Consider the following 72,089-nt stretch of genomic DNA (forward strand, 5'->3'; position numbering starts at 1 on the left):
TCCAAAAGTGGGTGGAAGTATTAACAACCTTGATGGCCCATGGTTGTGGTCTATCTCAACAAGTGAGGAAAGATGCAAGTATTGGATGAATTTAATGTGGCCAATGGAGTTATCTACCCCATCCAAAAGTGGGTTGAAGTCTTAGCAAACTTGATGGCCCACGGTTATGGCATATCTCAACAGATGAGGAAAGATGAAATCTTACATGAAATTAATGGAAGAGATACCCTTGGCCATGGACTCTAAGAAAAGGTAGAGCCCAATTCATTCACAAATTTCCATTTTCCAACTGCAAAATAGAATATCACAAGATCCTCAACTGGAAGGAAAAATACCTTTGCTACTGTAGCCATCAAGTCATGCATGGAATGTGCAGCCTCGTATGATTCAAAGAAGGATGCTTCTTCAGACTTTTTTATGGCACTTAAATACACCTATGCAAAAGTACATTAAATCAACTTTAAATATCAGATGGAAATAAAGCAGAAATATCAACTATGGTGTTAATATCAGTCCCAACAAAAAATTATTATTGGCTAAAAATGAATATGTTACACACGCAGTAGTGCCATCTCTTTTTTTTTCAGAAAAAAGACAACCAATTAGATCAATTGAAGGTCAAGCATTGATGTCCATGACAAATTTGGGCAAGCCAACACACCCTCAAATTATTAATTCAATCAAAATGGGAAGGTCTAAGCCCTCATCCAAATGTTGAAACAATATGAAATGAAGGGCCTAAACAAAACCCCACCCATATCAAATACTGAAGAACTCAGTTAATAATCTTACTATTACCTAAAACAAAAGATGGCAACGCCCATTTTCAAGAGCATATGACTTATAAATTTTACAACATCTGACTTCACACAACTACATTGCTAATTAAGTCAAGGTGTTGAGCTACTTTGTGCCTTAAAAGAAAACACATGAACTGAAATAATTATTCTGAAAGGAAAAACTCAAAAATTCCAATCAAAATTTGGCATATCCATGACATATCCTTCAAGTCTACAAAACTAGAGATAACACGACCTTCGCATGGTTGTGAAAGGACTTTGTGTCCACCTCGCCAGAAAGAGTAACAAAACTTGTAGGCCTCGACTCATGCTGAAGTAGTGCAGTTGTCGTTCCATAATTATTGGGGCGCCCCTTAATTGTTGTTGGTGGGTCCAAAGCATGTTGAGTGCTTATGGTGAACATTTTCTTGTTCCTTGAAAATCTATGTGATATCTCTTCTCCAACAATAGTCTTTTTTAGAGGACTAACAATGTGCAAGTAAGATGCCTTCAAGGTATCACCCTTACCAGTTCTGCAAAGCATGAGTCACTTTCAGTATGACACCAAAAAACTTTCTATGCAATGCTTCATAAAAAAGTTTTCAATTGCCCCTAAATTTTACCAAAAAACCCACTAAAATTCACTATTTTAGTTTACAAGAATGGCAAGGACCAAGTCTTACAAGGTCAAAGAAGAAACAAAATCAAGCTTTGAAATACCCAAGCCTTCATCATATTTCAAGAAGTTTCCTGATGCAATGTAGAAAGCAACTTCACCCCCTACAAAAAGATTCTTGTTTCCAATTACTCTTGAGAAATGTGTTATTGGAGATGGTGTCAATACAATGCTTGTACTGACCCTTGCATAATCATGCATATATTGAAGCTCAACCTGTCAAATTTACAATATATAATGTAAGCAAAGTTAAAGTGTAATCCGTTTCACAAAAAAATTACAAAAGTATTTTTATCACTATAAAACATGAAGAATGTTGTTAAGCATTATGTTTATCACAACATACCAGCATGAAATTTTACCATGTAGATAACCTTGTGACTATTGATGATCAAAATTAAGGGGCATGCTGAAGCCTGACTAATACAGATGTCTGAGTAAATGTCTACAATATTACAAAGAAAAGGCTCCAGATAGAAACAAGAACAAGATGTTTCGTTGCAATGGTTCTCACATATAAAACCAGTTATTATTTTTCATATCCTTCCAAATGGCTTATTTCAAATTGCAGAACTGGCAATTTGATCCCTTCTTAGGTGAGACTGCATGGAAGAGCACACTACAGATGAAAACTACAACATATTTCAAATATATGCATTTAGGAAAATGGCACAATTGACACAAATGTCTAATCACCTTAATTGTCATGTATTTCTAAATGGTAAAAATGAATGCCACAATAACTGAAAGAATGTTTTAACTTATAGAATGTAGCAATGTCCCAATTAATACAAAGTACTGCAGGTTGTTACTTTACAAAAAAACACCTACATTAAGCATGCAAATTGTTCAAAGCTAAATATGATGTCAAAGATAGATTTGATTGTTCAAATCCTACAATTAATAGAGACGACATCTTGCACAACTAGGTTTTCACTCTCAAGTTCTCTATTCTTAGAGGTAGCCATGACTTCCCTAAGGAGGGGTGGCTCCCTTTCCTCCTTTGATCCAACCTTTGAGGCAGCCACAAAAGCTTTCAAATATCTTGTGGCAGCTTCTTTCTCAAAAGAAAAAGAACCATAACATCAACCAAATGATGGTTTGTTAAGAAATGGAATAAGTTCTTAAACTCATTCCATCAATCCAAGGAGAAAAGAACTTCATTGCTACCTCTAAAATCTGTGCTTTGAAATATAGATTCAATTATCAACTATAAACCCCAAAGTTACTTGACAACATCACCCCTTGTCACCTTGGTGATCATCCTTCTCACATAAGGCTAGCTCTCCTCCAACATAATGGAGGAATCCATGATAAGCCTACAAACTTGTCCTTCAAACGCTAAAAAAATATATTTGAAAAATGATATTGTTTTTGTCTTTTAAGATTTGAAATGGAAAGCTAGGGAAGACATAGTGCCTGGTCCCTCATCTATAGACTCTAAGCAAGAAACAAGACTTTAAAATTGATGATTAAGATGTGATTCATGACAAAACAACCAAAAAACAAGTGTTATCGGTCAAGAATAAATCCAATAAATATGTAACAGTGTTATCTCCTACTAGATGGAACATTTGAAGACAATGTGCTCCCCCAACTTGATCTCTTGTAAGTCATATAGCTAAAAATTCCCTTTGAGGTGTGTGATTCCGTGAGCTATCTCAAAACAAAGCTAGTGGGAGCCCACTCTGAATGAACCAAGGGGAATCCTAATGTTGTGCATCCAATCTCTATTAGTATAGATAGGCCTAACAGTAAGAGTCACTTAGCTACATAAATCACTCAAAATAATAAAATGACATATTTAGGCTAACGCCCTCGCACCTAGTCAATTTTCCTATCACTTTTTGGTTGGATACCAAAATAGAAACTTTGTACTTGCATATGAGTCAAGTCCAGTGTCTCTTGGTCCTATCATAGTTACCAAGGAGCTTTCCACTTAGTTAATAGAAAATAATATTCTTCCTTTCTCACCAATGTCAATGTCGAGGAGAAGTATCTATCAGGTGAGGAGATCTTGAAATTGGTGGAAGCAACTCTTTCAGAGAAATTGCCATCAAGTAAAGGGAAAAAGCCATCAAAAACTGCAATAGATGATTTGAAGTCCAAGTACACAAATTTCATGTCAGGAAGGTTTCTTGATCTACCATAGGAAATTTCATTCTAATAATGTGATGGAATATTGCTCTTAAATATTATTGTTTGCATTCATATGTTTTTTTGTGATCTATGACCTCTGCAAGGCTAGTGAAATTAAGGATGCAAATAACCAAGTGAAATCAATTTTGAATAGGGTTTTTCTTTTTGAGTTTTACTACTTATGGGGCATTCATAGGAAAGATGGAGAAAGGTGAAAGGTTGGTTGCTGAGGGAACAATAATTAGCAATTATTGTAAAAAATGATTTTTACTATGTATCATACACTATCACTACTATGAGTAATACTTACTTGATGCTTAATTTAGTGCCAAGTACAAAATGATGGAAAATACTTACCTCCATACCTATCATATTTAGTTTGGTGTTCTACGGATCATACAAAAAATTGTTGCAAAGTTTCAAGTTTTTAATAATGTTACCAAAATAGAGGGTATGAAAAATGATCACAAAATATGATTTCATATAAGCTTTGTAGCTGCTTATGTTACAGAGCCTACCATCTTATGCTCTTATTGTGAATTACATATTTCCACTGACATTGCATACTGCAAAAATTCAATGAAAACTACGCTATTGCTACCATTAAAAAATGTTTTTTGAGAAAATTCATCTTTGAATCAATCCATTCACTAAGAGACAACAATAGAGTTTGTTGATAAAGTGTTTGGCATAAATAAATAGAAGCACAAATCGTATTATGATTATTTCAGCACATTGCTTGCCCAACAGAGATAAAAACAAACAGAAATAAAAGTACAATTGTGCTTAGGATCACACACACAATCATTTACAAAAAAATTATATCTCTAGGTTAAAAAACAATTTGGCACTCACCATTACAAATGAATAAAACAGAGTAACAATGATAGCATAAAGTTTTCATTTGGATGCATTCATGGAATATCAAATTCTTGAATATGAAGTAATATGATGTAAATATTTTGACTTGATTAGAATCCTTTAGTAATTGTTTCTAAGTAGTGGGTATAGCAATTGATACATTCCATTACTTCTGGATTCCTTTGAAGTATATATTGACCTTTACTTGAAGTTGTCATTGTTGGAAACTCATGGATAACCAAGAAAGTTTGTAGTCCATATATGGGTTGGGTACAGTTTTTATTAGTTAAGGGAACTGTTCAAAACCCTAAACCTAAGCCCTACCCCACCAACAGAAACAAAAAACACTATCCCATTTCATTATTAAGGGATATCGTAAATTTCAAGTTTTGCTAGGTTAGTTATTTTTTTTATGTTTTTTCTTCAAGGTGAGGGGGTGGGGATCAGTAGAGCTTATATTAAAAAAGTTGTGGCCATACGACAAAACTTAATTTTAATAACAATATATAGTCCTGGGGAAGCATAACTTGGAATCCCTAGTTAAGGATGAACCAGTCAAAATACTATGGAGGCCTACCTATATCTGCTTCTTAGAATTCCATAGGTATATTTCTTAACATATTGGCATAATAAAAACAAAACTCAACAAAACATACTAGGTTACTAAAAAAAGGTAAAAATGTAATGCCCGTTTTGGGCTTTAGTTACTTGGTCCACATGACATGCTAGGGCTTCATATTTCACAATTGTGGAGCCAATATCAATGTAGATATCCACATGATTGTCTTTAGTGGGGCTTTCCAGTAGCTTTGAGATATGACCACTTAGGGTGTATCCATAGAATGAGGTGGGCTAGAGGAGGTAGAGTCTACAAAGGTGTTGCTTAAGTTGAGAGTGGGAGATCGCTTAACCTATAGGTGGAGGTTGAAGTGAACTAATGTGCACCCAACCATCATTTATAGAGACTCCATAATTGAAGCCATTTTCAACTGGTTCCCTCTAAAATGGTCATGTAGGCCCAAGGTTCAGCTTCAAATTTCCTCAAATTAAAAATATGATTCGATGTTTGTGGCATGATGGCAATTTGGGGCAAGCATTATTGCTGAAATAGGTGCTATAAGTCAATTTTTTTATGCAGGAGAAGGCAAAGCCTAGGAAATCCTCCTTTGAAAAGTCATCTAATTCATCTAAAGAAATTGAAGGACCAATGGAATTTTTCATGAAATATCCTCAGGGATTCGCATTACCTTCTGTAGTTCAGTTGAAAGTAAAGTTTGCATGCTTTGGGCCATTGGATGTTTCAGGAACACGAATTTATTTTAATTCAAGTTCTACTCAAGTTGTGTTTAAACACAACTTTGATGCAGAAATAACCTATGAATATGCTACAGAGAACAACTTGTTTGGTCAAGCAGATGTCAGCTATCGCCTAAAACAGATCTTTCAACCAAAGAATGAAGCTTTGGCATTGCAGAGAAAAACTGAGTCATTGAAGTTGTCAAGAACACAGAGTGAAGAAGTCTCTCCATCATTGTTAGCTGTAACACAAGAAGGTATGGCTCCCTTGAGATCATTGGATAGACATGGGGTTCCAGAAATTCCAATTGAGAGTACTCCTAAGTCCACACTTCAATTGCGACCTGTGGTTCAATTGAAGTCCTGCTTAAAGAAGGCAGATGAGCTAGGAAATGGAACTCTAAAAGAAATTGCCCGTCTAACCATTCAATTAGATAGTGAGGAACTCAGCCGTATAGTGGTGACTGCCATGGATGAACATTCTCAAAAAGAAAATGTTAATATACCTATATCTACATCTCTTCTTATTGATAATAATGCAATAGTCAATTCACTTGCTGAGAATGGTGCCATAGAATCTGCTCCTCTAGACATATCACATCAGATGTTGTACCTTTTTATGCAATGCAATGATATAGTGAACGAAATTAGTACTTCTTTGGGATATGTACCATTACATGAACTATTCACTCATAAGAGTGTTACTTTGTGTTCCATTATCAAATCTTCAGGGGTTGTATATTTCCTCATAGTTGCCTAGACACTTCCAGGGTCTTATATCTTTGTCCAGTACAATGCTCATTTTGTTGCTTGTTCAGTGCCCCTAAGGTTTTTACAGAAAACCAGAAACAATGTTTCAATGCCTGAATCATGGTTTACCAAAGAAGTGGCAGAAGGGTATCCCATTTTCTCTGTACTTGTGTTGTCTTCATTTATTCTTCTAGACATAGATTTGTGGATATGTGATTACTCCTTGACTACCTAGATGTTTTGGAGTTGATTCTTGTGCAAATTAGAACGCAGATGGGTCTTCTACTTCCACTTGCCAGAATATTTCACTGTTAAATTCCATGAGTTCCCAATTTGAAATTTTTAGTTCTGTCCTTACCTTCATGACATGTTCACATGGTCAATTCTCGTAGTCATTCTGATAGGATGGGGAATTGGTACTTATGACTTTCAATTTGTGTTTCATAATTCTTCAAATTTGTTTGGAAAGAATGCCACTAATGATTTTACATTTTTACAATATATGATAATGTTTTACAACCATTTTTATCTTTTGCAATGATGGTTTAATGCTTTAAAAATTACATTTCACAAGTATGGTATAGTTTCTATTGTTGGCTTAAATTATTTGAAGTTACAACATACTAAGGTTTTGACCAAAATTTTTTCATGAACTGTAATCAACGGTCTGTTCCATTGACTGATATGAGAATATCTTAATCAAGTAATATACTTTTATTGTTACTCTCTTTGATATTAATTTCTAATTACTTCGATTGAACAACTTGATTTTCAAGGAAGCTCATACAAAGATTTTTGTCGAGTTCAATTTTTCATGCTGATATTGCTCTTGAAAAATCCTTTATTACTGGCCTCGTAGAATCGAATGGCTTTATTTTTGAAGGTATTAAGTTAAGCTGTTATGTCTCTATCAGTGATGAAGATGAATCTATACTAGTTCAAATATGGGAAGATATATAATATAGTTGATTTATTTTTCTTTCTATTTTTATTTTTAATGTAATAGTAACTAATGTTGGACTCTTTTTTCCAGTACTTTTAGTGTCACATGTATGGACGAGTGGAGGCTCAAACTGTTGAAGATCTCTTCCGACCTAGTTGTAGAGCTTCTCACCCCTCTCGGCCAATTATGGTCAATTATGTGTTGAAACAATGTTGGGTGGCAGCCATTTCTTGTAATCCTGTTAAAATCTTAATTTCAAAACTTAAGACAGTAAAACTAGTATTTTGTTAGTAGCTGTTACCATGATATATTTAATTTGTTACACTTCAGAAAATAATTTGTCATACTTCAAAAAATAATTCCAACTCAGAGCGACTTTTTAAGTTAAAATTGAGGCCCTTCAGGGTTGATTAGAAATGGGCTTCTAAGAGGTTCATTAAGGATTTCACAACTAGGGATCTTTATTATAAAATATTAATATAACAATAATTCTCAAATGTTGATGCATCACCAAGATAATAAGATTAACACATCCAAAGCATTTCCACAATTTACATTGAACTAAAACTCAATCAAGAAAGTATCCAACAAAATCAAGAAAGAAAAAGGAAACATATAATAAATAATGTAGACAAGTGACTGGAAAATTACTAATAATACTTGTGACCCGATCCCTAAGGCTTCTTAACGGTACTTACAAAGATTTATTCTAAGAGAACTAAATTTGTCACCACTACAACTTGTACCACCAGGTAACCACTATATCCTCTTTGCGAAATATATGCAAAACAATATAAGATTAGCTGCAATGCCCTCCCATAACTTTTGTCATGTTGTCATCATATGTAGGATCAATAAACACATCGCTGGCCAAATACACCATGTAATCTAGTGCAGCCATTTCAGATGAATGATTTTGGAATGGCTTTAAATCCATAGGAGTAAGAAGAGTCTCCTTCCTCACCTGGCGATTTTTGTTGATTTGCATGAGTGCATGACATAAGAAAATCCAACTTAAAAGGAAAATGAGTTGAAGGGAGTGAATTGGTCAACTTACAATATTTGGATAAGTTGAATAGAGGGCATGCATCCTTCCTTCTGCCCCATAGATTTCTTCAGCAACAATATTTATCTTAATATTTCTACCAAAATCAAAAGCTTTCAATACTAATGGAGTCTCCTCTGGTGTTACAGGACACATTCCATTCTTCCTCTTCATTTAAGAAATTATGACCTCCTTCCACCAAGGGTAGGCATGCTTGTGAAAGAAATACAACAAGATAATAGGATCAACATTGTTAACAATAAAAATTTTGACTTTGTTATCACCCTAATATTTCTTTCAAAGTTAAAGAAGGAAGAAAAGTCAAAGGTAGCCACAAACCACTTTTGGAGATCAGGACCTAGCCTTCCTGATGCTCAGAGAGGGCTCTCTCTTGATAATTTAACCTTTTTTTTAGTTAAGATGATTTTAGGTTAGTTATTGTTTGCACTTGGGTTTTGGCTTGAATTTGGCTGGTGGGATCACTTTACTTAGATGAACAGAGGTTTTCTTTTACCATTGGGCTGTGGGGTCAAATGTCAGACAAACAAGACTAGATTTAGTTCTAAAAATAGCATCTATAGGGCAAGATAGATGAGTTACTACATATCTCAAAGGCTAAATGGTGAAATGGTTTCAAATTGGATCCAAGGAGAAATTAAGGGTTCCTTAGGCTGGACTCTGGAAGGAATGAAAGAATTCAACAGAGATGGGAGAGCAATTAAGGGTTCTCAAATCCGAGTATCAGAGGAAAACATGTAAATGACTAACTATGAAAAACATAGTGTACTTTAACAAATTCTGAGTGATATCTCCAGTTAATTCATTGAAATTTAGAACACATTTAAGATTATGAAACACATAAGAAGGTAACAAAATCAAACAAAGAAGATATTTCACTACAAATAACTCATCTCATGAATCCTGTAGTGAAATGATTTTATTACTTGCTCTAATCTATTGACTTAAAAGTTGTACAATCACCCTTAGGTTTTAAGATCAAAATAACTCTACAAATGTAAAATAATCCACCCTAATACTTCGAATTATGAAGCATTTGGACAAAAAGGAATTACAAAATATCTCAAACTGCATTGAGAACTAACCTAGGAAAAAGAAATATCTTCATGCAAGAAGATAGAGACAACTATTGAACTGTTGCTTGTTGTCTCTATTATTTAGGTTCTGCTGGCTTTGTTCTTTGATCTTTTGCCCTTTAAGCTGGTTGGTTGTTTGGTCTTCACACTTGATGTTCTGTTTTACTTTAACCTTTCATATGACATTATTTCATCTGATACACTTTAACCTTGCTGATGTGTCAATATCCTTTTACTATTCTCTTTTAGTTTTTACCGTAGACTTATATTTTTATCGTGTTTTTCCTACAGTAATTCATTCAGTTTTTCCCATCTCTCACCATATAGTAATTGGATATTGAGAATCTTTCTGTATATTTCATCTTCCTTTATATATTTGGCAAAAGTAGGATCATTAATAAACATGTGTTTTACCTCATGCTGGAGGTAAACCAAGTTTTCAAAAGTTTGATACAATACTTTTCCTGTTGGTAAGCTCTCCATGGATGAGTTGATTAACTGTTCTCTTTCCACTTCCCTGATCTTCTTATTGTAATCCTCACGTGTCATTAACTTATCATTTATAACTAAGGGATTAGGTAATCCATTTTTTTTCAAAAGTTCGAACTTAACCATGGACCAACGGCTAGTTGCATGTTTTGACACTTATCTTCAAAGTTCAAAATCAAATTCCTCTTAGTGAGGAGTTTTCTGACTTCCAAAATTGTACATGTCCTGTCAGGTATCTCAAGTTCTTGCATCTCATACTTATTCTTGGAGTTGAGGAAGTGGATGATTCTTGCAGCTTCCTCTGGCATATCTCCAAGTTCTTCCTTAACTTTCTAAATGGCTTCTATGGCCTGCTTTATTAAATCAGTTTGTTCAAAAATAACCTAGATGGATGGCCAAATATCATTGACAGAGTAAATGATATTGGCCCACAATTGGTCTTTAGCCTTACCTATAGGTTCACTTAGTGTCAGTTCTTTCTCCAGGCTTTTTATTCTTTCATTCATCCTTGTAGCCTTTTGTTGTTCCTCTTTATGCATGATCTAGGAAAGTTTGCAATCTGTTTCCACGCTTGTGACTTTCTCCTTAAGTCTATTCATCTCAGTGGTCTGAATGGACATTTCTTCCATTGCTTTGACCAACCTGTTTGCTTCATCACCTATGGAGGTTGTTGCTTTTGATCATGTTGCTGATGTAGTTGGTGTAGATGCCAGAAGTGCAGTGGTCATTGGAGCAGTGGGAGCTAATGATGTTGCCAAAGTAGAAGGTACAACTGCGGTCACTATTGGAATGACAGTTGTAGGAGCATTATCAATACTAGCTTGTTTGAGCTGAGTCAAGCTATCCAACTCTTTCTCCATCTACTTTAACTGGTCATTTAGCTGTAATACTAAGTCCATCATTTCCTCATGATTAGTCTAGCTTTCCATGACTTCCTTTGTCTGCGGGTGTTGTAAATGAGGCAACTTGAGTTGTTTCTTGAGGGCTGCCATATCCTCATTCTTCTTCTTGATCATCAGTTTAGCAGCCCTAATATCACTTAGGTCATGGCCCAGTTAAATGACCAAGTCCTCCAAGTACTTTATCCTAGTGTCTTTAGCCTGTGAAGAGGTCCTCTCCAATTTGTATTGAGTTGTCACATTGTCCAATGAATCCTGCAACTTGTAAGTAGCCATGGTCTTTGCTGTGAGGGTGGAGTAAATAATTTCTCACCTTGCTTGTGAAAATCCATTTGATCAATGGGATGAACATCCCTAGCCAACACCTCAAAATTAGTCTTCTTGTAATCTGTTGAGGTCTTTGGTTGCTGTACAGTGGCCTGCAATGACACCTGCATTTTCCCTTCTTTGATGTCAAAGGCTGACATCAGTCTGGTCTAGTTTGGTGGTGTAAGCTTGAGGTATTTGGCATAGTCTCTGCTTTCAAATTTTCATTCCTCATCTTTATCTCTTTGAATATGTCTTTGATATCCTTTTCCTTATGAGCTGGTATGACAAAGGAAGAAACCTCCATACTCTATTGTCTCTCTGTCATCTGCGTATTGGAGGTTGATGGCTGCTCTATTTCACCTAATGTAGCCGTTTCAGCTGTTTCTTTACTTGTCTGACCCATTGCCTCAGTGTCAATTATTTCCTCTGATGCAATGTTCTCCTCCTGTTCAGGCACAGGATTCAACTTGGGCCTTTTACTTAGCTTAAACAGTTCATCTGAAGTCTCCATGGCAGAGCTAGATGCCTCCTCCCTACTCCTCTTAGGATTCTTCTCCTGATTGGCAAGGGTCTGTATGACAGGAGGAATGTTCGTTGGTTCTCGTAATTCTATAACCTGCAGGAAAGAGTTCTACTCAAATTGCTTTTCTAGATCAATCGGTGTGTTCTCAACATCCACAACTGTGTTGTCCATATCAATCAACGTGTTCTCCACCCACTCAGTTTGGTTAGCAAACTGTTCAATGTCAGGTCGTAGGTAATGGATGTAAGGTCCAAACTTGACCTTGAGTCTGAGCTTGTTTATGACCCCATGAGGGTCATAGTGCCAGATGAAACTATTTCTGAATTTCATTTGTTGAAGTAATCTGTCAGCCTCTGGTCTAGCCTCTCTGTTGTTGCAAATGAATGGGCCCAATTGGTTTTTTACCTTGAACTGTGTTTTCTTCCTTGCAGATAGGAAGTGGACCTCATTAGAATTGATGATTTGTCTGAAATATTCAAGGGAAAATATCCTCATAGGGAGGTATTCGGGCAACTTATAGGGGGCTAGCTCACAGCCATAAATTCTGATCTCGGTGTGGTTTTGGTATAAGTACCAGTCTCCCACCTTGCTGTTCTTGGCCAATTGCGGTACCCTCTTGATGTCTTGGCTGATTTTGGGTTGAGTAGTTGAAGTCAGCATGTTCATAATTGGGTATACAAAGAAGTCTATGAAGTTTTTGTAGGTGAATGTTGTGGAAAACGTTTGGACCAAGGGTGTCCAGTAGATGACTAATCTGTCCTTTCCCTTAGTGTCCAATTTCTGGATTCTTATAGGGAACTTGTCTGTCTAGTAATACAAAAACATATACAACAACACTGAAGAGTATTTGAAAACTCTTTCAGTGGGCATCCTGGTGAATTGTTCATGTATTCTATTTGAAATGAACTGAGCATAATCATACTTAATGGTAGGAGGCTTGCCTGGAGTGAAAATGAACAGAAAGTCCATGATGACCTCATCCACATGCTCATCTAATGTCTATCCTAGGATGCATGAGAGCATGGTGATTATGCGCCTACCAGTCTCTAAAAAAATGGTGGCAACATAGTGTCTGTAGGAGTATGGCCTTCCTCAATGATGATATTTTGGAAGATTTGCTTGATTTTGACTGGGTCTAGTGTGATGTATAGGTCTAACAGGTTTCCAATCGATAGAGGGTTCTCATTAGGGCTAGGCTGGATTTGTAGCGTCTAGTTGATGGATTCAACAGTAATGGAGAATAGCAACTGCTATATTGGTGCCACAATAGCCCTTTGGCTTGGGAAATAGCATGCATGACAGAAATGTACAATATCAAGGAATGGGTGAACTTCTGGGAATGTGTACTTGGGTAAATTGGATTCCCAAAGGTGAATGTCATCTACATGGTTTAGGAACCTATCCTTACTCTAGCAGTGGATTTTCAGAAGGTGGTCGTGAGTAGCGGTGTCTTTAATTTGGAAATCCCTGTCTGCTAGGGCCAAATGGTCAATGTCTAGATAAGGGGTTGACACAGGTCTAACATCCAGAGAGGTCTGAGCAACCATCTTTAGGATAAATGTGGGAATCAGGCTTATACAGGATGAAGTAGTGAGGTTTTGAAAACTAAGGTGTAGTGATAGAGTAATGGCAGTTTGCAGGATAGGGGTTTGGGTATTCAGTGGGAAATACTCTCAATTCAAGGGAAATTAATTGAATGCAATTACTTTAATTTTTGAATTAACTGTACATTCTTGAATTTGAGACGGTCATTTCTGGTTTGTTATCAAAATACTTGGAATTTTAGGTTCAGACTGCAAACGGGTTTTTATGGCAGTTGCAGAGGGTATTGTGGCTTCAAGTATGCTGTCGATGGCTAAATTGGGTGTCCGAGGCATACTTGGAAGGTACTCAGCAGTTGAATTCGGTTTCAGAAACTCGGGTTTGCGCAAGAAGTCTTCCCAGCTTTCGTAGAGAAAATTGAGCAAAAAGGGTAAAAATGTGGGTCTGCGGCCTTTTAATCGGCAACAGTTAGAAGTTGGTGTGGAACTTCATAATGAATAGTGGGTGATTTTTGCTTTTGGTGGGGAAGTGGTTTCAGGGGCCATCGCACTGCTTTTGGCCATTGGGCAGTATTTTCCCGAGAGCAAGCGAGTTAATGCAGTGTTGCCACGTAGCCAAAAGCGGCTCGAAGAAAACCGCTCATATCACATGCTCTTAGGCGGGTAAACTTTGGGAGGTGATTGGACACAATATGGATGCGCACTGTCAAATTTGGGGGTGACAGATATGATGGTTGTCGCGTGGTGAAGTTGCACGGTGGGTAATCAGGGCGGAAATTAACAGGGCCTAGGTGTTAATTACAATTGATTTGTAATTAATTTATGAGTAATGGTGGGATTAAAAATATAATGACTGGGGTTTATGTAGCGGGGTTAGTTTACTACACCAGGGTGGCGGGTTAAACAAGTTTTGTCAGGAAAATGGTGAATTGCGGGGTTTATTAACAATGCCAAGGGGGATAAAACTGAGGATAAAGGGTTTTATGGGTTTTTTTGGAGATTTAGGGAAATTTAGGGAAATTAATCAAGGGAAAAGTGATTTTTTTTAAAGGGGAAAGGGGGTTTCACACTAGGTAAAAATGGTTTCTGGGTAGGGGAATGAATTTGGAGGGTAATTTGCTAGGGAATGTGTGAAAGCAAGGGGCAAGGGTGAAAATGAAGGAAAAATGTGTCTTCATAAGAAATGAAGGGGTAAAAGGGGAAATTAGTAAGTATTTAGTGGGGGGTGAAATGAAATGAAGGGGAACTTAACCAAATCAGCTGATAAGCATCCTTTTACTTTCATAACTGCTCCTACACACTGTAACACATGATTAAACATGATAGATGTTCTTATGCTTCAATCAACTTTGTAATTTCTCCAACCTTTCTTCTGCTTACCCTTTTACTTACCCTAACATTTTTTCTTCACTTTGTTGGGTGCATTTAAGCCAACAGACCCTTTCCTTTCCTTTTTCTTTTGAAATGTAAACTATCCACTTCTAAACTTATATCTTCCAATGGCTTTGATTAAGCTTATGAGCACATTTTATTCCTCTACCTATCTACTGATCTGCCAAGATTAAACAATTTGGCTAGATCTTTATTCTCTAATTATAAACATGAAATTTAAAGCATGAAGTAGTCAAGATTAAACAGTTTGACTATCATGGGTTGTGGTATGTATGTCAAGCTACACACAACCATTATTTTAGATAGTAAAGTAAAGAGTAGTGCTACTTGCACTTGCACACCTTCATGATCTATTTTTGTTTGGGGTTCATATTTTTTCATATTTATTATTTTTTTTTCTTATTTCTTTTGTCCTTTGATATTTCTTTTAGGACATACCCTCTTCACATTTTTTAATTTTAATAAGGAAAAGATTTGCAGAAAGAAAAGGTATGCACAACATTAGAAGACTTAACCATAGTCAATTGAAAATTACGAATCTTATTATTCTAGGACTCTAACAGTGGCTCTACATGGGGATGACATTTCCTACTAAAATGTCAGGAACTGTAAAGATCAGTAGCCTTTGAATTGTGATTGTAGTTACCTTGTGAACTGTCCTTCTGTGATTCTGCTTTATTGATAGTTATGATAGTGAATCCTTCAAAGTTGAGGGCCTTCTCTCCGGGCTTCAACTTCAAAGGATTATCGTCCAATCCAATCTACACTCTGCAATTTTATGTACAATGATGCAAAGTAAAGTGAACTATTATTAGTCAGTGGAAAAATAATGCTTTAGCATTCTACCATTAACAGGTCCTCCTGGTAGATCTGATCCATCTATCTCTCTCAAGAAAAAGGCATTGTTTCCCCTGTAACCATAAATGACATAAGGCCCTTTCCACAAAAAATCAATTTTTCCATGCTTTCCTTTGTCTTCTCTCCTTGAATCCCACTTAAGGACTTTATATCCTATGTAAAGATCATCTGATTTAGTATTTTTATCAAAAACCTTCTTGATTTTGTCCTGGATTACCAGTGATTTTACATATACTTCTTCTCTGGTCTGCTGCAAGTGTATGGTCTGATTTATTCTTCTCTGAATATCATTTGGTTCCACTTGTAATTCCTGGATGATATTCATCACTGGTAGTCCTAAAGATGATGGAAAAACAACATCCATCCCATATACCAACTGATAAGGTGATGTTCCAATGGACTTCTTAGTAGTCAGTCTATCTGCCCATAAGGCATTGACTAACTTCTTGTTCCATGTCTTTTTGTTATCTTCCAGCAATTTCTTAATGATATTGACCAGGATTTTATTAGATGATTCTGCAAGTCCATTACCTTGGGGGTAATAGGCACTGGAGTGGGCAAGGGTGATGTGGTATTCATTATATAAGTCTGTCATTCTCTTGGATTTAAAGGCAACTGCATTATTAGTAATGAGCTTCTGGGGGCATCCATATCTTGACAGGATATTATTTTCTAGAAATGAGATTATGATAGTGTCTATGGCTTGTCTAGAAGGGATGGCTTCTATCCATTTGGTGAAATAGTCAGTAGCTGTCAGAATCCATTTGTGCTGAGTTGAGGAGGTTGGGTGTATTTCTCCAATGAAGTCTAACCCCCATTGTTGAAATGGAATTTAAGTGGAAATTGGTTTAAGAGGCAAGGGTAAAATTTTTCTCTTTCCCTCAAATATCTGGCATTTATGAGAGGAGGTCATTTGTTTCTTAACATATCCAAACAAAGTGGGCAAGTAGAAACCAGCCCTCAAGATTTTGTTAGCAGTAGTCTTCCAGTACAAGTGTCCTCCACAATCCCCTGCATGAAACTCTTGCATGATTTTATCAGCTTCATTTTTTAGTAAACAATTCAAAATAATACCACTATTGTCTTTCCAAAACAATGCATTATCTATGATACAATAATTTAATGACTTCATCTTTAAAAATCTAGCTTTAGTTCTTCTTAAACCAGGAGGAGATTGTAAATTTTGTAATAAAAATATAATATCTGCATACGACGGTGAATCAGTAAAAGGTTCACTGATCGGTGGAGTCGCCATCTCTTCCTGATCATCAAGGGCACTAATGAAGTTTATATCAAGGGCCTAACAGTTCAATTCAAGCATGAGTTTGGCTAAACCTTGGCCTTTGATAAGTTTATTCGGCTTTATCTCTATGTCATATTCCAATATTGTGGCAATTCATTTGCCTCTTTTCCCTTCAGCCCCATTTTGTGTCAAAATGTCCTTGACTACAGAATTTGGAACATAAGCAATAATGTGAGAATACAGAACGTATACTCTGAAGTATTTGATAGCTTTTACTAAAGCTAATGCTTGTTTTTCCATAATATTGTATTTGAGTGTGGCATCTCTTAAGGATTTACTAAAAAGCACAATTGGTTATTCATATCCTTGGTTGTTCTTTTGCAGCAAGACTGTTGCAATGGTGTGTTCTGAAGCAAAAGAAAAAATTATAAAATCCTTGTTAGAATCAGGGCTTATCAGGACTAGGATTTTGGTTAAGGCTTCCTTGATGGCTTCAAAGGATTGTTTGGCCTCCATTTTCCATTTAAGTGCTAAGTCCTTTCTTAGCATGTTATTTAATTCTCTAATCGGTTCTACTAGATTTGAAATGAATCTCCTAAGAAAGTTTATCTTGCCTAGAAATGACTATAACTCTCTAATGTTTCTAGGATGGGTAATGATCAAAATGGCCTCTATTATAGCAAGATCTATTCTAATCCCATCTTTAGATATGATATGTCCCAACAGTTTTCCCTCTGCCAAACCAAAGAGTGCCTTTTTGGGATTTAAAGAAATCCCAAATTTTCTACATTTGATAAATACTCTTCTCAGGTGGTCTAAGTGTTCATTGTTAGATTTAGAGAAGACTGTGATGTCATCTTGGTATACTAATAGGAAGTCATGGATCTCCTTAGCAAAAGCTATATCCATAGCTCTTTGAAATGTGGCACCTGCATTAATTAATCCAAAAGGCATATTCAAATACATGAAGGTAACCCAAGGAGTAGTAAATGTAGTTTTGGCTTGGTCCTATGGTTGAACTAAGATCTGCTTATACCTAGAGAATCCATCTAACAGTGAAATCCTAGATGAGCCTACTACCCTCTGCAAGATATGGTCCATTTTTGGTAGAGGATAGTTATCTTTTAGTGAGACCTTGTTTAAATTTATGAAATCTACACAAAGTCTAATTTCACCAGTCTTTTTCCTAGTAATGACTAAGTTTGAAATCCAATATGAGTATCTAATGGGGGTTATAATTTGGGCATAAAAAATTATTTTAACTTCTTTATCAATAGACGACATAAGAATTGGGTTTATTCTCCTAAGTTTCTGTTTGAAAGGTTTATGATCTTCTTTTAGAGGTATTTTGTGTTGGATTATGCTAGTGTCATAAGATTTTAAGTCTTCATAACTCCAGGCAAATACATCCTGGAACTCTTTAAACAGATTGATGTATTTAACCTTTTCCTCTAGAGGTAAGGCTTTTGATATTTTAATGAGTTTTGGTTTATCCTCAGTTCCTATGTTACACTCTTCTATGTCAGCCCTCAAAGGTTCCATTTTGGGTTTCCTAGCTACATCATTAAAGTCAGACAAATATTATAAAGGGATTAAACCCTTAGGAAAAAAATTGTTTTTCAGATTAAGAATTTATAAATCATCATTCATTGTTTCTTCAATCTCTATATTATCTAAATTATCTATTTCTACTCTAGTAAATTTAGTCGGTTTAGCTATATCTAAAATATTTACATCTATGTTACATTCTATATTATTGTCTTCTGTAAAATCTGTATCTATCTTACAATTCTGAAACTCACCTTCATTGTTCATGAAATCGTAAATCTAAGAATCCTGAGAGAAAATATGCTAATGCTTCAAGTTGTCTGGTGTTGGGTAGTGGAAGCCCCGTGCAATGTTCATGGGGCACGAAGCCTGCAATTTTGGAAAAAGCGAGGGTAAAGATTCCATGAGAAGCACAGAGCGCGATGTGTAGTAAGTTAAAGTAAAAGGGTAGTCCACCGAAAGATAATGTAAAAAAATGTAAGTGGAGTCGGCCCGCCCATGGATCGCAGTCCATGGAAAGGTATAAATAGAGCGAGGCTCTATGGGTAGAGGTAGCTAAGTTTGGTTATATGATCTTGGATCTGTAATGTAATGGATTTTTGAGGAGAACAATCTGTAAACATCTGTAAGTCCGAGTCGAGGGTTTGGGTAGTGGATAGAGGTTCTGCAGTTGTGTGCACAGAGACCTCGAAGAGTCCGCAGCTGTGTACGCGGACCCCTGCAGCTAAGTGCACAGGGCAGATCTGGATGTATTGGTGAAGAAAGTAAATAAAGATAAGTTTCTTAGGTAATTCTGTGTTAAATCTGAAGTATTGCGGATCTAGCTTTTTTTATGGTTAATATCACTATTTGATCTATGTGCATATGCTTACATTTTGAATACATGTGAATCTACATTTAATCTAAGTGTGTGAACTGGATAAATCTAATAAATGTTTGCTTAAAGACCCTTCTAAGTAATACTTCATCAAATAGATTAGATCTGTAGACAGTGTGCCAATAACTAGTAAAGAGTATTCTGGGTTTGGATTTACACGAAACAGGGCAACGCGGCGTTATAGAATGGGGCGTGAAACCTCCAGACCACATCTAGACATCCCAAGGGTGCGAAAACCTGGTTCTAGCACTCTCCCCTACTACCTCGGGTGGGACTTCAGTTCACACTCCACAGACTGTTACCGAAAGGGCCGGTAGCTTCGGGATTTGTTTAGCTAAATAATTCTTCTGAACTTGGGGCAGGCCCATATAAGCCAACAAATGGTTCCATTGCTGGGACTGGGATTTGCCTAAGGGGTGTCTGATGTGGGAACACTGGAACCCTACAAAGAAAGAGATTAAAGAGTGGTGGGATCTAAAACTCCACGAATTCATAGTTCAGGAAAACAGAAATCCGTAGATATCAGAGGAAGACTGGTTGGACCACTATATATACACAGATATTCACGAAGTCTTCTTCGCGACATTTCCTGTAGAGCTATACGAGTGAATTGCGAGGCTAGCTGACAGTGTGGGAAGGTGTAGATTGGACCAACCTATTGTGTGGACCCTAGAACTGGTGCGTAGGCTAGAAGCCACATAAGATAAAATCGCGCACACAGTGGATCATTGGTTGGATCGGGTAATAGGAGGATTTACTACTAAGTTCGTGATAGATACAACTATGAGCTATAGTGAAGCAAAAAGGTGGTTTCTTCAAGGACCTCAGGGTAGGTATATCAAATCATTGAAAACTTGGATTAAGATGCTATTGTGTGAAAAATAGAATATGCACATTTATTGATGTCTGGAGTAACGTGGAGCAAAAGAGGTTACTGCGAAACAGAAGGAGTAGAGAATAGTCCTTTAGCTTCTATTTCCCAGGAAAGCAAGGAGGAGCTCGCAAGGTTCTCACTAGGGAGTACGGTCTGGTTGATCAGGGAGCACTTCTCACTGATACCAACTCCGTCCATGCCATCCCCCGCATCACCTTCATCGAATCCATCGACACCAACTTCGACCCCACCCCAACCCCACCACCACCAAAAGTCGGGATGGCGAGTGCAATCAAACTGCCAATATTTAAGGGTGTAGGGAATGAAGAACTTGGACGGTTCTAGTTTGTGATACGGTCTGTATGGGACACCCAAGGCATAATAGATGAGAACATAAAAAAGGCCACCCAAGTTAGTGCACTACAGGACCACGCGTTGACGTGGTAAATAAAATACTCGACCGATCATCTGAATGAGGGAATAGCGGCAATATAGGATTCATTAAATAAAGAGTTTGGCTGACCAAAATCAAAAACCCAGTTGGTTATTGGGTTCAAGGAGATCGTAATGTTGTCTTGCGAAACCCCGTGGGATCTGTACCAAAGATTAAAGAACACTATTCGCGAGACCAACATGACCTTGATAGATGCGCAGGATTGTGGGTGGTTTGTGGTGTCATTGACACAACATTTGAGGATGGCTCTATCACAACAAAAGATCTCAACCCAAGCTGAGGCACTGGAGACAGCAATGAGGTTGCACGAAACCCCAATACTGGATCTAGGGTTGGGAGTTCAGCAAATCCACGCACAACTTCAAAACTTTAGAAATGGAAATCTTGAAGCAAGAAAGAGTGTCCTGACCAGAGGCACGTGCAGAGGTAGGATGTACTAAATGCAAGAGCCAGGGGTACAATAAGGACCATTGGCCTGTCTTTGTGAATTATCTGGTGGGGGGAGGCCCGATGCCGTTAAAATTGGAGGTACAAGCAGGACCAGGTGTCATGCCTGCACTCTGGTGTGCGATTTGTCAAGTGGGTGGAAAACATGCAACAAATAACTGTGACTTATTACAAAAGTATACTCAGACCCCACAACAGATGTATTGCAATTTTTGTTGATCAATAGGACATGATGAGCGAACATGTCAAAGTTATGACTTAATGATGGAAAGAAACCCAGCTTATCGAATGTAGACTGAAGTACGAGGAGGATTTCAAGGACGCGACTGAGGAAGAGGAATGGGGCTCGGGTGGGGCCGCGGATAGCTGATCTGTTATAACTGTGGAGGGCCAGGACATTATGCTCGTGACTGTACTAACTCGACCAGGACTTCGTGCCCCTATTGTGAATAGTTTTATCATGAGATGGTAGACTGTCCAATGTTAATTTCCCAAATGCGCGAAAAGGGAGTGCTACAATCTCCACCAACCTAGAATGTCCAAATGATGCGATCAGAACCTCGCGAAGAGGACCCCAGTATAAATAGGGTATTGAGGAGTGACGTAACTATAGAAGGAAATTCATGAAAAGTGTGTGCAGAAAGCGAAAAGAGGCATGACACACTTACAAAGGAACCTGACTCTGAGCCAGAACCGGGGATGAAGACACCGAGAGAAGCTCAGAGGAGCTTCGCAGAAGCCTCTACTCCAGGTAGGAGGGATCAAATGGGGCTAGGAGTGGACCCCTCCATGATTACTACCTTTCTCGAAACATGCACGAAACTACTGTGTGATATTAAAGTCGTTCAAGGATTACCGGAGCTGCTCACGAGGTGTGCCAAATCGGGCGAGCCACATGTAGTCTAGAAATTAGGAAGACATGCTTTGCGCACCGGATGGGAAATGAGACTAACATTGCAAATTAGTGAGTAAGAAATGGATCAAGTCATCCTAGACTTAGGCTCAGATTCGAACGTATTACCTAAACAAACCTTGGAGCGCATGGGAAAGCTCACACTGCAATGGTCCCCGATTCAACTACAAATGGCCAACCAACAAAAGGTCTTAGCAATGGGCTGACTGCAAGGAGTGATCGTAAATATCGACGGTGTAAGTACACAGACCGATTTCAAAGATAGAGATTGTTGATGATAGTAATCCTTACCCTGCACTACTTGGAATTGATTGGGCAAGGGACATGAAAGGGATCATTAACTTAGAAAGGCAGAAAATGATGTTCCAAAAGAAGTCACTACGAGTGGTAGTTCTATTGGACCCAGCAGAAGGAGAACACTACACTGAACCCGTGCACGATGAACTGGATTGCATCTATCAGATAACAGTGCAAGACCAAGATCTGGTGCATTCCATAGACGGTGGAAGAGTCACATGGGAGCGCGATAGCACCTGTACATTGGATTCCGATGAGGAGACTGAGTTATGGAAGAATCGGTTGCAGGAAGCTACGACACTAAACTACAATATGATGATTGGTCATTGCAACGCGTAACCACCGAGGAATGACAACGGCCAGCAGAAAGTGACGCAACAGATGAAAGGTAGCTCGTCCAGCATGGCACTTTATGCATAGCATGGGAACAGTATAGTGTGTTGGAAGACATGTTGCGCACACCTGGAGGGGGGCCATAGAATCCGAAATGGAGGAGGCGGTTCCAAGTATGGACTGAAGGATGTTCACGGTAGCCAAGTTCCTATAGAACGATCTTTCATCAACGACGAAGGGTACGAGTTCTCATCAGGTGACCATCAACCCACTCAGATCTGTGCGGATCGAAGGCTCGTATGGCCAGGCAGGGAAGTCTCGTTACAAGCAAAAAACCCAACACAAATATAACCCACTCTCCCAGGGACAATATCCACAAAAGGATTTAGCAACTCTAGGAAGCCATCTTGCGTGGTAAAATGAAACTTGGAAAGTTAGAAGCAACAGAGGCCAGACTGCGCACAAAATGCGAAGATAAATGAAGCAATTGATAAGCTGTAGTTAGAAGTCACCTACACGAAGGAACTAATGAAAGAAACGGACATGGCTGACTCTCCTACCTTACTACAAGCAGCAACGCCATTAGCATGGTTGCGCTTACACTCGAGAGGACAAGGACACACACACTGCAATCCATTAGCAGAATCAAGGGAATGCAAAGAGTTCTCGCAGCCCGGGCTAGCCGGGAAACAGAAGACCCACGCGAGGGATTCGCCAACCTGACTATCTATACGTGGCCTAGTTCCAATGCCTCACGTAGTTGGAAGAGGGCGCGGGACTATAAAACAGGCTATTGTGAAGCTGTGCGACATGGCCACAACATACATACAAGAACCGCACTTGCATCCTTGGGGATTCGCTGCCGCGAAGGAAAGATGGAAAGCGACCATTACAAGTACTGTTCATGATATGATGGCCCATTTAAGGCATAGTGGAGCAGGCAACAGGTAATTAAGGTAGAAAAATAACCGCCAAAATTGCGTTTATGAGCTGCTGCATGGGAGAACAACCGATTTTAAATTTGAAATCATATATAATCATAGTAAGGGTCAAACCACCATGCTTTACCATCCTGTGAGAAAGCCGCCCTGGGTCTGAGACAAGTGCAAGATGAGTGACGAGCAACTCGAAGCAAGTCCGTGGTTTCAGGCATTGCCAAAACATTACTGGGAAGCAATCCTCAAAGCAAAAAACCTTACTATAGATAGTCCACAAGAAGCCACACTACAAGCAGTCGAGCTCCCTAAATCATCCCGAATAGTGAAGACTAGGAAGGACCCTCAGGTTCCAGAACCAGTAAGAAGGTCGCCGTGACACCTGTACTTTAGCAAGTTCATAATGGAGGAAAAGGGTAGAACTATCACAATTGAAAGCGACGAGGAAGCTGAAGATTATCCCACATATGTCGAAAAAGTAAACCCTGAGGAGGATCCCATCCAACTAGTGTGCTGACCCAAGTATGTGTCTCCAAGCAAGGGGAAGGCGAAGGTACCTACAAACCTGGATGAAGTCGACACTATAATCATTACCCCGACTCTTCCAAAAGTAGTCCCAGTGGAAAGCTCGGTGGTTGGTCGAATTGCGACAATGAAATTCGAAGACTGGGACCTCATAGATACAGTAAAATTTCCCCACCTAGCGACTGACGCACTGATGGAGCAGAGTGTCGAAGGGATGGTGACAATGCTACAACCAAAGGAGTGGCTGCGGAAGGTGGACAAAGCCGGGTTGCTCTGTCTCTTGTCTATTCCTCACTTTCTCTGGCCCCCTATCACAATGTTGGTCATAAAGCAGTTGCTCTGTTTGGTTCATGAGGAAATATTATGGGTCGGCAAACCCATCCGCATCATAGCTGAACTGGTTCATCAGGTTTTGCACCTTCCCTATGACGGAAGAGACCCCCGGGAAATTGTTGATAGAAGTGGCGATGTCGCGATGATAGAGAACCCAAAAAAGAAGTATAAGCTAGCAAAGGAGCAGCGAGGGTACGTCATTGACAACATTTTTTATAACATGGTCCACGTCGCCACTCAGTTGCTGGCTGGGACAGTAATGAGGAAATGTCGTGGCATTGAGGTTCCGGTAGTAATCATTGCACTCGCTGAGGAGTGTGCAGCTAGATCTCAGTTCAATTGGTCACAGTTCCTTTGTGAAGAGTTCCTGACCAACTGCCGGTAAGTTCAGGAGGAGGGCAAGACCTTCCATTATGTGTGGCTTCTCCTGTCCATTATGCTGGTTGCTACTGACTTACTCGAAGATAGCCAGTTTCCTGTCTTGGACTCGGAGTGGCTGGAAGCTGATAGATATGCTTCCCTCTCGGCGACAAGGGACGTGGGACAAATTCGAAACATCAAAATATTTTGGATACTGATGGGCATGAATGTGCACCAATGGATTAATGTGCTACCCCGCCTGTCTGATGGGATCTATGAAAGCATGAAGCATATTGCTGAGTTTAAAGAAGACATGCATCGTATTTACATCAGGGCGAGGAAGGACCCGGCCCGGGCATGGACCTCACTCTGCTTTATTGCCATTAATGACGTTGTTGATAGGGTTGTGGATACCTGGCCATCGACATGGAGTGGACCAGAGGCACTAGAACGTAATGAGGCCACTATCCAACGACAAAAGGAGGAAGCTAAGCATGTCATGCAACAAAAGTGAGATGAACAGCTGACCGTGGAAGTTCAGGTAGCTTGAGAGGTGACGCTGGTGGCAGTAGGAAAGACACCACCAAGAGGGGCTACGTCGACAACGACAAAAAGCAGTGAGAAGCCGCCCATTGAGATGGCCAAGGACGAGCCACCAGCAACTGGCACGGATTCGCCTTTGAAGCAGCCAGCGAAACAAGAATGGTCGAAGCCATGAACGAAGGCAAAGGTGTCCAAAACGGACAGCGGAGTGACCACCTTAACTGAGGGAGACCTAAATGATATAGAAAACATTGTTCGGGATGTCGCTTGCGATGAAGTCAACGAGGCCATGTCAGAGCAATAGATTGTGTTGGGGGAACTCCGTATGCAGCTACAGGAACTTGGAACAAGGATTGCGCCAATGGGCACCAGTGCTACTCAGGGGGTTCCTAGTATGACAGTTGTTGAACCGTTGTTGAAGGCCCAAATGGCTCATTCCATCACAATTCTAGCAGGAGCATTGATCACCGCAAATGCAGAGGACCGCACTGTGCTAGGATGACTTAAAGGGCTGGGACTAAACGTGGCTACTCTACCGCGAGAAAGTTTGCAGCAGCTCCAGGACAGCACCACAATGGAGCTCTGCGCCAAGGCCGACCACGCCAAACAAGTACTCTAGGAACAAAAAATTAATATCGAACAATTGTGCCTCCAACGGGATGAAGCAGTTACGCAGAAGAAATAGGTGGAGAAGGTAGTAGCAGAAGCCTGCTCGAGTGCCCATGAGCTAGAGATTGCAGTGGAATTGCCTATTGAGACACAAATCCAGAAATTGGCTATTGGGTTCTGACACGCAAAGGAGGAGGCCGCACGGATCCAGCTTGAACTCAGCTTGTAGATCGCAGACTTAAAACTACAGGTTCCACCGTTGATGCCACCAGAGATCCTAGAGCAACACAGGAGCTTTATCCCTATGGGGCTCACAATGCTCACACGTTCAATGGAGGAATGTATTGAGTTGCTAACTCAGTCCATTGTTATGCTCACCTCCCTTTAGGAGGATCCAACACTTCGCCGATTGGAAACCGAGACTCAGGAGCTCCAGTAAGCCTATGATCAGATCAGAGGAACCACACAAACCATTTCTATTACGTAGCGCTTGGCCAAGATACGGGAGGCTCAGGACCTAAAAATCCAAGCCGATGCCGCCAGACAAAAGGAAGCAGTGATTAAAGCACATCTCCAGCCGTGGCTGGATGAGGCATTTATGGTTTCAACCACTATAGAGTGCAAGGTAGCCCACATGCAAGTTGAGTATGCCACCATGGAGACAGCAGAGATAGGGACTGAGGTGTCAGCAACAGACGTGGAACGGATGTAGCGAATGACATAAGAGTTTGCTGCTATCACCAGCGACACACAGAGGATGCTAACTGATCTCCATGCAAAGTTGGCCAAACTAGATGAGTGACTCGGGACGAGTCACGATGATTGTGTTGGGGGACTGTTGGGTAGCGGAAGCCCCGCACAACGGTCATGGGGCACGAAGCCCACAATTTTGGGAAAAGTGAGGTTAAAGATTCCGCGAGAAGCATGGAGCACAATGTGTAGTAAGTTAAAGTCAAAGGGTAGTCTGCCCAAAAATAATGTAAAGAAATGTAAGTGGAGTTGGCCTGCCCATGGATCGTGGTCCATCGAAAGGTATAAATAGAGCAAGGCTCTATGGGTAGAGGTAGCTAAGTTTGGTTGTATGATCTTGGATCTGTAATGTAATGGGTTTTTGAGGAGAACAATTTGTAAGCATTTGTAAGTCCGAGTCGAGGGTCTGGGTAGTGGATAGAGGCTCTACAAATGTGTGTAGAGACCTGGAAGAATCCATAGCTGTGTGTGTGGACCCCTAGAGCTGAGTGCACAGGGAAGATCTGGATGTATTGGGGAAGAAAGTAAATAAAGATAAGTTTCTTTGGTAATTCTGTGTTAAATCTAAAGTATCGCGGATCTAGCTTTTTGTATGGTTAATATCACTGTTTGATCTATGCGCATATGCTTACATTTTGAATACATGTGAATCTGCGTTTAATCTAAGTGCGCGAACTAGATAAATCTGATAAATGTTTGCTTAAAGACCCTTCTAAGTAATACTTCATCAAATAGATTAGATCTGTAAACAACGTGCCAATAACTAGTAAATATTATTCTAGGTTTGGATCTATGCAAAAGAGGGCAGCGTGACAGTACAGAACGGGGCGTGAAACCTCTAGACCACATCTAAACATCCCAACGGTGTGGAAACTTGGTTCTAGCACCCTCCCTTGCTGCCTTGAGTGAGACCACAGTTCGCGCTCCGTGGACTTTTGCCGAAAGGGTCGGTAGATGCGGGATTTGTTTGGCTAAATAATTCTTCCGAACCTGGGTCAGGCCCATATAAGCCAACATTTGGTATAAAAAACCTATGTTTGACTTCTGTAATGTATTGATGGTTGGGTTGAAATGGAAATTTATAGGTACTAGCAAAAGTGACAAGGCTGTGCGCATGCATGTTTTGTTTTCTAGGAATGGCAGCAAAGTTTGTTTCCAAGAGGTCTTTGATCAAGTCTATGTTCAGTCTCTCCATGATTGCGTTTGGCATCAAATTATTGGATGCCTCTGATTCTAACATAGAATTATGCAATATTTTTTCATGAATGTTGAAGCTAATGTAGAAAGGAGGAACTCCCCCTTGCTGATGAATATCATTGGCCTCAGGGCCAAACAATAATTCAGGTTGATCATTATTCAAGTTAACACCATCCTCTCCCTCTCCTATGTTTAAAGTTTCAGTAGTCTGTGACCTATATGATTCATTCTTTACTAGTTTAGTCAAGGGAACTGATATCTTTAATTTTTCTATTTTAGTTTTGATGTTGAAAGGGAGCTGAGCTTTGTTTGTTTGATTTAGATCTTCCTTAACATGTGCAGTTTGTGTGTTCTTATCTTGTTTCTCAGTACTAGGCATTTCAGTCTATGTTTCTACTTTTTTGCCTTGATTTCTCTTATTTTGATTGATTTCAGTAATTATCTCTGTTTAAGTTTCAGTGGAGGTTATATCTATAATTTTAGGGGTAGAAGTCTTCGGTGTTCCCCTAGGGAGGATTTGGAACACTTTGGTAATTGGAGCTTCTTCTATTATCCTAGTATGGGCCCGAATGGATCTTTCAGTGGGAGTCTCATTGTTCCTTTTACTTCTTAAGCTATATTGTTTGTGTACCTCATATATTGCTGACTCATATCCTTGTTTAAAATCAAAGGATTCACCAAATTCTAACTGCAACTACTGCAGCATATATAACTCTTGTTCTTCTTGAGTAAGAAAAATAGTGTCTTCATCTTTAATTCCTAGTAAGTTAATCTAGGTGTCATCCTCTCCTTCTTGGTTCTGTGAACCCTAAGCATAGTTTTCTTGGAAGGGGGGCCTAATCTGTTGATCTGGTATAGCGTTTTTTCTAGTGTTAGGGTTCTTCCTAAAATTGGGGTTTCTTACTGGGGGTGGTTGTCGATTCTCCCATTGATTTTTCCTTTCCATGTTCTCTAATCTATCCATTATTCTCTCTACACTCTTGGCTAAACTATCTATCTTTCCATCAGAAGTGGAAGTTTCCTCTTTAATTGCAACTCTCTTTTCATTTCTAATTCTAGATTTCTTGACTAATAGGTTGGCCTCTACACTAATACCATTGCTTTGCATTTGTTCCAATGTTTCAAGGTTTCTTTCCCTTAACTGGTATGACATGTCAATGTCAAAACCATCAGGGAATTTACTTAATGCAAGGTCAGGTGCAGGCTTAATATTAGCTGGGATTGCATTGTAGATATTATTAAACCGAGTACAATAATCCTTCACTGACTCATTAGGATCTCTTCTAATGTTGTCATATTTAGAAAGTATTTTCAGATGGTTTTTCTTTCTCTCCCATCTATCAATGAATAATCTATGAAAATTAGCTAAGTCTGCAATATGGTGGGTAGGTAAAGCTTTGAACCATTTCTTGACATCCCCAGTTAATGTTTGGGAAAACAACCTCATTTGGACATCTGATTCATCTATCTCATGCAACTCAAAATAGTCAGTCATCTTGTTTACATGCTTCTGGGCAGTGTACTGACTAGTAGCATCAAACAAGAAGATTTTGCTCTGATAATCTTGGGGCATGGCATGGAGTTGTGTAGGTAAAACCAGAGGTGCATATCGGTCTGCCATGGCTTGGATTCTGGCTTGACTAGGGGGTAAAGTGCTGGTAGTTGAGGAAGGGCTTGAACTGGATGGAGATGAACTAGATGATGGTGAGGATGGTTGATGAATAACTAGTTTAGGGGATTGGATTGTGGTGGATACTATTGGTGAGGTTATGGTAAAAGAAGGTGTATTTACAGTGAGTGAAGATTGTGCAGAAATTTCAGAGGTAGCAGCAGTAAGGGAAGCTAGTTCAATAGATTGTTGAAGGTAAGAACTATCTATATTGTTGATCAATGTAGAGGTCAAGGCTTCTAACTTGTCAAAAGCGTCCAAGAAAAATTTATCTAAATCTGGATGGATAACCCTTTTTGGTTCAATAAGTTGAGTAAACTCAGGGTCTAACACTATTTCATGGATGGCATTCTGAAATTTAGTTCTAAATAATGAGAGGTCAAATGACAAATCAAAAGGGACTTCCTCTAAAGTTGATAACTCCTCAGGGAGTGATTTTTCTTCGACTAACTGGCTACTACTTGCCTGAGTTTCTTCGTTTTTTGGTTTTCTTAGAATTCTGTCTAGGTCATCAACTATGGTAGCAGGGTTTGGATTTTGGTTTTCCCTGGTATAGTGAATCTTCTTGGAAGCCAAAATTTTAACTTTTAAAACTGTTTTTTATGAAAATTTTCAAGATTAACTTCGGAAAATGATCATAAGGGGCTTAAGATTAAATTTAAGGTTTCCTTAAAGTTTTATGAGATTGAGGATCAAAGTCCCCAATATGGTCGCCAATTATGTTATCACCCTAATATTTCTTTTGAAGTTAAAGAAGGAAGAAAAATCAAAGGTAACCACAGACCACTTTTGGAGATCAGGACCTAGCCTTCCTGATCCTCAGAGAGGGCTCTCTCTTTATAATTTAACTTTGTTTTAGTTAAGATGATTTTGGGCTAGTTATTGTTTGCACTTGGGTTTTGGTTTGAATTTGGGTGGTGGGATCACTTTACTTAGATGAACAAAGGTTTTCTTTTACCATTGGGCTATGGGGTCGAATGTCAGACAAACAAGACTGGATTTAGTTCTAAAAACAGTGTCTATAGGGCAAGATAGATGAGTTACTACATATATCAAAGGCTAAATGGTGAAATGGTTTCAAATCGGATCCAGGGAGCAATTAAGGGTTCCCTAGGCCAGACTCTGGAAGGAATGAAATAAGTCAACCGGGATGGGAGAGAAATTAAGAGTACTCAAATCCGAGTATCAAAGGAAAACATGTAAATAACTAACTGTGCAAAATAGAGTGTACTTTAAACAAATTCTGAGTGATATCTCCAGTTAATTCATTCAAATTTAGAACACATTTAAGATTATGAAACACATAAGAAGGTAACAAAATAAAACAAATAAGATATTTCACTACAAATAGCTCATCTCATGAATCTTGTAGCGAAATGATTTTATTACTTGCTCCATTTTTTTGACTTAAAAGTGGTGCAATCACCCTTAGGTTTTAAGATCAAAATCAGGGAAAATTTTAAGAACCCCCCCAAATTTATATGTATAATAAATGGGCGAATCTCCATGGTATATAGGAAAAATGGAAGGTGATTTTATCAATAATATAATATGTATATATAATTTTTTGGCAAATCTCTCACCAGGCATGGCAAATATTTTACTCAATTATAAAATCTTGTAAGATCTTGGCAAGTCTTTCACTAAATAATAAAACTTTGTAAAGTCTTAGTGAATCTTAGCATTGTGAACTCTTAGAGAATTTTTTGAAAAAGTATAAAACCATATATGACAAGAGCCACATGGTGGAAATATCACTGGTTTTTTTCACATTTCCACGACATGGAACTTGTTTATAAAATTATAAAAAAGCCAACCAAATCCTTTATAATATGCAGGTAAGCTTATAACGGAGTCTGATACCTCTACTATGCTTGTCTTCATTCAAGTGTCATAGCTGCTATACTTAACACTGTGAATCACAACTCTCTTAGAACTCAACTCTATAGTGTAATTAAAACCTTTGGAAATTGAATATGACAACTCTATAAAAAGGATTAGTGAAATAGAAGCTTTTGTGAATGAGCCCGCTAACTATCATTGCTAAATAATCAATCTAAACTATGAAGTCTACCATCTTGATCACAATCGTGCTCACGATCAAGGGAGTGCGACCACTTGGCTTGACATAATGGCCATCATAACTTCCAATAATCAACAACCACCTTGCAAGGACATCCTAGCTCATGTCTCATGAATTTTATTCATCAATCTTAACTCATATAAATCTTATAAAGATAATATTAGAATCCTCTCCAGATTCACTGTTAATACAAGGGTAAAGGAAATTTTCTAGCTCAAGGCACTAGCCAATACCAACTTTGGTATTTGTGACCCCTTTGTGGGGATGCACCTACCCTGCCCCGTTGGGTTTCTGCCTTGTAACATAGTTCAAGGATCACAAGAATTTCCAATCTTCCTACTCCATTAGACACACTTTATATGCTATACATAGTGAATTGAAAAGAAGCATTATAGAACACACAATTTCACAGAAGGAAGAAAAATCTTAGCCAGTTCAATATCAAAATCTTAACCATTGATTAATAAAGAATAACAAGTAGTGTAATGAATTGTTCCAAGTTATTTATTTACAAGTTGTAAAGAATGTAGTGGAATGGAAAATATTACTTAGGCAACCCTTCAATATTTTCTACTAATATGTCTGTGCATGTACATATGAAATTAAGAGCATTGTTGAATACAAAGTTTCCTTTTCTCTTGCCTCCATTTTGACAAATCAGTGTGAAATCAGTGTCACTTTGAATCTCCTTTCCTGTGTGGATGTTTTGACAAATCAATGTGAAATCAAAGTCACTTTGAATTTCCTTTCCTGTGAGGGATCACATCCATAGTTGATTAGTAAAAGATAATCTACTATATATTATGTTCAAGAAACTGACTGCAATCTACAGTGGAAACGAGACCTCAATTCTTATTCTGAATTTGAATATCTCAGGACAAAATAAGAGATAAAAATGCATATGGCCTTAGTAGCTAGAAAACAATCACTCCATCATTACAAGACCACCTAGATTTTGGCACTTAATCTAAATAATGGCACTAGTTGCAGTGCTTATTTGCATTAACACCATGAAAAAGCAACAACAATGTTTCAAAGAACACTTATTGGAAAAGTTGTAACGTTCTGAGAATATTTAATGATAGCATCTGAACCTCGTAGCTATGGTGGGGAAACTAGGGAACCCAAATCTTTGAAGATATCTCATACCAAATCTGAGAAAAAAATAAAAAAGGGAAAAAATCAAAATCTATAAATCAAGCAATGAATTGTTTACAAATCAAATACAATTCCTTTAACTAACAGTTAAATTGTGGTGATATATTTAAATATTTAGTAAGAGGGTAACTTCAAACCATGGAATATCACATTTGTCATTACTGTCATCCCTCAGTGACTGAGATTACAAATCAATACTTATGGAAAGATTGTAACAAATTCTGTGAAATAGTAAAGCATAACCTCTATTTTCAAGCAACAAAATCAAGACATTGTTACATCAAGAGCCATAATTGATACATAATCAATGAATCAAGTCCTTGTATGGCACAAGCTTGTTTCACAACCTCTATTTTCTGAATAACAAAATCAAGACATTGTATGTGGTTATTGCCAAAAGGAAATTGTGTTCTAATTTGGAAGAGGATCTTATCAAAAGACATGGATTTATTCAAAGCTACAAAGCCTAATGGGTTATTGAAAAATAAGTTGGAATATGGGATCATGATACTTAAATTGAAAAAATATGCTTTCCTTTTAGAAACATTACAGTTATACAATGTTTTTTGAAGGCATTAGAGTTTGAAATTGGGCCTTTCTATCAAGACAAATTTTCATTAACAGAATGTACTTTCCTACCTGAAACGTTGTAGATATCCAAGAAAAACTTGAAAAGCATAAGAGAACTTAGCATAATGTACTTTCTTTCCTTCCTTAACATTCTTAAAGAGTTGAGGTTCCCCAAGTCATCAGGTAACTTTCGAAGGAAATGATAGTTATTAATAGTCCAATTCACAACTGAAGATGTGTCACAAATACGAGGGGGCATCTCCTCCAATTCACAAAAGTGCTCCAGGTTAAAATCTAGCATTATTGGAAGCTTAATGCTCGACTGGGTGTTATTGAACCTAGACATTTTTCCAATCTTCAGTAAAAGCGTAAACATATCTTCTCTAAGTTCTACATGACTTTACTATGCTCTTGAAGTGGGGGCACATGCAGCCTCTCCAAGTGAATAGTCTTAAACTATGTGAATATAAGGCCGATAGATCATTCAGTGTGGATCTCTTTACCCCATAATTGAATACTATTAGGACTTTCAAATTTTTTAAGGAACTCAAAAATGTTGGAAGAAAGTATTTGCTTCCAGAAAAGAATAAAACTAAAGCCTCTGGTTGAGGACAATTGATGTCACACCACTAATACTTCTCCACGGAATCTGTATAGGTAAACCACAAATGCAGAATTCCATTGGAATATTGTGTTTATTGAATACACAAATGAAATCATTGCATTTCTTTAAAATATCTTTTGAAATCAAACTTACCGAAATTACATATCGATATCCTAGTGGGTGTAGGATAAAATTCACCCGTGTCATTCACACAAAGCATAAGAAAAAACCTAATTCTATATATAAAACCAAGAAAAATTCAAATTCATCACTTGCATGAGAAAAAACCTAATACTATATATAAAACCAAGAAAAATTCAAATTCATCACTTCTAGGGACCTCGTAACCACCCTGCCAATACGCAAGTATGTTCCTGTTTGCAGTTAGAAAAATTACCCAAATTACAATCTGTTTACTCCAGCCTATGTTGGAAAGTTATAGAAGGATGACTAGTGAAATCAATCCATTCCTTTTAGCCCTGGATTTGTTTCAGTTTAAAACAGAAGTATACAAATATACTTGTCAAATGCCTATGCTTTAACCGTTCACCTTAAGATGTTTTTACAATATAATTTCCTAAGTCTATTTAATATCTTCATTATCATAAAAACCAACCTATATCCCTCTTAACTCCACATCTACCACTCTTAGGGGGATGAAATCTATTTATCCCTCTGAGCACTTGGTAGACCCAGAATTAAGATGGATCTAAAATGATAGAATTTCCCTTTAAATAGTCTATCCTCACATGAATACCATGGTATTACCATGGGTCAATACCATGGGTTATCATAAAGCTAGAGCTTAAAAATTACTATTAGTAATTTATAAAAATTAATAAAATTAATAGTTGATTTTTATTTTATTTTTTATTTTAACCAAGCTAAAATGTTTAACATACATTAAATTACAACATCCATTTTTACTCTTGATCCACCAAGCCCCGAGAGGGATCAAATATTTTTTCACTCTATGCTAGTTTGCATATCACGATATTTGATACCTCTCGGGGTTAGTAGATCTAGAGTAAAGATGGATCTATGCTGGTTTAATTCCCCCATTCAAATAGGCTACATTCCAAGTGAATACCATGGGTCAATACCATGTGCCATTTTGGTGAATACCATGGGTCAATACCATGTGCCCTTTTTATTTTTATTAATACTAATACTAGGGTTAATAATGTTTTTTTGCATGGTATTAATAATAGTCTAGCCCATGGTATTTGTCCCATAGTATTTTGCCCATAGGTTTCACCTAAATATAACACATTTTTTGAGTGTTCGTAAATATAAGGTGACTTATGGAGTAAATATAAAAAAAAAGTTTTATTTGTTTACCGTACCTCTCGTTTATTTATATTTTTATTAATTTACCATACCTCTTTTACAAATATGGTATTTGGCCCATAGGATTCACTTAAATAAAACCTCTTTTTTGAGCTTTCATAAATAGAAAGAGGGTTATGGACTAAATATAAAAAGAGGTTTTATTTATTTACCATACATCTAGTTTATTTATATTTTTATTTATTTAACATACCTTTTGAGTAAGTATAAAAAGAAATTTTATTTATTTACCATACCTCCACTTTACTTATATTTTTATTTGTTTACATGCTTGCATGTATATAAGGTGACTTATGGAGTAAATATAAAAAATGTTTTATTTATTTACCATACCTCTTTTATAAATATGGTATTTGGCCCATAGGATTCACTTAAATAAAACCTATTTTTGAAAATTAGGGCTAATGGAAGGTTGTAACTCCTAATTTCAAGGGCTAAATTTACCTTTTTTAACCTCTCCCTTAAAATAAGGTGGGCTATTTGAGGTGATTCGTAAAAATGTACTATGATACAAAATATTCACCCACTAAAAATTTAAAACCCCTCAATTTCCCCAAAGGGTGAACATTCACTCCTAAAATTTTCCATGATCAAAATAACTCTACAAATGTAAAATAATCCACCCTAATACTCCAGATTATGAAGTATTTACACAAAAAGGAATTACAAAATATCTCAAACTACACTCAGAACTAATCTAGGAAAAGGAAATATCTTCATGCAAGAAGATAGAGACAACTATTGAATTGTTGCTTGATGTCCCTATTATTTAGGCTCTGCTAGCTTTGCTCTTTGATCTTTTGCCCTTTAAGCTAGTTGGTTATTTGGTATTAACACTTGATGTTTTCCATGATCAAAATAACTCTACAAATGTAAAATAATCCACCCTAATACTCCAAATTATGAAGTATTTACACAAAAAGGAATTACAAAATATCTAAAACTACATTGAGAACTAATATAGGAAAAGGAAATATCTTCATGCAAGAAGATAGAGACAACTATTGAACTGTTGCTTGCTGTCCCTGTTATTTAGGTTTTGCTAGCTTTGCTCTTTGATCTTTTTCCCTTTAAGCTGGTTGGTTGTTTGGTATTCACACTTGATGTTCTGTTTTAATTTAACATTTCATCTGATACTCTTTCATCTGATACACTTTAACCTTGCTAACCTGTCAATATCCTTTTATTGTTCTCTTTTACTTTTTACCATAGACTTATATTTTTACTGTGTTTTTCCTACGGTAAATGATTCAGTTTTTCGCATCTCTCATCGTCTGGTAATTGGATATTGAGCATCTTTCTGTATATTTCACCTGCCTCTGTATATTTGGAAAAAGTAGGATTATTAATAAATGGGTGTTTTACCACATGCTGGAGAAAGTTTTCAAAAGTTTTATACAATACTTTTCCTGTTGGTAAGCCCTTCATGGATGAAGTGATTACCTATTCTCTAGTCACTTCCATGATCTTCTTATTGTAATCCTCATGTGTCATTAACTTATCATTTATAACTAGGGATTAGGTAATCCCTTTTCCTTCAAAAGTTTGAACTTAACCATGAATATTTCAACAGATAGTTGCACGTTTTGACACTTATCTTCTAAGTTCAACATCAAATTCCTCTTAGTGAGGAGTTTTTTGACTTCCAAAAAATGTACATGTCCTATGAGGTATCTCAAATTCTTGCAGCTCATATTTATTCTTGGAGTTGAGGAAGTGGATGATTCTTGCAACTTCCTCTGGCATATCTCCAATTTCTTCCTTGACTCTTTAAATGATTTCTGTGGCCTACTTTATTAAATCAATTTGTTCAAAAATAACCTAGATGGATGGCCAAATATCATTGACAGATTCAATGATATTGGCCCATAGTTTCTCTTTAGCCTTACCTATAGGTTTACTCAGTGTTAGTTCTTTCTCAAGGCTTTTTATTCTTTCATTCATCCTTTTAGCCTTTTGTTGTTCTTCTTTATGCATGATCTAGGCAAGTCTGCAATATTTTTCCAAGCTGGTGTCTTTCTCCTTAAGTTTGTTCATCTCAGAAATCTGAATGGACATTTATTCCATTTCTTTGACCCGCCTGTTTGCTTCATCACCTGTGGAGGCTATTGCTATTGATCCTATTGCTGATGTAGTTGTTGTAGATGCCAGTAGTGCAGTGGCCATTGGAGCAATGGGAGCTAATGATGCTGCCAAAGTAGAAGGTATAGTTGTTGTCACTGTTGGAATGATAGTTGTAGGAGCATTATCAATACTAGCTTGTTTTAGCTGAATCAACCTATCCAAGTCTTTCTCCATCTCCTTTAACTGGTCATTTAGTTGCAGCACTAAGTCCATCATTTCCTCATGATTGGTCTGGCTTTCCAGGACTTCCTTTGTCTGCGGGTGTTGTAAATGAGGTAACTTGAGCTGTTTCTTGAGGGCTTCTATATCCTCATTCTTCTTCTTGATTAGAAATTCAGCAGCCTTAATATCACTTGGGTCATGGCCCAGTTCAATGACCAAGTCCTCCAAGGACTTTATCCTAGTGTCTTTAGCCTGTGAAGAGGTCCTCTCCAATTTGTATTGAGTTGTCACATGTTGGGTGTGGAGCATGATTATCATCCTAATTTAGAGGTCTTTGTTTCAGCCGGATGTATACCCCAGGAATATTGTACACCCCTCCATGCGGGGGGGTCCGGTGGCCAGCGATCCCCCGGCGGGGGTTTCGGGGGCAATGCCCCCAAAGCTAGAAAAATGATGTAAAATTTCCTTATAAAAGTATAGTAATTTCTAGTCAATCTGGGTCGTTCATTAGGCGGATGATCTGATGGAAGAATTTATGTTTAGTGTAGGGTTTTTTTCCCTAGAAGGCAACCCCTCTCTTTATATGAGGGTATTGTATTGAGGCTGAAAAACCGATGTGTATTCTCAGAGCGAGAAACAGAGAGGTGAGACTGTGAGAGAAAATAGAGGATATACAACAGATCTGTTGTAGGTTGTGTCTCTTCATTTTGCTGGATAATAGAAAGGAAGGACCAGCTGTTCAGGGTGGATGTAGCGCAAACTAGGTGAACCACGTATACCTGTGTCTCTCTGGTTTTATGTGTTTGTGTTTTTCCGCATATTATATGTCTTGCATTTCTCTATCATATATAATATTTTTCTAACATCACATTGTCCAATGAATCCTGCAGCTTGTAAGTAGCCATGGCCTTTGCTGTGAGGGTGAAACTCTATCTGATCAATGGGATGAACATCCCTAGCCAACACCTCAAAATTAGTCTTCTTGTAATCTACTGAGGTCTTTGGTTTCTCTACAGTGGGCTACTAAAATGACACCTGCATTTTTCCCTCTTTGATGTCAAAGGCTGACATCAGTCTAGTTTGGTTTGGTGGTGTAAGCTTGAGGTATTTGGCATATGTCTCTGCTTTCAAATTTTCATTCCTCATCTTTATCTCTTTGAATCTGTCTTTGATATCCTTTTCCTTGTTAGCTGGCCTGATAAAGGAAGAAACCTCCATACTCTGTTGTCTCTCTATCATCTATGTATTGGAGGTTGATGGCTACTGTGTTTCATCTGATGTAGCCATTTCAGATGTTTCTTTACTTCTCTGCCCCATTACCTCAGTGTCAATTATTTCCTCTGATGCAATGTTCTCCTCCTGTTCAGGCACAAGATTCAAATTGGGCCTTTTATTTAGCTTAAATAGTTCATCTAAAGTCTCCATGGCAGAGCTTTATGCCTCGTCATGTTGGGTTGTGTTATATTCTTTCCACGACTAACCTATGTAGTGAATTGGGGGGTTAGAGGGGGGCGGAGCCCCCTCTTCGTTGTGCTGATTGCGCAGCGGGGGGGATCAAAAGGGGGGGAGTAGCCCCCCCTGTCCAAGGGGTTTGAGGAGGGCAGGTAGGCCCCCTCTACGGGGTCTGGGGCAGCACCTGGAGAAAAAAAAATTTGGACCCTATATTAGGTTGGGTGAACCTACTTATGGTTTTCGGTCCATGGTTCTGGATGCGATGGTTTTTGGTCCATGGTATTGGATGCTTCGGCATGTATAAATATGTTTTGTAACATTGAAAGGAACATAATAAAAAATCAAGTTGGTAGTCCGGGTTTTGGTATCCAGGGGAAAATCTCTGTGTATATGTGTTTTATGTGTTATGCTCTCACATTGTTGATTTTCTGTGTTTTAGAATTCGTATGCAGGTAATTTCTATACAGGGTTGAAACCTACACCTCCCTGTTCCTCTTAGGATTCTTCTCCTCATTGGCTGGGGTCTGTATGATAGGAGGAATGTTTATTGGCTCTCGTAATTCCATAACCTGTAAGAAAGAGCTCTGGTCAAATTTCTTTTCTAGATCAATCAGTGTGTTCTCAACATCCATAACTGTGTTGTCCATATCAATCAATGTGTTCTCCACCCACTCAGTTTGGTTAGAAAACTATTCAATGTTAGGTCGTAGGTGGTGGATGTAATGTCCCAACTTGACCTTGAGTCTGAGCTTGCTTATGACCCCATGAGGGTCATTATGCCAAATGAAACTGTTTTTGAATTTCATTTGTTGAAGTAACCTATCTGCCTCTGGTCTAGCCTCTCTATTGTTGCAAATGAATGGGCCCAATTGGTCTTTTACCTTGAACTGTGTTTTCTTCCTAGCAGATAAGAAGTGGACCTCATCAGAATTGATGATTTGTTTGAAATATTCAAGGGAAAATATCCTCATAGGGAGGTATTTGGGCAAATTATAGGGGGCTAACTCATAGCCATAAATTATGATCTCGGTGTGGTTTTGTTATAAGTACCAATATCCCACCTTATTGTTCTTGGCCAATTGCAGTACCCTCTTGATGTCTTGGCTAATTCTGGGCTGAGTAGTTGAAGTCAGCATGTTCATGACTGGGTATACAAAGGAGTCTATGAAGCCTTTATAGGTGAATGTTGTGGAAAACGTTTGGATCAAGGGTGTCCAGTAGGTGACTGATCTCTCCTTTCCCTTGGTGTCCAATTTCTAGATTCTCACAGGGAACTTGTCTCTTTGGTAATACAAAAACATATAGAACAAAACTGAAGAGTATTTGAAAACTCTTTCATTGGGGATTCTAGTGAATTGTTCATGCATTATGTCTGCAATGAACTGGGCATAATCATACATAATAATATGAGGCTTTCCTGGAGTGAAAATGGACAGAGAGACCATGATGACCTCATCCACATGCTCATCTGATGTGTATCCTAGGATGCATGAGAGTATGGTGATTATGCACCTGCCGGTCTCTGAAAAAATGGTGGCAGCATAGGGTGGAGTGTCTACAGGAGTATGGTGTTCTTCAATGATGAAATTCTGGAAGATTTGCTTGATTTTGATTGGGTCTAGTGTGATGTATAGGTCCAAAAGGTTTCCAATGGACATAGGCGTCTGATTAGGGATACGCTGGATTTGTAGCATCTCGTTGATGGATTCAGTAGTAATGGTGAATAGAAACTGCTGGTTTGGTGCCACAATAGCCCTTTGGCTTGGGAAATAGCATGCATGATAGAAATGTACAATATCAGGGAATGGGTGAACTTCTGGGAATGTGTACTTGGGTAAATTGGATTCCCAAAGGTGAATGTCATCTACATGGTTTAGGAACCTATCCTTACTCCAGCAGTGGATTTTTAGAAGGTGGCCTGGAGTAGCAGTGTCTTTAATTTGGAAATCCCTGTCTGCTAGGGCCAAATGGTCAATGTCCAAGTGAGGGGTTGACACAGGTCTGACATCCAGAGAGGTCTGGGCAGCCATCTTTAGGATAAATGTGGGAATCAAGCTTATACAGGCTGAAGCAGTGAGGTTTTGAAAACTCAGGTGCAGTGATAGGGTAATGGCAGTTTGCAGGATAGGGGTTTGGGTATTCAGTGGGAAATACTCTCAATTCAAAGGAAATTAATTAAATTCAATTACTTTAATGTTTGAATTAATTGTACATTCTTGAATTTGAGAGGGCTATTTCTAGTTTGTTATCAAAATACCTGGAATTTGAGGTTCGGACTGCAAACTAGTTTTGATGGCGGCCGTAGAGGGTAATGTGGCTTCAGGTGCGTTGTGGATGGCTGAATTGGGCATCTGGCCATACTCAGAAGGTACTCGGTGGTTTAATTTTGTTGCAGAAACTCAGGTTTCTGCAAGAAGGCTTGGAAGCTTTCACAGAGCAAATTGAGCAAAAAGGGTAAAAATTGGTGTCTGCAGCCTTTTAACCGGCAACAGTTAGAAGTTGGCGCGAAACTTCATAATGAACAGTGGATGGTTTTTGCTTTTGGCGGGGAGGTGGTTTCAGTGGCCATCACACTGCTTTTGGCCATCGGGTGGTATTTTCCCGAGAGCACGCGAGTGAATGTAGTGTTGCTACATAGCCAAAAGGGGCCCGGACAAAACCGCTCATATCACATGCTCTCAGGGGGGTAAACTTCGGGAGGTGAATGGATGTGATATGTATGCGCACTCTCAGATCTGGGGGTGATATATCTTACAACTATTACGCGGTGAAGTTGCACTACGAGAATGAGGGCGGAAATTAGAGGCCCAAGCATTAATTATAATTGATTTGTAATTAATTTATGAGTAATGGCAGGATTAAAAATATAATGACTGGGGTTTATGTAGCAGGGTTAGTTTACTGCACCAGGGTGGCATGTTAAACAATTTTTGTCAGGAAAATGGTGAATTGCAGGGTTTATTAATAATGCAGGGGGGGATAAAACTTAGGATAAATGGTTTTATGGGTTTTTTGGGGTTTTTAGGGAAATTTAGGGAAGTTAATCAAGGGGAAAGTGATTTTTTTAAAGGGGAAATGGGGTTTCACACTAGGGGAAAAGGGTTTTTGGGTAGGGGAATGAATTTAGAGGGTAATTTTCTAGGGAATGTGTGAAACCAAGGGGAAAGGGTGAAAATGAAGGAAAAAGGTGTCTTCATAAGAAATGAAGGGGTAAAATGGGAAATTAGTAAGTATTTAGTGGGAAGTGAAATGAAATGAGGGCTAAGTTAACCAAATCAGCTTATAAGCATCCTTTTACTTTCACAACTGCTCCTGCAGACTGAAACATATGATTAAACATTATAGATGTTCTTATGCTTCAATCAACTTTGTATTTTCTGCAACCTTTCCTCTACTTACCGTTTTACTTACCCTAACATTTTTTCTTCACTTTGTTGGGTGCATTTAAGCTAGAATACCCTTTCCTTTCCTCTTTATTTTGAAAAGTAAACTATCTACTTCTAACCTTCTATCTTCTAATGACTTAGATTAATCTTATGAGCACATTCTATTCCTCTACCTATCTACTGATCTGCCAAGATTAAACAGTTTGGCCAGATCTTTATTCTCTAATTATAAATAGGAAATTTAAAGCATGAAGTATTCAAGATTAAACAGTTTGACTATCATGGGTTGTGGCATGTATGACGAGCTGCACACAACCATTATTTTAGACAGTAAAGTTGACGCAGTGTTTCCCCTATGCATACCCAGAGTATGCATATTCAAGCATAAACACCACTTCCCAGGAATTTCTTTGCTTCCCTAGGTCAAAGACTTCAAATCTAAAGATGAATGGTTAAAGCCCTGTTTTCTAGTTCCATTGTTTTGGAACCAATCACCCCGCCTAACCTCCAAATGGGAGTTAAATCACCCTCTTGTCTTCGTATAAGACTCTATTAAAGTCTTCCGATATATCCTTCCTATCGGAATTATTAAAGCCTTCTATCGGGACCCGTTTACCCTTCTAAACCTTCCATTCCTTTAATATCAGGACTTATCGGGACTTAAAACCCCTCATATACCTTTGTTAATGCCTATGCCACATATATATACAAACCCCCTTTTTAACCTTGGCTATATACGACTTAACACATAAAACCCTTATGTCCGCGTTTAATTCTTTAGAAACCATTTACAAAGGGAAATACCCACAAAACATACCTTTTCCACCTTTAGGTGGCCTCTGCACAATTCCCAAAGTTTACCCTCATCGCAATCGCAATTGGGTTCTTCTTGGGTCATATATGCATATGCGCCTCACCACCTCCCGATATGCGATTTCCCTTCATTATCGGGTTGCATCACTTTAACGTAGATATAATGGAATAATGGGAAAACCCACTCCAAACACATCTATCGGACCTCAAATCTTATACATTCGTCGCTATAAGTCCGTCGGGTCCACATACTATTCCTCCGATCTCTGCTTCCCCGACTACCGACACCTCCAATCGCCGATTATCACATATCGGCGATATTGCCAAATCCCTTGACAGCTCTGATAATGCGATTAGCGATTAGATCTGGGCCGTCGATCTGGACTTTCGATCCGACGGTCCAGGATCTATCGCGATATCACAATCGCTCTCCTCTAAGTCGACCCTTTCCACTCCGATATGCTGATCTGACCAATCGCCTAGACCCGATAAGGGTATAAACCAACCTTTATAAAGTTTCAAGTCTAGTTTCCAATCCTGACTCCATTTTAAATCGTGACCGTTGATCGGTTAGATCGAATGGTTGTTGTGCGTTTCCTTTTCACTTCTTCGCTACTCTGTATACTTAGTTTTTACACTAATACTTCAGCGTTTTCTTTGTGGCCGGGGTTTTCCAAAGATTCTGGTCTTCTGCTCTTTCACTGCGCAATTAAGTCCTGCTTGAATTAACCTCTGTGATTTCTATATCACAGTCATCCCATAGCATCGCTGGTTTCTCCAATTGGGTCCTCTACCTCTTCTCTTCCTCTGAGCATTCGCCACGATCTGCCTGCATATAATTAATATATAGAACTCTGATTCATATTGAATTTATTACTCAATCACTCAAACACATTTATACAGTTCTACTCAATCACTGTATACATAAATACAAATGAATAATTACAACATCTCTGTCCCTCAGGCCCGATTCTTCTTTACAGTGGCCTTTGTTTTACAAATCTGCCCGTAGGCTTCAAAACCACACTCTACTATCTATCTAGCCTCTCTCAAACATTTAACCTATCTAACCTCTGTCTCTGCCTTTTTGGCTTACATTTATACCCAGGGATTCTAAAACCAATTCTGGTTTAGATCCATGAATTCCTTAACAAAATTCCTAAATCTCCTTCTTGTTCCTAAAACTCCTCTCTAATCCCTAGATTCATGAACTGACTCCTAATCTAAGATTTACAGTCAATTCTCAATCCTTCAATCTCTCAACTATCCTAAATCTCTCATGCTCTCCTATATTTGAGAACATTTACAATAAAGCCTCACAATATTCAATTAGTTCCTACTCTCATTAAAATCACTCAAAACAATAATTAATTACATAAATCCAATACTTAGGAAACCAACTTCCTTGAAACAAAAGACCACCTATTTCCACTAGAATATAATGAGTTTCCTTGGGTTGGATGCTCCTGCATCAAAAGTAAACAGTAGTGGCACTTGGACTTGCACACTTTCATGATCTGGTTTTGTTTGGGGTTCATATTTTTTCATTTTTTTTCTTTTCTTATTCTTTTTGTCCTTTGATATTTCTTTTAGGACATACCCTCTTCACATTTTTTAATTTTAATATGGAAAACATTTGTAGAAAGAAAAGATATGTACAATATTACAAGACTTAACCATAGTAAATTCAAAATTATGAATCCTATTATTATAGGACTCTAATAGACTTGATGAGGAAAATATTATGATTTCCAAACATGTAATATGCCTTAGTCTGGTGAGTTCCTCAACTTATTCATTGGTACAATGAAGAGTGCAACCAGAAAAAACCAATATATCCATTTCATAACAAAGATGAAGAGCCATAAAAGGACCGTGTTGTTGCAATATTTAAAAAAAAATGACTCAATTCATCAATTTTTGAAGTGAAAAGAAAAATGTTTTAATTCACATGACAACACAACTTTTAAACCTCAAGTGGCAGGCTATCATTTGCTAGATGTGCATATGCCTTATTCAAATGCAAAACTTTGTGCTTTCTTATAAGGGGAAGGATTTGTATCATGGTAGGAAACTTTGTTAGTATCCTTCTGTGCAAAGCCCAAAGTATTAAATGATAGTCTTCGATACTCAACCTGATGCAGGTAATAGGACATGTTTGGCCAACTCATAGGAGGCATGGTGAAGACTGCCCCATCTTCTGCCTTTGCCTTCAGCTTTGAAGGAAGCTTCTTTACTATCTAAAACTTTCCTCTGAGAGATGTGATAGATTGATCCACATCAAAAATGTGTTCAAATTCAGTGTTGACATAGAATTAAAGATTAATTTTTGCAAAAGGAAACATGAAGGATAAATCACCCCCACAAGTAATTAATTCCATGCAATACCCAATGCTGAAATGAATCAATAAAACATACTGAAGATCTGTTAACAGATAGGAGTAATACTTAAGTTAAACACCTGGGATCTGCCAAAAGTGAAGCCTTGTCCAACTTTGGGACAACCACAGTCACATTGTGATAATTGTAACCATGTCACATATCTAACATGAGAAAAAGATTGACCAAAATGAAGCCTTGTACAACTTTGAGACAACCATAGTCACATTGAGATAATTGTGATCATGTCACATATCTAGCATTAGAAAAATATTGACCTTGATCAAATGATAATATATCACAAAACAGTCACAAAAGAAAATTCAGCAAACACAGTGACAACATGAAGTAAATAACTACAGATTTTGGAGAACCATAATCAAGGCCATAGCTAAAGGATAATTGTGCATAATTCTAAAAGGTGGAGATAAACCAACTTCCATATTGTAGCTCACATCTTCCATTTTGCGCTCTAAACTTCGAAAAACTCTGCTCCAAGAAGACATTGATAGCCCTTCTTATGGGTCAGGTGGCTTCTTTGTTGATAACATCCACTGGATTCTCCTAAAATGAGCTTGCCCACAAATGAATTGTTGTACCGAACTCACAGTCCTTCTTGAATTATATTCTTCTATAATTATGTTTGGAAGTCAATTAATATATCACAAGAGATGGCTTCGGGCTCAGTGGTACTACTATGCTTTTTTGGCTTTCGTGGATGTTGAAGTTAACTATGTCTTGGTGAGAGCATATGACTATACATAAATAACAAGTGTCATGTTGTTGGACTGCTAGAAAATTCCTTGTGTCTTGTTCCTTACATGGGTATTCTTGAAGACAAGATACAAAATCGAATAGTTTATTGGTGTAGGAGTATGTGTTGCTGGGCTTGTTCATGTTGTATTTTCAAATGTGCATGCCTCTGATAGACAAAAGGGGAGAAAACATATTTTGATCTAGGCCTCCATTGCAAGAGACCATTAGGTATCCATTGCTTTTATATAGTCCTGCCATTAATTTACATACTCAATAATTTCAGTATAATATTAAATATTTTCTCAAATAGATACCAAAAGGAGGGCTATGATGGTGCCAAGGCTGACATTTGGTCTTGTGGTGTCATACTTTTCGTTCTCCTGATGGGTTTCTTACCATTCCATGATGCAAATTTGATGGCCTTGTATAAGAATATCCACAAGGGGGACTGCCTGGTTTTCCTCCGACATCTGACAACTCATTCTCTGGTTCCTGGATCCCAACCCTGAGATGAGGATAACCCTCACTGAGCTAATGGAGGTCCCCTAGTTTTGGTAGGGCTTCGAATCCCCGCATCCCGACTGCGATGTCGATGTCAGCCTCCTTAATGATGTTGATTTGGCGTTCTTTATTCTAAAGCTGGCCTGCTTCAACGCGTTTGAAATTATCGCTCTTTTCCCTACATTCGACCTCTTAGTGTTATTCGAGGACAAAACCCTAAAGCAGGAATTGTGGCTCACATTGATTCAACCATCCTAGAGCATAATATTGAAGTTGTGAGGAGATTTCCAAAATACTGAGATTCAAAGTCAAGAAATATGAGGATTGCAAGATGAAGTTACAGAGACCTAAGGAGGGGCTAAAGGGGCATTTGTTGATCGAAGACCATATTTTCGAAGTAGCACCCTCATTCTTCGTGGTGGAGCTTCACAATATCAAGATCAGGGGAGATACGAAAATAGGCGCCGAACAAATCGATGCTTTGTGGAGCGTGCTATTGAAGAGATCCTCCTCCATCCACCATATCGAAATTCAACCCTGAAACCCTAACTGTCCATGAATAATTGTTGAATTTCCTATGAAAATGTAGAACAAATCTGTGTGAAAATGAACAAATCTACAACTAAGGCATCAAATTTCAATCGATTTGAAGAATGGGAATCGATCTAGATATCCTAAAGATTGATCCAGTGTGACCTCCTGTTTCCATATATTCCAGGGAAGATTGGAGATCGATATTGCTGTGCAAAACTATTGTTCTGGACTTTTTTTTTGGTGGGAATTAGATCATGGTAAAATATGTTTAACAACACGCCCAATTTTGAGTAAAATATGTTAAATTATAGGACGAATAGATATATTTTTAGGTGCTCTAAATTTATTTGAAGATTTTTGACATTTTCTTTCTTCTAGACATTTGTTTTTTTTTAATGGTGTGTAAAATAATAACTTTTATTCATTGTGAAATGTCACAAAAGTATGCATGTTGATCATTTTGAAGGTCAAAATCTTCTTAGAGATTAAATATTTTGGGTGTAAGAGTGAGATACTTACACAATGAGTTTTTACATCTTGGATAAGATCTTTGTTTCATTTTATATATTAGAATTTTATGATGGGCACACTATGATGTTAGTAGTGTTTGGTAGCTTACAACAACAACATATTTTCAATTTTTTTCATAGCATAGTTTTTTTCATCTACACATTGAGTAGGGTTTGATTCATATGCTCGTGCACATCATTGTAACCTTGCTCATCATATCATTTTTAGTAGTGCTCACAATTTTAGTGATAACCTATCTAATAGAAATTTCACATACATAGCTCCATCACTAAATTGAGAAGAAAGTGGGGAAAATATCCATCTAAGCTGGGAGGACCTAATGTGACACATTAGGCCATGATTGCCAAGGAGCATCATCACTAGTAGTTCACCTCCCATGAAGGATCCCTTTCTAGATCTTAAATGCTATTTTGTTAGTTAGTTGCATATTTTGTTGTTTCTTCTAGCCTTTAATTTGTATGCATGCCAAATTTAAGGATTGACTCTTCAATTGATGATCTCTTTGTAAAACTATAAAAAATCCATTGTGAGATGAATAAGAACCAATAATTTTTCTTTGGATTCATTTATGATTTACTTTCTCTATTGTTCGGGTATTTTTTTTGCATTTCTTTGTGGATGTTTGAGATGAATATGATTAAACCTCATCACACTTATTCTTCTATTTAAAATTTTCTAGGTTTTGACAACATACCAATAAGACTATGAGTGACATAAGTAGACCCTTACTCTAAGGAATGTTACCATAAATCCAACTCTAATACCATTTTGAAACAAGTGAATGTATGTTGTCTGACATATATGCTCATGTGACTATCCATGATTTTTAAATTAAAGAATGTAGATGAATTAATCATGCACAACAACGTTTAAACATACATAACATAAATTGAACATAACATTCAAGCATAACATTTACATATTAAATAATAGAGTGATTGGAATATTTATCCTTATAAATGTTTTACACAGCTAGCTACAAAAGTCAAATATTCCATCCAACCATAGTTATTTTTGGACTAATTCTCTCTAGAATAGGCCACCCATAATCTAGGGTTATGATTCCACAAAGGTGAGCATGCTCCTATTGATGTCTATATTCAACACTAACATACCAATACGTAGTAAATTAAGAGTGAGGCGACCCCTACAATAATTCCTACTAGCCAACTCTCTTTCCCATCATTTTTCACAATCTAAGGATGATATTTATTTCTCTATATCATATTCCCTTAGACAATCTCCATCCCCTCCAGGGCTCTAACATAGATTGGTAAGGAACCTCTTAGTTATGGGATTTAGGAAATCTAGCTACTAGTGGAGCACTTACAATGTCAACCTTTACACAAGCACTTGAGTGATTTCTAAATGAGAACCTCTCACAAAAATTCAAAGCTAGTTCTTTTCATAAATATCAACACTAGAGATTGGTTTTCAACACAAATTGTATTTTCTCCTCTTGTAGCACCAAATCTCTAGTTTTTTTGGTCCTCTTGCTTTTTGAAAGTTAGCTATTCCCTCTACTCAAAGTCCTTTTCTTATGCATGTTTTGACTCGATGATTCAAAAGATAATTTTACTCATCACATGTTGTCACATCTAGGTGAGATGACTCTGTCACCCACCTCTTACATGCATTCAATAAAACCACTCCATTCAGGAGTGTACTTAGCCCATGCTTCAATAACTAATTGATATGACTCTTCTACCAACCTCAAAAATGCATTCAATGTCTGGTTTTAATAAGTCAAATGGGGATTATATGGTAATGAAATTTAATTTATGCTAATAACATGGGATTTTAGGCATGTATGATTTACCCTTGGACCCATTTTTATCCCCCTCCTTTATGGAATGATAGGTCCTCCATGAATATGTTCTTGTCCATTTTATAACCAGTGATGTATTTTATATTATTATTTTGAATATAAAAGTTTACATATAATTTTTTGTTTGATATTGTGTCCATGACTTGTCGTACTAGCATGTGATATAAGAAACCACAACCTAGGGCATCTAAGCCATCAAAATCACTTGACAACCACACTAGGCCTAGACCACACCAACCCTTAACATGGATAAATTTTTTTTATGTCTCCTCCCGACTATTGTGAGTTTCGCACATTGGTCACCTTACATAATGAAACCATTGAAATCCAATAATGCTAGCGATATTTTGCTACATTTTTACATATTATATATCTTGGAATTTACACATTCATCGTATTTAAAAATATACATTTCGAATCTAGTGATCAAAACCGTTATGTTACTTTTTCCTACCCCTACACTTTTTCACTATATTTGATGCACATCACCATATAGTTTTACATGTATATACATAAAAAAAATTACATCTTAGCACTCTATAATTTTACAATTTAGTAACTCCTATAGAAATTCCAAATTCCCAACACTCACTCCCCTCAACCTACATAATCCAAGGAAGAGTACTCCCTTCTCTCAATCACAATCCTTTAGTTTGTCCCACTTACCTTTGAAGGATCAGCCACTAGTTGTACATTAAAATATCCAAGCTATAGAATTTATTAATCCTAGCTATAAAAAATGGAGTCTTTAGTCATTTATGCACATTCCTATTTCCTCAAAATATGCAAAATCTATAGGTAGTCCTCCCACATAGCCTCTTCGTACTCCAATGTGGTATCTTCAGGATTGCAATAGGTCGATTGGACCTTTACCAAGATAATGGCTTTGTACACAAGAACTTTGAATTTTGAGTCAAAGATGCATATTGGCTCCACCCAAGAGTTTTGTTTGTGCTCCACCTAGACCATAGTTTAATCAATCACAAGGTTATGATTAGGCACATACTTTTTCAATAAAGATACATGAAACACTTTTATGAATATTCATGGATGCAAGTAATGCAAGAATGTATATAACCAACATTATCTTATCTAGGATTTCAAATGGCCCACAATATTGTGCTACTGATTCTGGGTAGCTTCCCAATTTTAGTGAGCTCTTTTTAGCCTTCACTTTGAAAAACACATGCCCAACCAATCTAAATTATCTATGCATTTTTCCTTTGTTTGTGCAACTTTCTACCTATCTTATATTTTATCCTTTATATTTTTACGTATCTTTAACATATGTTCTTACATCTCTTTTATAATATATATCCCAAAAATCACTTTGCTTTCTAGGTTATCCCAACTCAAAATATAACTTCACAATTTCCTTTTTATATAAATTTCCACAATATTGGATTCTTTATCAATAAACTTAGTTGAAAGAATATGCTTTCCTTTCATAAGCTTGTTCATCAATACCATGATGGAATCATCTTATGTTTTTATCCTTGGTAGCTTGGCAATGAAATTTATGGTAACAATTTCTCATTTGAATTTAGGAATGGACAGTGGATATAGAAATCATGCTGGATGTCTATGTTTAGCCTTTACCTTCTAACATCACATGCATTTGGCTATGTAATCAACCACATGTTTTTTCATAGTAAGTCAAAAATATTGGATTCTTGTAGCTACAATAGTTTTCTGGTACCCTAGTGTCCAACATATGGTGCATCACACAATTCTCTTATCACTAAATTTCTCAATTATTGAGAATTAGGATCATAAACTTGTGTTCCTTTGCAAGAGGTTTCCATCCTCTTCTAGCATGTAGTCTTTAAATTTTTGGTGTGAATTACCTTGTTGTAAGCCTTCTTTAATTTGTAAATAGTGTTAGTTTGATCATAATCTTCCAAAATTATTCTTTTTAAGTCTATGTTGTATATGATAATAGTTATAGCATCATGCATTACATGCACCCTCTTAATGTTGAGTGTGTTAGCCTCTTTATTCTCGTTTCCCTTAATGTTGTTGATGTCAAAGTCAAATTCACTAGGGAATTCCAACCATCTAATTTGTCTATGTGAGTATTTCAAACCGCTATGGTCTATTTTCAACTCAAAATTTCATCCCATAAGATAATGTCTTCACATTTTCAATGCATGGATAATAGTTGTAAGCTCCAAGTCATGGGTAGCATAATTTCCTTCATGTACTTTGATTTTCTTCAATTCATATGACATGCCTATCTTGCATAAGGGGTCCACCAATTCCTTCTTTACATGCATTTATGCACACTAAAAATATCCTCATTTGGATATGCATTCTTTAGAATAGGTGCATTGGTTAATAAATATTTCAGATATTGAAAATTATCTTCACAATTTGTAGTCCATTTAGTATATAATCATTTATGTTGCAACAAAATAATTGAATGTACAACCTTATAGAAACCTTGAATAAATATCATGTGGTAATCAGGTAAATCCATAAAGAGTCTCACCTTTGAAATATTCTTCGGTGATGGCTAACCTTTGATGGATTAATTCACCTTCCCTAGGTCTATTGTTATGCCCTCATCTAAGACATTTTGAACTAAATCATGGATTTTCCTTTGATAGAAATTGCACTTGCTCAACTTGGCATACAATTATTGCTCTTGCAACATGTATAGCACAATCCTCAAATGTCACTCATGCTCCTCTTCTATCTTGGAGTGTATAAGAATATCACTCAAGAAGGCAATAACAAATTAGTCTCTATAAACTCTAAACACTCTATTGATCAAACATGTAAAACTAGCAACTGCACAACATGTTTCAAAGTAAACGTTGTAAGGTGGTAGCATAGGAAACAATACCATAGAAGAAAGAAAAAAAATTATGCAATTTTTGTTTCTTTATTAGCATTTCTTTTCATTATATGTTATGTTTTAGGGAGATTTCAACCAGGCCAATATTCTAGAATATGTTCAAAATGAAGGTAATGTGCAACATCTTAACTCCAAAGGATTTATGAAAATGCTCTTCATTAAGATTCATGAACTATTACAAGTAAATGATTTAAATCAAACATTTCATAGCAAAAGTAATCTCATATCACCTTTTATTCAGAATGCAATGGATAATATCTTTTGTTAGAAGGGATTCAAGATAATGTATGTGCATTTTGAGTCATTTTTATGTCAGATGTTATGACTAGAACATTTTAGTCATTTTGAGTCATTTTTATGTACTTAACATTGCAGATGGATTTAGAGACCCTCTTAAATGGGTCTCTAAATTTTAACACTACAGATGGACTCAAAGACCCCTTTGTCTCTAAATTTAACACTACAGATGGATTCAAAGAAGGAGATATTTGAATCCATTTGCAGTGCTAAAATTTAGAGACAAAAGTGTATTCATAATTTTAACACCGTAGATGGATTCAGAGACCCCTTTGTCTCTAAATTTTAACAATGTAGATGGATTCAGAGACCCATGTAATGAAATGTAACACTTCAATATCAAAATTGCAATTTTCTGTTTCAAAGTGACATAATTAAAAATTACTAACATAAATGAGTAATTCATATACTTGTTGTACTTGTTATTTGGTCATATTTTTATTCTTGGACTATAATAATCATTTAAGCTAATCATTATTAGTTTTATCACTTATTATCTAGTCATATATTTTAGTCCTGGACTAAATTACTCATTTAAGTTAGTCACTTTTACTTTGGTCACTTATTATTTAGTCGTATATTTTATCCCTAGACTAAATTAGTCATTTAAGTTAGTCATTTTTAGTTCGGTCACTTAAAATTGCTCAAATTTAGTAGTAATTCACTTGAAATAATCACGGTGACTAACTTTTTTAGTCACCTAGTCACTAATTTCATCATTTTCTACTAGTGATGTTTTTACTTGTAAAGGAATGGACAATGTATCTATGACCTAATACATGATAATGCATCAAATTATATAAGGGAAAAATGCTTCTTAGCAGTTCTCAGATAAGTATGACACCGCTATGCTTAAGTCTGTTATTTACACCTATATATTACATATTTGTGATATGTTTGATGAAATGGCTGTCATGGCTAGTAGGGTGCAGTTAAGGGCTTGTTCAAGTATTTACATTTGGATCATCACTTCCTTGTTATCTTTATGTCCTGAAGGTGCCATTTAATTATGGGCAATGACATGGGCTCTGGGCATGAAAATGTGTCTCAAATCCCGGGGACGTTGGTACAACACTGAGTAAAATAGTCCTTGGACGCTGGCATGCCTTGTCATGAGAGCATCCAGAGCCTTCTTGACGCTGCCAAGCCCATATTATGGGAGCGTCTGAGGGAGAAGTGGTCTAAAACCTCAGTTGGACCTAGGGGCTGGTTACCAGAAAGGTTGAGATGATTCTTAGGAGTCATGTTGACGATATGGAAGCTATGTATGACGTGTTTCCATTGATTCCATTTCCCTAAAGTCACCTAGGAGGTTTAATCCAATCATAGTAGCCTCTTGTCACATGTTTACCCCAGTTGATTGGTTACTTGGGTAGATGTGGGAGGAAAGTGTTACAGGGTGAATTTAAATGGTCGCCATTTATGTTTTTTTGGGAAAATGACAAATTATAAAATTTAACAGATTGAAAATATTTCTATTAGTCAATGACTATAAGATTTTCTTAATGAATGAGTGTAATGTATATTTTAGATTGTTTTTTCACACAAAAAAATATATATAATCTGTTTTATGAATAGAATAATTTTAGTTACACACTCATTAAATATTATTAAGGGTTAAAGGTTTTAAAACTTAATGAAATATTTTCATATCTTTTAATTGTGAATTTAGTCAATATTAACATAAATCAAATCTGTCATAGTAAAAATCTTTTGATAATCTTTTGCATCGTTAAAAATACTCAATGAAATTAAAAAATGTAGTGAGAAATTGATTCCATAGATTCATTTTCTGGGTGCAATGGAATCAAATACATGAAAATCACCATGGTAATTAAAATCGCCGAATAGAAGGGTAATGATTCGATGTGGGTGGTTCTATGTTAATGTTTGTCCTTGAAGGGTTGGGACTACGTTACACAAACTTGCCCAAGTTACGTTTCTATGTATCTTTACTAGGGTCGCAAATAACAAATCTCATTTGAAATAATGACTTTTTAATATTGCCTATCCGTTTGCAAGTACATGAACAATACATGAAGTCAACAAATCACATGGTTTAGGAATCAATATGTGAAACTCTAGCGTTTACGTCTCCTCAACGCACTATGCACATAGTAACGATTAGATTAATTTAAATTTTTCTTATGTTATGACTACCTTACGGGTGATTCTTATTGTGTTTTTTTAAGTAAATTTGAGTGCTTTATTTCTAATTTTGAATTAAATTTTTTTCTTTATTTAATTCCAATTTAACTATTACAATTAACTTTCTGCTTGTGTGTCAAGTGGTTTGTGATCCTCCAAGTTTGACTTGTGGCTTTAGGAGCTAAGACTCGGGGGAATCTAATCTATCAAAGTCACCTATGGATTGCACCCAGCCTAGGCCACGCAACCCTTAAGCTGATTGGATTTTTTTAGCATGTCTCCTCCCCCTAGCACAGGGCACAACCATCCCCACGAGGTTTGACCCTGGGTCACCTTGCTGACGAGGCCCATCCTCAATCGGTTGTGCTAGTGAGACTTGACGACTGTTACAATTAACTTAAATACACCATTCAATAAAATATTTTTGGAAAAATATTATTCCTTTACTTATTTAAAATATTAAAATTTGATAAATAACTTAATAAATAAGTTAAAATTTTAATAGTAAATATATTTTTACTTTACAACAAAAGTCATCTATATCCATATGATAGATGACAAATGCATTTGAAAACCAAATCCTAATCCATAGTAGCCATGTTTATTTTAAATATCATTAGAAAAAATTACACACTTCGGTACATTCCTAAAAATTTAGAACATGCATAATAAATAGGTAAACTTAATATGAATAACAACAAAAATATTCTTGGACAAAAATTAATAAATATTAAATTTATGGTTCAATATAATTAATGTGAAATGGAATACCCTTGCATCTATTTTCAATCATCCCCTATAAATTTATTTGCATGGCATACTTTATATTATTTATTTATATTATTAATCATTTAATTATTTTTTGTATTTATATTATTAATTTTCACCTTAGTTTTAATATTTTAAATTAATAATTGATTTTAATATAAATATTTTGATAAGTTTTTGATATTTAATTGAAACTTCGTATATGATATATTTTTAGCAAATTTTAAATACAAATGTTATATTATTAAGTTAATATTAATTGATATTATTCAGTGTACTTATGTTATTATCTTTTTATTAATTATAATTTTAATTATAAAAATTTAAGTCAATATTTTTATTATAAAATTAATCAATTTAACTATTATTATAAAAATAAGTTAATCTTTTTATTATAAAAGTAATTATTATAATAAATTATTTTTCTTTTAAATTATAAGTATCAATTTCAAAATATTAATATTAAAAATGAGGTGAATGATTAATAATATCAACTTTCACAACCACAATCATAAATGTGATCGATAATACATCAATCAAATTATTATTATTTATTTATTATTATTAACATTAATAATTTTATACTAGTTTATAAATTATATATCATTATTCTTATTGTTATCATTATCATTATTATTATCATTTATTATTCTTAAATAACCAATTAATAAATAATATAAATATTTTTATAACTAATGTTTGTTTTCCTTATAGGAATATTTTCTTGGGTTTATAATACCAAATTCTTGGACTTAACGATTTAACCAGGGTCGAGCATAGTCCAACGTCACATTGTGACAAAGATTGTCTCAATATGAAAATCAGTCATGTTCAACGTAAAAATAAACCATGGTTAATCATGGTTAAACATGGTCAGCCGTGGTCTAATGTGATATTGGGACAAAGATTTTCCTAGTATGAAAATCTACCATGGTCAACCATTGTCAACCATGGTCAAGCATGGTCCCATGTAACATTTTGACAAAGATTGTCTTAATATGAAAATCAACCATGGTCAACCATGTTTATTTAAGGGTTTATAACATTTATCTTGGGGTTTATATATGTTTGGTTTATGTTATTCCCTTGGGTTAAATATTATTCCCTTCGGTTTATGATCCCTTGGGTTTTCAGTATTAATCCCTTCAGTTTATAATATCAATCATGGTCAACCATGATCAACCATGGTCAATCATGGTTAACCATGTTTTATAAAATCAATCATATTGCATTGTGACAACGATTGTCTCAATATGAAAATCAAGCAATGTCAACCACGGTTAACCATGTTTATTTTAGGGTTTACAATATTTATCTTTGGGTTTATGTACCTAGGGTTTATAATCTTAATTCCTTGGGTTTAATATTATTCCCTTGGGTTCATAATCCCTTGGGATTTTAGTATTAATCTCATGGGTTTATAATATCAATCCCTTGGGTTTATTAATATAAGGGTTCAACCATGGTACAACACCGCATTGCGACAAAGATTTTCTCAATATGAAAATCGAACATGGTCAACCATGTTGATTTAAATGTTTATAATTTTTGTCTTAGGGTTTGCATAGCTTTCTTTTATGTTATTCCCTTATGTTTAATATTATTCCCTTGGGTTTATAATATCAATCATGGCCAACCACGATCAATCATGGTCAATCATGGTAAACCATGGTCAGTGATGGTTAAACATGATCAACCATTATTTATAAAATCAATCATGGCCCAACATCACATTGTGACAATAATTGTCTCAATATAAAAATCAACCAAGATCAACCATGGTCAACCATGTTTATTTTAGGGTTTATATACCTTGGTTTTATAATATTAATCCCTTGGGTTTAATATTGTATCCTTGGGTTCATAATCCCTTGGAGATTTAGTATTATGATTTTAGTTTTTTATATTAGTATAGTATAGTGGACAACCATAGTCAATCATGGCCAATGAAGGTTAACCATGTTTTTTTAAATCAATCAATAACCATGCTCCAACATCGCATTGTGACAAAGATTGTCTCAATATGAAAATCAACCATGGTTAACCATGCTCCAATATCGCGTTGTGACAAAGATTATCTTGATATGAAAATCAATCATGGTCAACCATGGTCAACCATGGTCCTACATTGCATTGTGACATTGATTGTCTCAATATAAAAATCCACCATGGTCAGCCACATTTAGTTTAGGGTTTATAATATTTATCTTAGGGTTTATATAACCTAGGTTGGTCAATCATGATCAATATGAAAATCAACCATCATCAATCATGGTTAAACATGGTCAACCATGGTCCAATGTCACGATGTGACAAAGATTGTCTCAATATGAAAATATACCATGGTCAACCATTGTTAACCATGGTCTCATGACGCATTTTGAAAAGGATTATCTAAATAGGTAAATCATCCATGGTCAACCATGTTTATTTAAGGGTTTATATCATTTATCTTGGGGTTTACATACCTTGGGTTTATGTTATTCCCTTGGGTTTAATATTATTCTTTTGGGTTTATAATACCTAGGGTTTATTAATCCTTTGAGTTTATAATATCAATTATGGTCAGCCATGATCAATCATGGCCAACCATGGTAAATCATGGTTAAGCATGGTTAACCATGTTTTATAAAATCAATCATGGGCCAACGTTGAATTGTTATAAGGATTGTCTCAATATGAAAATCAACCAAGGTTAACCATGGTCAACTATGCTTATTTTAGGGTTTACAATACTTGGAAAGGGTTTATATACCTTAGATTTATAATATTAATCACTTGTGTTTAATATTTTTCTCTTGGGGTTTTAGTATTAATCCATTGTGTTTATAATATTAGTCCCTTGGGTTTATTAAACTAAGGGTTCAACCATAGTCGACCATGGTATAATGTCACATTGCAACAAAGATTGTCTCAATATGAAAATCAACCATGGTCAATCATGTTCATTTAAGGGTTTATAATTTTTGTCTTAGGGTTTATATAACTTAGATATAGGTTATTCCCTCAGGTTTAATATTATTCCCTTAGGTTTTTAGTATTAATCTCTTAGGTTTATAATATCAATCATTGCCAACCATGGTCAAATATAATGATCAATCATAGTCAACAATATTTATATTAGGGTTTATATACCTTGGGTTTATAATATTAATCACTTGGGTTTAATACTATTGCTTTGGGTTCATAATCCCTTGTGGTTTTAGTATCAATCCCTTGGGTTTATTAATCGAAGGGTTCAACCATAGTCGACCATGGTATAACGTCGCATTGCGACAAAAATTGTATCAATATAAAAATCAACTGTGGTCAACCATGTTCATTTAAGGGTTTATAATTTTTGTGTTAGCGTTTATATACCTTGGGTATATGTTATTCCCTTGGGTTTAAGATTATTCCATTGAGTTTATAATCCCTTGGGTTTTCAGTATTAATCCCTTGAGTTTATAATATCAATCATGGATAGCCATGGTCAACTATAATGATCAATCATAGTCAACCATGGTCAACCATGTTTTATAAGATCAATCATGGTCAACCAAGGCCAATCATGGCCAACCATGGTCCAACGTTGCATTGTGACAATGATTGTCTCAATATGAAAAGCAACGTTTGTTAACCATGGTCCAATGTCACATTGTGATAAAGAATGTGTTGGTATGAAAATAAATTTTGGTCAACCATGGACAACCATGATCCAACGTCACATTTTGAAAAGCATTATCTCAATATGAAAATCAACCATGGTGAACTATGGTCAACATTGCTTAGTTTAGGGTTCATAATATTTATCTTATGGTTTATATATCTTGGGTTCATAATATTAATCCCTTGAGTTAATATTATTCTCTCAGGTTCATAATCCTTCAGCGTTTTAGTATTAATCCTTTGGGTTTATTATTCCCTTGGGTTTATTAATGTAGCGTATAATATTATTTCCTTGGGTTTATAATCGATTGGGTTTTTAGTATTAATCCTTTGGATTTATTATTCCCTTTGGTTTATAATATCATAGTCAACCCTGTTCAATCATGGTCAACGAAGGTCAAACATGTTTTGTAAAATCAATTATGTTCAATAATGGTCAATCATGGTCCAACGTCACATTGTGACAAAGATGGTCTCAATATGGAAATCAACCATGGTCATCCATGCTCCATCCTCACATTGTGCTTCACAGGGATTTTATCATCACATTGTGTTTCAAAGGGTTTTTGTTGGACAAGGACTATAGAAAGACAAGCATCTGTGCTTCGTAGAAAGTATCTGAGAGCTGTCCTCATGCAACAACAAGGGTTTTTTTATACCAGCCTCACACATATTTCTAAAGTGGTTAACAATGTTTACAACGACGCCCTCGTTATACAAGACGTTCTCAGTGAAAAGGTGTGTTTCCCAAACAAAGTGGTGGTCAAGTAGCAATGAATTTATACTCAACCCATTGATACGAAATTCAATTAGGGGTTATAGTGTGCATTTTATGGTAAATATAACTGGGTAGTTTCTGGGTCGATTCTAACTACCTTACATGGGAGTGTTTTTAAGGTTCCCAATTTCGTCATGAATTTGTCAAATTTCATTGCTAGCTATGCCGCCAGTTTATATTTGTCATGGTCGAGGTTGGCACTGGTGACATTACCCCCTTAGAGTTTACTAATACTAGGAGGATTGCTTTAGGGTGGGTCTCTCATAAGAATAGAGAGAAAGATGCACACGGAATATAATAAGTCTACTATCGTTGTAGACCAAGCGATTTCTCCTATTCGAACTGCCTACTCTTTCTTTGGAGAAGCAAAGGCTATGGCCAATTGGGCTTAAACAAGGGCTGGAAAAAGGTATTGCCATAGGTGGCAACAGACCTATGAGCTTTGCTTTGTGGGAATTCATTTCATGGTATGGAAGAAAATTGGTGTTGAATCATGATGTGAGTGGCGGAATGATTTTTGGTTTAGGCTACTGAATAATCCTGGGTAGATTGTATGTCTAACAACTTTTATTCTCTTTCTTCATATATTGTAATTTTATTTCTCACGCCCATTTATTTACTTTCGCTAGAAAACGTAATAATTCATCACAATTTCAGGCCTCTGGTGAGGGCGCTTCCAAATCTCAAGTGACGGAGTATCCGAAATAGATTCAGAGGATGTGGAAGGAAAAGAACTGAAAAAGGTGTCAGGGGAGGTTGAATTTCGGGACGTTCAATTTGCGTATCCATCTAGACCAGATAGCATGATATTTCAATTTTTGTCTCATTATTTCTGCACACCAAACAGTGGCTTTAGTGGGCGCCAGTGGATCTGGAAAGTCGACAGCCATTTCATTATTAGAACGATCCACTAAAAGGATAAATTCTTCTCGATGGAGAGAATATTAAAGATTTGCAACTGAAATGGCTGCGTAACCAAATCAGAGTAGTTAGTCAAGAGCGTTCTCTGTTCGCTTCCTCCATTCGTGAGAATATTTAATTTGGAAAGCAGGATGCCGCTATGGATGAAATCATTAATGTTGAAAAAGCTTCCAACGCCCACGATTTTATCAGCCAACTCCCAAAGGGCTATGACACAGGTATTTTTTCAGGCTTTTGAAAGTAGAACTGGTAAATGTAGTTAGATTTTGTCCATCGAAAATAACAAAGTATTCATTTCATGATCTATCCAAATGCAGGTAGGAGCAGCTGGCACGCAAATGTCAGGAGGGAAATAACAGGGAAATAAAAGAGAATAGCCATAGCTAGAGCGATGCTGAAAAACCCTTGCATTCTACTTTTAGACGAGGCTACCAGTGCTCTAGACGCAGAATCAGAGAAGATTGTTCAGGATGCACTTGGTAAGGCTTCTGTTGGGCGCACTAAAAGCTTAGATAACAAGTCACCCGCTAGATCAAATCAATTCGATAGTTGCATACCTGGCCTGGAACAAGAAGAACTAAAAGCTAATGTTGCGTCTGGAGGTTGCTTGCATTGAATGTTCCAGAGTGGAAGCATATTCTCACGGGCTGTGTAGGTGCTTTTGGATATGTAGCAACTTAAATAGCTTATTGAGTCACTATGGAAAGCATGATTTCTGGGCTCTTTCTAAAATACGGGAACAAGATCAGATCAAAACTCGGAACTTATTACATTCTTTTTATAGCCCTAGCAGTCCATTTATTTGCAGTGAATTTGATTCAACACTATAACTTCATAGAAAAAAGGAACGGTGATTCAAACATTCTTACATTCAAAGGTGGCTGTTCGATTAGGGCCAAAATTTGAGTGGAGTTGTTTGTTCAAAATTGGCTAAGGAAGCTAATGTGGTAAGTACCTAATTCATTATATATTTACCTATAATCTGTTTAACATTAAACAAAGTCCTTCGGTAGAAATCACATGAGAGAATTTTTTGGCTGGCGCTTTTCGAACCAACAAGTGTGGTTCATCATCTGTTTAACATTGTTAAAGCTCTATATATATGCTACAAATCAATTGTTTAACATTGTTAAGGCTTTATATATATGCATGTAAGATCCTTGGTGGGAGATCGTGTTCCACTTCTATTGGAGTGTGTCTTTGGAGTAATTATAACAATAACTCTAGGAATGTTGGTAGCTTGGAGACTTGCTATTGTGTTGATCATTGTGCCGCCGTTGATGGTGCTTTGTTTCTGCACTAGAAACTTCCTCCTTAAAAGTGTTTCAAATAATTCTATTAAACAGAATCAAGGTAGCCAAGCTTGCTTCAAATGTGTCCCACAACATAGAACCATAACGACCTTTTCCTCTCAGTATTTTTTTTTTTGATATTTTTGACATCACACATGACCACACAGGAAGGTCAATAAACAATTATGGTACGCAACATTGGCCCTTAGAACTTCTAAGTTTTTTGAAATATGCTATTGGCCATTTGAGTTTTGGTATGGAGGGAAGCTCATAGCTCATGGTGTTATCAGTTTTCATGCTTTTTTATTGAACCATTTCATATTTGGAAGATTGGGTCGCATAATAGCGAATGATGGAAGTATGAATTCTAACCTAGACAAAGGGTTTGATGTTGTGACATCCGTCTTTGAAATTTTTGACAGAAATAGCCTTATAAACCAAGAAAACCATGATGGGGTTAACCTTGAGAAAATCATATTAAAAATGGAAGATGAAACTTATATACTAAAACTACCAGCTCACAGTTGAGAAAGTTGCACCTAGAGACTGCCCAAGTAGAACCACTATCTCAAGTTAATCATAAAATCAGAAATATATAAGTTTACATCATTTTAGGGAGAATAGAATTGCCTCCTAGAAAAGAGGAACTAATCCTATTCTAGGACACACACACAACTCTGAAACAAACTCACTCCAATAATATCTATTCTCCATTATTTTCAACTCCCCCCTTAGTGGAAAAATGGCTCACTTGCACACCTAACTTCTCCCTAAATAATTCAAATTTAATCCTCCCAACGGGCTTGGTGAAGATATTTGCTGCATTCTCACAGGTATTACAATATTCAGTAAAAAATTCTTTACATTGAACCTTTTCTCTAACAAAGTGAAGCTGAGTATGAATATGTTTTGTGTTTTTATGAAAAATAAGGTTATTTTGCAGCTTGATTGAACTTTGGTTGTTGCATTTAATAATTTTATCATCTTTTTGTTCTTCTCCTACATCATGAAGAAGTCTTCTCAACCAAACTGCTTCACAAGTCATTGCACATACAATTTGATACTTTGCTTTTGTTGAAGATAAAGATATAGTACTCTGCTTCTTGTTGCTCCAAGAAATGACTTCGGACCCAATACTGAAAGCATAATTTGTTATGGATCTTCTATCATGCATATTTCCAACCTAGTCTGAATCTGAATAACTTGTGAGTTTAACATCGAAATAATCAGTATATTTAATGCCAAAGTTTAAGGTTCCTTGAAGATACCTTAAGACACCTTTTGCTGCCACCGAATGATTCTCAAGAGGTTTTGACATAAACTAACTCAACACACTGACTGAAAAAGCTAAGTCAGGTCTAGTTGTAGTCAAATAAATCAGACTTCCAACTAGTTGTCTGTACAGTGTAGCATCCACCTCTTTAGAACCATCACCATTCTGAAGTTTAACATTCTGCTGTATAGGTACTGAGATGACTTTACACTGATCCATTTTAAATTTCTTCAATAATCCTATGACATACTTTCCTTGAGTGAGGAAAGTCTGGCCAGAATCCATCTAGACTTCAAGACCCAAGCAATAATGTAAATCTCCAAGGTCCTACATTTCAAAAACCTGTGATATCTCCACTTTGATTTCATTAATCAATTCATCAACATTTCTAGTAACAATCATACAATCAATGTATAAATAAATACACAATCTTCCCTTTTGAATCAAACACAATATACATATTTGGGTCATTTTTACTTCTCTTATAACCATTCTGCAAGAAGAACGACTCTATTTTTTCTTACTAAGATCTAGGTACATGTTTCAATCCATACAATGCCTTCTTTAATTTACAGACAAAGTTCTCCTACCCTTATTTAATAAACTCTTCAGGTTGGGTAAAATATACCTCTTCCTTCAATTCTCCATTTAAAAAACCAGATTTCACATCTAGCTGGTGTAAACTCCAATGATGATTTGTAGCTAAAGCTATTAGCATTATAATAGTATTTAACTTAGTTACATGAGCAAAGATCTCCTCATAATCAATACCTTCTCTCTATGATTACCCTTTAGCCACCAACTTAGCTTTATATTTGTCTACACTACCATCTATTTTGAACTTAGGTTTATATAACCATTTACAGCCTATGGGATATTTTCCTTCTGTAAGTTACAAAAATTCTGAAGTTCTGTTTTTAATTATTGACTCATATTCTTCTTTCATAGATGACCTCCATTCATCATACTCACTTGCTTCATTATAATTTATGGGCTCAACAACATTTAAAATACTAGTCATAAGAACATAATCGTTATACCTTGTTGGTAAGTGAGTTTCCCTACCTGGTATCCTTGGTAGCGGACTTGCCTCAAATCTATCTTGCTCCCTCCTAAGTGGACTTGGATTGTTGATAGTACCCGCATCACTAGATTCTTATTTTTGTTGTTGCTACACATGGTTGTCTTTAGCTTCATCATTTCTATCATCAATTAGTAAAGGTGTGTGCCACTCTTCATAGATTTTGTCTATGTTCCATTCATCAACCTATTCATGGAATATAATATATCTACTTGCAAATACCTTGTGAGTAGATGGATTAAAAAATTTATATGCTTTGAACTCAAAACAATACCCTACAAATATACATTTTATGGCCTTAGCATCCAATTTCTTCCTATCCTCCTTAGGAATATGTGCAAAAGATTTCGAACCAAATAATATTAAATGACTAACAGTAGGCTTAAAACCATATAAAGCCTCAAATGGAATCTTGATATCAAGACTCTTAGTTGGAATCCTATTCTTTAAATAGACTACAGTATTAATAGCTTTTGCCCAAAAACCATTAGATAGGTTCTTACCTTTCAACATGCTGCGTGCACACTCCACCAAAGTTCTGTTCTTTCTCTCTGCAACCTCGTTCTATTGTGGAATGTGGGGTACTATTGTTTGTCCCTGCAATATTTGATGAAGTTTTTAATCTTGTATTCTCCCCCTTAATCTGAGTGGAGAATTTTGATGACCTTCCCTGTCTACTTTTCAACCATACTTCTAAATTCTTTAGAATATTCAAAAGTATGACTTTTCTTTCTAAGAAAATATACGTAGGTATATCTTGTGAAATCATCAACAAATAACAAAAAATAGTAAGCTCCTCCTAAGGACCTTTTCTACATTGGTCCACATATATCAGTGTGCACAAGTTCTAGTATATCTCTCTTTGACTTATCTAAACTTGAGGGAAATTCATCCCTGTGCATTTTTCTAAGTGCACATCCTTCACAATAAAAATGTGTATATCTTCAAATAGGAAGTCCATTAACCATACATTGTTTTTGTAGCAGCAAAAGGTCATGAAGATTGATGTCCAATTTTTTCATGCCAAAGATTTTATGATATTATCATTGTTGAAGTTAAAGCCTGATGTGGCATGCTTATAACATTCAACTTATACATCCCTCCAACTCGTATTCGAGATGCATCCAACTTCTGATGATCCAAGAATCCTTTATGACACAATAGGTTTTGAAAAATTCTACCTTCAAGTTCTGATCTGCAATCATGGAGACAAACATCATATTCTTTTTAATACTCAGTACATACATGACATTCTAGATGCACCTGATATTACCATTGGACAATATCACAGGAATGTCGCCATACCCTTTAATCTGGTATTCTTTGTCATCACCAAGGTAGATATTAGCACCACTATTGGTCTCTTCAAAACTTTCAAAAGAGTGCTTATTACTTGTCACATGAGTGGGTTCTCTAGAATCCACAAACCAAGTTTCAACCTCATTACTCTCAGCAGAGAGAGGAAAATCAAACACAAACAATTTGAGGTCATGATTATGATTTTTGTCAACAAAGTGCCCTGCATGCTTCTTATGTCTATGTTTGGCTTCATCAGTCTTCTTTTTGTAACAATTTCTAGCAATGTAACCAATTTTACCACAGTAAAAAAACTTGATTCCTGAATCATTTCTAGTTGATGATATACCTTGGAATGGAATTTTATGGGGTGTGCCACCACATTTCTGTCTTGCTCCTGGTTTCCCTCTGAAAGGATATTTATCACCATGAATGTAGGATTTGCATTCTAAGGCTTCAGATTCATATGCCTCTCTTCTTCTTGCATCAAGATCCCTGTTAGCTCTCCAAAGGTGGGAGATTTCTCCCTCACTGTTAGCCCTATAATGAACATATGATAATCATTAGTCATACCATTTAAGGAAATCGAGACGAGATTAGTGTTGGATACTTTCTCCCCTATGTCGCCCAACTTTTCTCTCAGCTCTTTGATTCGAGAGATGAATGCAACAACAAATTCATTCTCCTCCATTTTGATAGAGAGAATATTACTCTTCATGAATAATAGGTGATTTGTATTCTTTATCTCATACAGATCCTTGAGAGTCACCCAAATATCATTGGAAAATTTTCACTCTCTGATGTGAGGGATGGTGTTATCTTTCACTACATCTTCAACAGAGCCTTCACCTGTGTTTCCATTTTCTACCAATCTTGAACTGCTACAGTTGTTCTTCCTCCTACTGTAGTCAACTTCACTTCATCCCCATTTGTAATTTCCCACACACTAGAGCCCTTGAGCAATGTCTGCAATTTAAAATTCCAATTTGTGTAATTTGACCCATTAAGCTTATTTCTCTCATTCAGATACGCTTCTTCAATATGATTATTCATTGTGACAAGATCAATCTATGGATCCACCACAAAATCCTCACTCTCTAGTAATCAATTTGGTCAACAACAAAACTATACCTACACCAACGATCTCAATCTTAAAAAAAGACAAAAACATACCAAAGGGAGCGATCTTGGCCTCATCAAAGCACCACAAAAAAAATTCACCCAAAACCTGGCAATTTACCAAGACTCAGCTTCCTGTGTGAAGGATTGATCGAGGTCTTCGTGTCGATCACAGGAAATGCACTCTCTGTTCTGTGTGGAGGCACTGACATGATCCCAAGGGATCTGGTTCCAAGGTTGAAGATCACCTCAAAGCATCAGAGAAAAACAAGACCACACATCCATGTGATCTTCGACTCAAAACATCAAAGCATGCATCCAACAAACCCGTAGTCCAGCACTACGATCACCCACCACATGATCTATCAAGTAATCTCAGCCTCTGTAGTGAAGGTGGCTAAGAAAAAAACATAGTGTAACCAAAGGAATGATCTCAGCCTCAGCAAAATCACATGCACTCTCAGCCTTTGCTTCGGTATAGTCGGTGGATTGGTTAAAAAACCAAGATTTGCAGGATTTTAATCTCCCGAAAGCCAGGATATGTAACAATCTCTCGACTCTTGATTTGAAGTAGCATCAAATAAACAACATGTGACTCTCACCATTTCTCTGATAGTTTAATGAACAAGAAACAACTCTGATTTTTGCAACACAACACGTGATCAAAACAACACAACACCAACTCTCACCTATAACACTCTCCTCCCATATCCAACCAAGCAACTAGCCAACCAGGGTAAACATGCAACGAGAGGCCACTACGGATAAGTTTCAACCTCCTTTGTGACTTTAAGGAAATGGAATCGAAAAATCAATAAACTCAACAAGATCATAACCAGAACCCCATTAGCCATGACAGGCATTTTGTCAAACATATCATCGATATGTAATCTACAGGTGTAAATAACATAATTAAGTGTAGGGATCTCATACGTATCTGAGAATTTCCATGAGCCATTGTTCCCTCATGCCATTTGTTGCATTATCCTCCGTTAAGTTGTAGACACATTATCCATTCACATACAAGTAAAAACATGCTGAGAGCCATACATAGTTGCTATCATAAATTGTGCATATAACCAAAATAATAGGAACAAAAATACAATAAACATATCAACCGTAAAATTCATAAATACATCAATACCTATACACATGAAAATCAAGGGAATGTATTTCTCATTAATGAGTGAAATTAACCAACAGGAGATGGGACTACCATGTTCCACCCGAGTGTAGAATGGATGAGCCAAATCTCTATTCAGTGATTCACCCCCATGCCATATTCCAAGCATGAATATGGGATCTCATAGAACACATCAATCAAAACTCATCCAAGGCTTTTAGAGGTCATCCACCTTAACCCATGAAACAGTGATTCCACCTCACGGTCGGACATCATCAGATTGGTCTCCATCCAAGCCTTCCAAGGCTTCCAGAGCATTTGTCCAACCAAGGCTTCCAAAGCTCGTAACTGAAACCACAGCTTATACAAGGCTTCCAGAGCGTTTGTCCAACAAAGACTTCGAGGACTAGTAACTAAACCGACCAAGGGCTTCAGAGAGTTTGTCCAACCAGGACTTCCAAGTCTAGTAACTCAACCCAAGCAATTACAGGGCTTCTAGAGGTTTTTTTCAACTAGGGCTTCCAGGACTAATAACTCAACCCAAGCTAAGGAAACATGAGAAATAGCCAAAACAAAACAATGAAAGTAAACCCACAATCACCTTGGCTATCCAGGAAATGGCAAGGCTAGACCATCCACTGTCAATCCAGGCAATCCTCCATGCCAATGATAGATCACAACCAAGAAACCACATGCATGTGCCATGCATGCCAAAATAGTGAATAAATAATACATGCAACTCCATACCTGCAAGCAAATCTGATTTGGTTGCTGATGTCAATACCTTCTTGCACTTTCCTACCCTTCCTTTTCCTTATTGCTACAAGAATCCAAGTATGCCACGCTCACCAAGAGTGCTCCAAGAAAACTCTAAGTCTCCAAGAGTATGAGGGAGAGAGAGAATAATGAGAGAGATCCAAAACTGAACTGAAAAAAGGTTCACAATGAAGGAAAGAAGCTTTCCAACTGATCCTCGGAAGCCCTTTTATTAATGAGGCCTCTATTTTCTTCATTTTCCATTATTTTCCTTCATTTTCCTCCTCATATGCAACCTATGAGCATTCACCTCCTTTTTCTCCTATTTTCCATTATTTTCATAAATAAATGTGCCAAAATTCCTTTTTTCCTCTTTAATGCCTTAGTCATTTCCTTTGCCAATTTCCTTAACCATAAACAACCAAATGCACACCCACTAGGATGTCTTTCCCCCCATTCAGCTTGGAACACATGTCCCATCATCCATGGTATTTATATATTTTTACATGGAATTTTCACGAGCGCTATTACATCACTATTTCTTAGATGTACTGGAGCCACATACATCTGGGGATTCCATAAACGGTGCGGGCATACCACCGCGTCAATGAGGTACTGGGTCCTCGCTAGTTTTGATCTCTCTAAGTAAATCCTGTTAGCGCAAGAATTAACCATTAATGTCGCACTACTGTCTTTTTAGACCAACGCGTGAATGAGGGAAAATACCGTACTACTCCAACCCTGCACGAAAGAAAGCAAATTTGCAGATTTGAGATATGAATTTTCGACAACACCTCTCTCCAGCCACCAAGGCACTCACACTTTAGCTACCAAGTCTCTTCAATTGTCTAGCCAACAAGGCTCACGAAACGAACCAACCATTAGGGCTCTCGAATTAACCAACCACCAACGCTCCATGGCCACACTAAGGCTTTCAACTTTGCCACCAAGGCTCTCAACTCTGCCACCAAGGCACTCAATTCGACCACCAAGGTTCACCATCTCTGTTACCATGTTAAAAATGGAAGATGAAACTTATATATTGAAACTAGTAGCTCATAGGTGAGCACGCTGCACCTGGAGATTGCCCAAGTAGAACTGCTATCTCAAATTAATCATAAAATCAGAAATATATAAGTTTACATCATTTTAAGGAGATTAGAACTATCTCCTACAAAATAGGAACTAATCCTAATCTAGGACACATGCACAATTGTTAAACAAACTCACTCCAATAATACATATTCTCCATTATTTTCAACTAGTCTAAGGTTATGTAATGCTCAATAGTGTGGACTTCGCTTATCGAGCTCGTCCTATGATCTTGAGAAATTTATGCTTGATCTTTCAGCTAGATCATAGAATCAACCAAATATTTCTTTGGCGTAGTAAGACATCGATGCCATTACAAGCCTTCGAAGTTAAATTGGGGCCCGATAAATTCCTATATTTTTAAAATTCCAATGAGGGTTTGTAGGGTGGATGTACGATGTGGACCATATATGATAAATGATGAATCAACCTTTTGCAAGTCATAAGTGAACCAAATTTCACTTTCAACCATTATCCCTTTTTCATCTATGGAGTCATCTTTGTTACATATAAAAAACTTCACTTTCAACCCTTGTCCCTTTTTTAGGGTGTTGGCGTTGTTTAATTATTATAAGTCGGGGAGTGTTTTTAGTATTTGGTTAAAATTGTTTTGATTAAATTTAGTTATTTAAAATGGGTTTTAATTATATATATGGGTTTAGTATTCTAAAAAATTGTGGAGGGTTTACAACTTAAATTTTTTATTCTAATAAATGAATAAATTAAACAAAAAAATATTTCGAAAAAACTTCTAAAAGAACTAACTATAACTATAACTATAAAGCTAATAAATTTAATTAGAAAAACAAAAAAAATATAACTACTTTGAAAATAAATATAAACCTTTTGATTTGTTTATAATATTCAAAATATTCTAAAATATTCTATAAAAATTAAATTTTCACAATTCACTTAATAATTATTAATAATTAAATTTTAATTTTTAAAACTGTATTTCTAAATAAACATATCTATTCAAATAAATATCATTCATTCAAATTAATAATTTTTCAAACACAATTAAAACATATTCAACTCTACGAATTCTTGAAATTTTGAATGTATGTACGACAATGTGGAAGAGATCAATGTGTTATTTTATATGATTAGCATCGAGAAAATCAATATATTATTGAGTATGAATATAAATACCATTGAAGCCCACACATATAACTGATACTTCCTGTTATAGACATATTTGGGCACTTCAACCCCAATCTTATATGTCGATAAACTAGGGCTCATAAACCCCTAAAAGAGTTGTTTCATACCCTAAAGGAACATAGTCATCTGATTACATCATTCCCCAAACGTTCCACCTGAAAAACCATCCAGAAATGGACTAAACTAAACCATATTGATTGCTACACTGGACAGGTGTGATGCATACTGAGTGATACACTGCTCAGGTGTGATGCATACTATTTGGGCCTCCTATAGGGTGCGATGAGCGAGGATGGACAAATGTCTAAGACAGTTTTCTAGGTGGTTGCTCATGGAATCTTCTAGAAACCTCTCCTATGACACTTGCCTCTCTGAATTCGCCCAAGGATGAGTAAGAGATCTAAACTTCAGTTATCTCTTCTCTTTTGGAACCAAATGTAACAAGTGGAATGACACTAATCAAAACCCAGAGATGACTCACACCCTTGCACACATCTATAAATGGATCCCTCATCTAAAAGATCTGGAGGTTGGAATTTTGTGAATTGCAAGGAAGTGATGATAGTTTGTATTTGAGGAAGAGCATTATATTGTTGGTGTGATATTGCTATTTCATGAGGTGAAGAGGGCTTCATGCTAGGAGGATGATGCTGGATCAGACAACTGGGTTGTAATTCTCCCTTCTATATAATAAAGTTCTTCGAGTTTTCTTCCATATAACTATGCAATTGTGAATGTTAT

The 72,089-nt window shown here is 36.7% G+C and overlaps 1 pseudogene; it reads right to left on the minus strand.

Moving 5' to 3' along the window:
* Positions 1–8,243: 8,243 nt before the first annotated feature.
* Positions 8,244–46,596, minus strand: LOC149194860 (rhamnogalacturonan I rhamnosyltransferase 1-like; annotated as a pseudogene).
* Between the last annotated feature and the right edge of the window lie 25,493 nt (positions 46,597–72,089).

Source organism: Pinus tabuliformis, chromosome 2_2, assembly GCF_031772625.1.
Source record: "Pinus tabuliformis cultivar Carrire ecotype Pingquan chromosome 2_2, CPIR1, whole genome shotgun sequence".
Lineage (NCBI taxonomy): Eukaryota > Viridiplantae > Streptophyta > Pinopsida > Pinales > Pinaceae > Pinus > Pinus tabuliformis.